At 41.4% G+C, this 69,320-nt stretch overlaps 2 protein-coding genes across 5 annotated transcripts; one reads left to right on the forward strand and one right to left on the reverse strand.

Annotated features, from left to right (window-relative positions):
- Positions 1–207: 207 nt before the first annotated feature.
- LOC105018206 (mucin-2) lies at positions 208–31,642 on the reverse strand. 3 transcript variants are annotated; one of them, XM_034288127.1, is made up of 46 exons: positions 31,549–31,642; positions 31,022–31,295; positions 30,574–30,688; positions 30,183–30,273; positions 29,835–29,968; positions 29,299–29,515; positions 28,813–28,938; positions 28,377–28,491; positions 28,049–28,199; positions 27,720–27,833; positions 27,024–27,090; positions 26,735–26,872; positions 25,615–25,779; positions 25,352–25,446; positions 21,114–21,240; positions 20,383–20,638; positions 19,688–19,743; positions 19,192–19,283; positions 18,548–18,699; positions 18,062–18,200; positions 17,816–17,926; positions 17,151–17,330; positions 16,506–16,745; positions 16,156–16,312; positions 15,883–16,011; positions 14,918–15,482; positions 11,532–11,680; positions 10,502–11,330; positions 9,292–10,258; positions 8,962–9,136; positions 8,497–8,744; positions 8,006–8,189; positions 6,816–7,026; positions 6,474–6,649; positions 5,043–5,112; positions 4,576–4,676; positions 4,431–4,462; positions 4,137–4,311; positions 3,624–3,728; positions 3,442–3,482; positions 3,080–3,202; positions 2,871–2,975; positions 1,918–2,046; positions 1,345–1,384; positions 1,089–1,212; positions 208–548 (listed from the first exon to the last, which is right to left on the reverse strand). In XM_034288127.1, the coding sequence occupies exons 1-46, from the start codon at positions 31,622–31,624 to the stop codon at positions 338–340; spliced, it is 8,277 nt and encodes a 2,758-aa protein (XP_034144018.1). In that variant the 5' UTR covers positions 31,625–31,642; the 3' UTR covers positions 208–337. The 3 variants fall into 3 exon arrangements, with proteins under 3 accessions (XP_034144018.1, XP_034144017.1, XP_034144016.1); XM_034288126.1 differs by having other exon boundaries at positions 10,502–11,419; positions 11,480–11,680; XM_034288125.1 differs by having other exon boundaries at positions 10,502–11,680.
- An 11,637-nt stretch (positions 31,643–43,279) lies between these two features.
- On the forward strand, positions 43,280–53,098 carry saal1 (serum amyloid A-like 1). Of its 2 annotated transcripts, none has more exons than XM_010883445.3 (13): positions 43,280–43,426; positions 43,707–43,906; positions 44,047–44,148; positions 44,425–44,508; positions 44,748–44,827; positions 44,922–44,981; positions 45,207–45,322; positions 46,568–46,733; positions 48,874–48,956; positions 50,766–50,957; positions 51,375–51,607; positions 51,814–51,906; positions 52,240–53,098. In XM_010883445.3, the coding sequence occupies exons 1-13, from the start codon at positions 43,423–43,425 to the stop codon at positions 52,330–52,332; spliced, it is 1,506 nt and encodes a 501-aa protein (XP_010881747.2). In that variant the 5' UTR covers positions 43,280–43,422; the 3' UTR covers positions 52,333–53,098. The 2 variants fall into 2 exon arrangements, with proteins under 2 accessions (XP_010881747.2, XP_010881748.2); XM_010883446.3 differs by having other exon boundaries at positions 43,710–43,906.
- The last annotated feature ends 16,222 nt before the right edge of the window (positions 53,099–69,320 follow it).

Consider the following 69,320-nt stretch of genomic DNA (forward strand, 5'->3'; position numbering starts at 1 on the left):
TGGTAATGTGTTATATATTTGCCTTTCTGTGCTACAAGGATTCTACTAGGAATTTGTTGGTAAGCCCTATCACTGTAGACTGTAATACCGTATGTACAAATGTACAGTATACTAGGCCTACTGTATGAAATATAACACATGGTTCATCATAATAGCTGGCATCTTACTAAAACAAAGAATTTCAATAAAACAGACAATGGACATAGGTTATTTTTAGAAAGATTCATTTTAATGAGATTAGCAAGCATTAGCATATATTTCATTTTAGCAACATTTTAAATATCAGTTATTTCATTTGCAGGATAGCTGGGTCTTTTCAATGGAAAGCAGACTCCTCTTAGGCCAGTGTGTGGCTGCGTCTCTTGCGTTCGGGCAACCTGACGGCTTTGGGACAGTCACTGTGTCTGCAGCTACACTCCTCCACATGTATGTAGGTGTACGGCACCACATCTCCGTTCAGGCACTGGAGGTTTACCGTGCGGTTACTGGACCGGGACTCCTGGCAACAGGAGCAAGAGTGATCCAGGGATGCAGCCATCTCAGAGTATCTGCAGGAAAGGGGGATTCATGATTACTTGCTAGCGAGACACTTAAACAAACATGCAAGCAGAATATACAGCAATCAGCAAGGAACTGATGGAGGAAATGTTTTCAAGATGGCATTATATAATCAGTACATATGCCTACTTACACCTGACCAGAAAGAAATAATACAAAAATACTTTTCATGTAGATTTTATGTGAGTGTTTTTATTCATTGTAAGCCAATATGCACCATCAAACAGACTGCACTGATTCATAGTGGTTTTCACGCTAATCCTCCCTGAGGTAAACCGTGACAGTGATGACAACAACTTTTATGTGCTGTGAGTACTTTTATTAGCACATTACCTCATTGTAAGTGTAGTTTTGGGGACGTTTTAGGACTGAAACCAGAAACTGACACTAGAACTACAAATTGCTTCGCACTTTTGGCATGAAACCGAACATCTACATTCCACAGTGACATTACTAGTGCTAATATGTAATATTAGTATTTAATATTGTGTATGTTATTATTATTTTTTCAGAAATGTTTCTACTCTCACTTTGTGAAGGTGTTGCAGGATCCCTCGCAGTACGGCATTTCCACCTCCTCAACAGACTGGCAGCTCTTGTGAGTGACTTTGGTCTTCATGGATCCAATCTTGCAGGCCTTGTCTTTCTCCACACCTGGGATAGGGATAGGGGGACACCATTATACATGATCTGACCCGAAAGATCATGAAACGGGTTGCACTCATTCTCGATAAGTGCACCTGCCCAATGAAATACCACATATTTTAATTAAAGTCAGCAGCTTACAGATAGTGCAGCAGCCATTTGCAGCAGTCTGAATTGAACCCTGTGGGAAAAAAACAGGTCCAATGATAGATTTAAAAACACATTTCTTTGTAGGGTAACTGATTTACCTGTCAGTTGAAAACTGCTTAGGTGCCGTCCACCTCAAGAACATTCTTCTGGAATAAAACGTGTTCAGTAATGGCGGTAAATGTGTTTCTTGTAATGCTGTGTACTGTACTCACAGGCTGCCAGTTGTGTTTCTTGTAATGCTGTGTACTGTACTCACAGGCTGCCAGTTGTGTTTCTTGTAATGCTGTGTACTGTACTCACAGGCTGCCAGTTGTGTTTCTTGTAATGCTGTGTACTGTACTCACAGGCTGCCAGTTGTGTTTCTTGTAATGCTGTGTACTGTACTCACAGGCTGCCAGTTGTGTTTCTTGTAATGCTGTGTACTATACTCACAGGCTGCCAGTTGTGTTTCTTGTAATGCTGTGTACTATACTCACAGGCTGCCAGTTGTGTTTCTTGTAATGCTGTGTACTGTACTCACAGGCTGCCAGTTGTGTTTCTTGTAATGCTGTGTACTGTACTCACAGGCTGGCAGTTGCTCTTCTGGAATGGCGGGCAGTGAATATAGGCTCTCTGGGACAGATAAATCCCGTCTTGCTTCATACAGCTGTACTGTTGGCATTTCTCACCAGCAGCCGACCACAGTTCTCCATGCTGGGCAAACAAAGGAAGACAGAAACACACACATGCACACACAAAGACACACACATACAAACACACACGGACACAAATACAAAATAGTGACACATTAAGCATGGTGCTACTTACTATGTGATGACAGTAAAATCTACATTTTTTAACAAGGCCCAATCGTTAGTCCCATGAGACGTGGATCCTGTGTAATGGATTTGCTTTAAATATGAACAAAAAACTGCTGTGATTTTTTTTTATAATTTTGTATGAACTTACACTCAAAATAATGTGAAACAAAGCCTCTATTGTAACCAAACCACAAATGTAAGCTCCAGGAGTTTGCTAAATATCATCAGTATTGTTTGAGGCTAAACTGTTGCTTTGGATTCTGAGTTTAGCATAAAAAAAGCCATGGCGAAACAAAAGAAACGATTCTCCACTGTGAAGTATGATGGTGGATCTGTGATGTTGTGCAGCTGTTTGATTTCCAAATGCCCTGCGAACCTCGTTAGAACACATGGCAACATGGATTCCATCAAGTACCAAAAGATTTTAGGCCAAAACCAGCCTACTGCTGACAGCAGGCTATAACTTAGTTGATTTTTTCTTCATTTCACTCAGTTAAGGGCTACATTAATATATGTTATCTGTAAGCTGATGAAAAACACTGACATTTTTTCTCAGCCTTTTCAGGTCATATTTGCCTAGGGTGCCAACCATTCTGGAGGGCACTGTATATGTCTGACAAAAAAAATGCCACCTTAGTCCAATTAGTAAATCTGTGATGGTTAAATACATGGTTAATGTTAGTGTTGATAATAATTAACTACAGAAACAGATCCTACCTTCAACAGCTGCTTGGTTCCATTGACCTGGAGGATACAGTGGGTCTGAACACATTTACCACAACAGTCGTTTGAGAAATAGTCTGGCTCTTGGTACTCATATCCCTATAAGAGAAGAGGAACACAGTGTTGCAATATCTAATAATAATAATGATATTTTTTATTTGTATAACAGCTCAGGGCAGCAGGTATCCCAGTATATGTCCTACCTCTTCACATTCTTTTTCACATTCCACAAATTCACATTGAATTTGGAAAAGAAGTGTATTGGGATCCACTAAATTGGTACAGGTGCAATCCTGGCACTCAGATGCTGGCACTTTAGATTTAGGCTTTAAGAAAAGACAAGGAACTCATTACACATTACTCAGGAGAAAAATAAAATTTTGCCAGACAAAGAGGCACTTGACGAAGCTGTACGCACTCTGACACTCTTTAACAGGAGACCAACTTAGATGTACTATACATTAAAACAAATATACAGTATTTACAGTCTTACTTTGTTTAATACAAGCTGTACCGGGGGTTTAATTAACAATTCAGATGAGAGGGTTGCATATTACGTCCTTACCTGGTATTCAACACCATTGTGGACACAAACTCTTTTAGGTTCTAAAATGAGACAGAGAAAGAGGTAGATGGGATTAGGAGACAGGGAGAGACACGCAACCAATCAACTGGAATGTCTAAAATAACTGGAATAGCCTCATCAATACAAAAAACTACAGGTCCAGATGCAGGCAGGGACTTTACCACATGTATGCTCTGGGCAGCATTTTCCCTCAGGAACAGACACCACTGGCAGAAATCCAACAGGACAGTTCATGTTGGTAGTTGGGCAAGTGCGGCTTTCACAGCCTAGGAAGAGAAACATAATTTGGTATTCTTTACTTAACCCCCACGGGCTGATTCATTCCCATGTTGTAACATATTAATACATTTCATATCTTTTCCACATTACTGTAGCGAGCTGAGCTGTATAGCATTGGCGTGGTTACACATTCACCATAGTTATTTTCAGCATTTAATTTGTATTTATTTTGGGGAACACATTGAGACCAGGGTTTTATTTATACAATCATTTTTGTTTTAAATCTCCAGTAGTTTTTATTTCACAAACACAACTACTATTTACAGTATCAGAACCACAATTCTAACATGGGAGTTGGTTAGAAAGGACCAGGTGAGAAGAATATATCCAAGCCAGCACAGTACATTTCAGGTCAGCAGACTAGTGTGAGAAATGTAAGGCATGTAGATCCTTACGGCAGGCGAGAGTGGTGCAGCATGGATTGGACGGGTCGGTTTGGTTGACATATACAAATCCTGGTTCAGTGCAAGTCACTGGCGGATTGGGGCAGATCTTGGGTTTACACGTCACGGTCTTGGTGGACTCCTCACAAACGCAATCCTGGCATTTGTACTCAAACCTCTCATTGAACTGTGGTATGAAACAATGAGGAATTGTTATTCTGTCAAAAGGTTTGGTTAAATATTGCATGCTTTCTAAACAATGGGATTCAAACCAATGACTAACTAAAATCTAAAGGCTTGGCTTACCTCTCGGGGCACATTGTCAGGATCAAGGCATCCTACAGAAACACAGACACCACAATATAGTGCAACAAACATCATCAACATGAAATTGACCAATTACTGGAACTCATTGTTATGCCTGTCTGCACTGGGTAATGGAAACACTCACCACACTTATTAACACAGATGCCGGAGTCCTTGCTGTAGAGTTTCATCCCATCAGGACAGAAGCAGCCTTCTGTGGTGAAGTTAACCTTGGACCCTTCTGGACTGTAAAACAAAACATTACAGTGAGGATTCATATCTCCTATTTACATCAACTACTGCTTTGCCCTTAGCCCATAGGTGTTCAACCCTCTCCTGAAGACCCCCCAGCCATCTCACACTATAGTTTTTGCCCTGAACTAGCTCCCCTTTTCAACAGGTAAGGGCTTGTTAATTAGTTAATAAGTTGATTCAGTTGTTACATTTAATAGATGGTACATTTAATAGATGATATGGCTTGGGGGTCCCCAGGAGAGGATTGAAGACATATGCCTTAGCCTAATTGGATAGCCAATAATGTTCTACCTCAGTAGAACTATTTGTGTGAACGAAAGAGTGAAGGTACAAGCAACTCTGTAAATAGGCACTCACTTGTCATCACAGGCTGGCTGTTCTGCAGGACCACAGGGCTTGTAGACATGGCCGGCTGGGCATTCACTGGCTGTTGCAGAAAGATGCAATGTAATCAATAAGATGGTATTCAGAGTTGAATAGGCTAATGAGACTAGACTATGAATAATCTAATGTTAGGACTAATTATTTCTGATTTATGAAGTTTGGCAGTAAGCATCAAGCTTAAAGGGGAACTGTGTAGAATCCATCCAGACTCTCACGTTTACAAGCCTGAATTTAAACAATAACACAACTGAAAGATGAATACAAACTGATAGAGGGACCGGCAACAACACTTTAATCCATAATATCTCAGGGACTCCAAACAATTTTCTAGAAAACAATAATTAAAAATGTTAACTGAAAACCTTAATTGCAGATGTCTTCTAGTCATTTATGTTTATATTTATGTTAGTTGTCAAGTAAAAACCTTAAATATATCCCTTTAAAAAATGCCCCTTTATATTACACGGGAAACAGGACTAGGATGCTCACTATTTCCTTCACAAGGTTTTGTGCATTGTTAAATAGTACTTTTTTATTATTATTAATGAAGAAATACTTCCGCTATTCTGAGTTCATTCATCATAGACTTACCATGTTTTATTTCTATACAGTTCTTGGTGTCTGTCACATACATGGCACTTCCTATCTCTCCAAATGTCGCTCGTTTACCAATTCATATTTCTTTATATCTATCATGTGAATCCCATTTAACGGGATAATTCATAAGTTTAGCAACGAGGCATTATATATTGTAATGTCTCCACCTGTCCCTAAACTGGCGTCACCCCTACAGCGCTTGATGTTCTAACCACCTGACGTCTGCCAGCGTCGTTCAACGCAACCCTTCATCTCGCACCTGTTTTGTGTTTGCTAATTGTCTCACTATATTACGCACCCATTTTCTGTTATTGGTCTGTTTTACCACCGCACACCTTTACATATATACTGAACTATACTTCCCAAGTGTAAAGTGAATCTGTGTATACAATTTTAATGTAACAGCATCAAGTGTGAAGGAAGTTCCTAATGCTAGCTAGCAGAGGCGTCGCAAAACATCACAAAACATCCGGTGTACAAACATCCAGTGTAGCAAATTGCAGTAACACTTCAATAATGTACAGGATCTGACCACTAGTCAAATGCATGACTGACCGAATCCCAGAGTTGGCAGGGTGTAAAAAATGTATATTTTGTTCTGACGATGACAATGGCAGGTAACTCAAACAGCTTCATAGGTTGATGTAAGTGAAAAGGTTTTTTCATATAATGGTAAAATATTGCTATGTATTTCAAAAATACTCTTACTCTGGGGGAGTAGAAAAGGAGCCTCCTTAACATAATCCCCAGGTATTTATAACCTGGTGAGTCCCAGCCAAATAACTGTAACAAGGGCAGTGAGCCTACCACAAGAAGCGGAGTGATTTCTCCAATAGATGCAGATTCCAAATTGGGCACAGGCTGCAGCATAGGACTGCAGGCTGGTGCACTGCACAGCAGGGTTGGACACGTGGCAGCTGTCAAAGACACAGCCTTTATAGAAGTTTTCATGAGAGACAAAAGGATGGCAGGCCGCGAAGACGCTGTGGATTGAAAAACAGGGATGAGTGCTGTATATTGTAAAAAATAAATTTCAGGCCATACAATGTAGCGTTCCAAGTTCAGAGGATAAGGTCGGCTATATAAAAAAATGTATACGTTTTATTTACTGGAGAACTTAACTGCTTTTAATTTAAGTGGAATGTTTACCTGCTCTTCAGGATTTCACAAACAGAGTCAGGCTTGCATGGCTTCTGTGTCGGTTCAGGAAGAGGAGTCTTTGTGGGTATCACAGGTGGCACATAGCAGTCAGGCTGGGAGATATCCCGGGCTGGCCAGTAATCTGCCATCGTAGCACAGTTTTCCACCAGTTGTCCACCAGGCAACATGCAATCATCAGCCTTGTTGTTGCTGCATGTTCCTGAAAGAGATACATACAGCTCAAGTTCAGGTCCTTCATTTTCCACTTGCAGGTCCTGAAATAATACCATGTTGGACATTTTTTATTGGCACTCTCCCACATTTAGAAAATACAATATACAACACATTTACAGTGGCTGCAATTGGTATTTATACCCCTTCCCTTTCTGTAAATGTTGTTGTTATACACTTCATGCATAATTGATTAAATTTGTATTTGTTGTCATCAGTTTCATTAATTGTGTGAATTTTACTGCTATGTTGAGTGTGTTTTATTGGTATAGGTTGTTCACAGGGCTCCTTGGTCTCAATGGTAACACCCTGTTTGAATAAAAGTTAACAAAAAAAAACATAATCAATGTAAATTGAAATGGAAAGTTGCTTGTCTCTGATCCAATCGTTCTACCAGCTCTTGATCAAGGCACCAAGTACAAAAACCGTCAAGTGAACAATCTAGAAAGCTACAGACATGTTATACCAGTGTTTCTCAACCCTGCTCCTGGAAAGATCTAAAACATGCAGGGCGGAGTGCCTCCAGGAGCAGGGTTGAAAAACACAGTTTTCCTACACTGAATCACACATGTTTTTTGCACTTTTGGCTCATCTGATAATATGTCCATCAATTCAAAGACTATTACTTCAGGCTTTTTAACACCATGCTCAGATGGTGTTAAAAATTTCAAATTTTAAAAAATTTAAATTTCAAATGACCTGGCTGATGTTAAGGGATACATATAATTATTGCTGATCAGATGCATAAGGAATACCTTAAGTTGAAGGCCACTGCACCTACTACCCAGTTTAAACAGTTGTTGAATGGGCGTTTTACAGTGAATTGGGTTTGCTATTCTAAATGTGTTTTCAAGTCTGTTTTAAATCATTTAAATCTGTTTTGAATCAGTCTCAGTCTGTTTTCCCTGTACATAATATAAAAGAAAAAAGTATGCATAAAAACAAAGTAATTATAAATATGTACTTACCACAATGTCCCTGGGTATTGTTGCCAAAGTGTCTCCAGGGAAGGTACACGCTGAAGCCAGTGATCCCAAAGGTAACTATCACATTGATGCGTGGTATCTCCAAGACCATGTTGATACCAGAGGTAATCACCTTCACCCCATGGTGCTTGTATGGTAGTTTCAGGGCTACTCCATTAATAAGAGCCTTAATGAGTAGTGACAAGGAGAGATGGTTGAATTTGGGACAGAGAAGGATGGGATAGAGGCATAGCCTTTGTAAGTCTGGGTGCTGAGGCAGAATCAGTCAGTCAATCTTTAAAAATAAGGCAAAGAGATTGCAAAACATACTATCTTGATATTACAGGTTGATTTTTTGTCTCAAGAATTATGCTGAGAACTGAAGCACAAATTTAAGAAAGAAATAATTCATGTTTTTAGTCCCTCTGGCCATTAATCACATAACCTTGAATGCTCGTGTCGAATTCTGAGCTGGTTTGTACCCCTGAAGTTACCTCCAATTTAGCAGCACCAATAAGGTTGTGATTCTTCAGTGTTATGGCTGTTGATCCGAAGGACACGATGATGGCTCGTGGGCACGAAACATCCTCTGTGGGATCACAGTAGACATTGTCTATGTAGATCTTGAAGTGGTGTCGTGGCTTGATCTCCTCCATCAGCACATAGGTGCAGTTGCCTTGGAAGCTGTAGAAGAGCCCGTCGAAGGTGATGTAGTGAGGGTCGCCCCAACCCTCACAGACGCCTGGACAGAACATTTTATAAAGACGCGATGATTAGGATTCTCCATCAAAACAACATACTAATTAAATATCAGTGATTTGGAAAAGAACCATCAAAGTTTTGGCCCACACGACAAAGTTGCCCTGAAATGCGCCTGGGCAAATTTGCGTAAGAAGAGTAAGATGGACTATAAGAAGAAGAGGAACCATCTATGTTTGTGTCCAAGTTTCAGCACTCACAGTCACAGACGTAGCGTTGACAGCAAAGGGACTCATCCCACTGCAGCACTGGTTTCTTCCCATTGGTGCATGTGATTGGCTCAGGTGTTGGGCATACATAAGGAACAATCTCAATTGTGTTGTTTTCAATGCATCTGGCCATTGTACAGTTGCAGATCCAGAAAGTCTCATTTTGCTGATGTGGGGAAAGAAGGCACATTTCACGTTAGAGGATTACATTTTGAGGCCTATGAAAGTATGTTTGGACATCACTGACATAACAGGTAACTGTGTAATTCTTAAACTTTTAAGAGCGTGGTTGATAATGTGATTTCATAGTGGGAAACGTACCACTTTGTCCCATTCAGGACAAGTGATTGGTGGTGGGGTTGATGGTCCAGGACTAATGGGACTGACTATTCCTTCTGTTGATGGTTGGGATGGTGTTGGACCAGTCACAATTGAAAATGCTGTGGATGCCGTTGGGGTAGTGGCTTCTGTGGTAGAAGACTTATGTGTTGTTGTAGGAGCTGTAGTGGTTTCAGTATATATGACAGAATGTGTTGTTGTTGGTTTTTCAGTTGTACTGTGAGTTGTTGGTATAGTAGTTGGCCCTGATGTTGTTGTAGTTTGGGGTACAGGTGTTGTAGTTGGTCCTGATGTTGCTGTTGGTCCTGGTGTTGTAGTTGGTCCTGATCTTGTTGTCGTTGGTACTGGTGTTGTAGTCGGTACTGGTGTTGTTGTTGTTGGTACTGGTGTGGTAGTTGGCCCTGATGTTGTTGTAGTTGGTACTGGGGTTGTTGTAGATGGCACTGGGGTTGTTGTAGTTGGTTCTGGTGTTGTCGTAGTGGGTACTGGTGTTGTCGTAGTTGGCCCTGATGTTGTTGTAGTTGGTACTGGAGTTGTTGTAGTTGGTTCTGGTGTTGTCGTAGTGGGTACTGGTGTTGTCGTAGTGGGTACTGGTGTTGTTGTAGTTGGTTCTGGTGTTGTTGTAGTTGGTACTGGAGTTGTTGTAGTTGGCCCTGATGTTGTAGTTGGTACTGGAGTTGTAGATGTTGATGGCGTTGTTGTAGTTGTTGTTGTAGTTGGTATTGGTGTTGATGTAGTTGGTACTGGAGCTGTTGTAGTTGGTTCTGGTGTTGTCGTAGTGGGTACTGGTGTTGTCATAGTTGGTACTGGTGTTGTTGTAGGTGGTACTGGTGTGGTTGTAGTTGGTACTGGAGTTGTCATAGTTGGTTCTGGAGTTGTCGTAGTTGGTGCTGGTGTTATTGTAGTTGGACCTGGAGTTGGTCCTGATGTTGTTGTAGTTGGTACTGGAGTTGTTGTAGTTGGTACTGGTGTTGTAGTTGGCCCTAATGTTGTAGTTGGTACTGGAGTTGTAGATGTTGATGGTGTTGTTGTTGTTGGTTCTGCTGTTGTTGTAGTTGGTATTGGTGTTGATGTAGTTGGTACTGGAGTTGTTGGAGTGGGTACTGGTGTTGTCGTAGTTGGTACTGGAGTTGTTGTAGTTGGTACTGGAGTTGTTGTAGTTGGTACTGGAGTTGTTGCAGTTGGCCCTGATGTTGTTGTAGTTGGTACTGGAGTTGTTGTAGTTGGTACTGGAGTTGTTGTAGTTGGTACTGGAGTTGTTGTAGTTGGCCCTGATGTTGTAGTTGGTACTGGAGTTGTAGATGTTGATGGTGTTGTTGTAGTTGGTATTGGTGTTGATGTAGTTGGTATTGGAGTTGTTGGAGTTGGTTCTGGTGTTGTCGTAGTGGGTACTGGTGTTGTCGTAGTGGGTACTGGTGTTGTTGTAGTTGGTACTGGAGTTGTTGTAGTTGGTACTGGAGTTGTTGTAGTTGGTACTGGAGTTGTTGTAGTTGGCACTGGAGTTGTTGTAGTTGGCCCTGATGTTGTTGTAGTTGGTACTGGTGTTGTAGATGGCCCTGATGTTGTTGTAGTTGGTACTGGAGTTGTAGATGTTGATGGCGTTGTTGTAGTTGGTTCTGCTGTTGTTGTAGGTGGTACTGGTGTTGTTGTAGGTGGTACTGGTGTGGTTGTAGTTGGTTCTGGAGTTGTCGTAGTTGGTGCTGGTGTTGTTGTAGTTGGACCTGGAGTTGGTCCTGATGTTGTTGTAGTTGGTACTGGAGTTGTTGTAGTTGGTCCTGATGTTGTTGTAGTTGGTACTGGAGTTGTTGTAGTTGGTACTGGAGTTGTTGTAGTTGGTCCTGGTGTTGTAGTTGGCCCTGATGTTGTAGTTGGTACTGGAGTTGTAGATGTTGATGGTGTTGTTGTAGTTGGTTCTGCTGTTGTTGTAGTTGGTATTGGTGTTGATGTAGTTGGTACTGGAGTTGTTGGAGTTGGTTCTGGTGTTGTCGTAGTGGGTACAGGTGTTGTCGTAGTGGGTACTGGTGTTGTCGTAGTGGGTACTGGTGTTGTCGTAGTGGGTACTGGTGTTGTTGTAGTTGGTACTGGAGTTGTTGTAGTTGGTACTGGAGTTGTCATAGTTGGCCCTGATGTAGTTGTAGTTGGTACTGGAGTTGTTGTAGTTGGCCCTGATGTTGTAGTTGGTACTGGAGTTGTAGATGGCCCTGTTGTTGTAGTGGGTACTGGTGTTGTCGTAGTGGGTACTGGTGTTGTTGTAGTTGGTACTGGTGTTGTCGTAGTGGGTACAGGTGTTGTCGTAGTGGGTACTGGTGTTGTCGTAGTGGGTACTGGTGTTGTTGTAGTTGGTACTGGAGTTGTTGTAGTTGGTACTGGAGTTGTCATAGTTGGCCCTGATGTAGTTGTAGTTGGTACTGGAGTTGTTGTAGTTGGCCCTGATGTTGTAGTTGGTACTGGAGTTGTAGATGGCCCTGTTGTTGTAGTGGGTACTGGTGTTGTCGTAGTGGGTACTGGTGTTGTTGTAGTTGGTACTGGTGTTGTTGTTGTAGTTGGTACTGGTGTTGTTGTTGTAGTTGGTACTGGTGTTGATGTAGTGGGTTCTGGTGTTGTCGTAGTGGGTACTGGTGTTGTCGTAGTGGGTACTGGTGTTGTCGTAGTGGGTACTGGTGATGTTGGAGTTGGTACTGGAGTTGTTGGAGTTGGTACTGGAGTTGTTGGAGTTGGTACTGGAGTTGTTGGAGTTGGTACTGGAGTTGTTGGAGTTGGTACTGGAGTTGTTGGAGTTGGTACTGGAGTTGTTGTAGTTGGCCCTGATGTTGTTGTAGTTGGTACTGGAGTTGTTGTAGTTGGTACTGGTGTTGTAGTTGGCCCTGATGTTGTAGTTGGTACTGGAGTTGTAGATGTTGATGGTGTTGTTGTAGTTGGTTCTGCTGTTGTTGTAGTTGGTATTGGTGTTGATGTAGTTGGTACTGGAGTTGTTGGAGTTGGTACTGGTGTTGTCGTAGTGGGTACTGGTGTTGTTGTAGTTGGTACTGGAGTTGTTGTAGTTGGTACTGGAGTTGTTGGAGTTGGTTCTGGTGTTGTAGTTGGTACTGGAGTTGTTGTAGTTGGTACTGGAGTTGTTGTAGTTGGCCCTGATGTTGTTGTAGTTGGTACTGGAGTTGTTGTAGTTGGTACTGGTGTTGTAGTTGGCCCTGATGTTGTAGTTGGTACTGGAGTTGTAGATGTTGATGGTGTTGTTGTAGTTGGTTCTGCTGTTGTTGTAGTTGGTATTGGTGTTGATGTAGTTGGTACTGGAGTTGTTGGAGTTGGTTCTGGTGTTGTCGTAGTGGGTACTGGTGTTGTCGTAGTGGGTACTGGTGTTGTTGTAGTGGGTACTGGAGTTGTTGTAGTTGGTACTGGAGTTGTTGTAGTTGGCCCTGATGTTGTTGTAGTTGGTACTGGTGTTGTAGATGGCCCTGATGTTGTTGTAGTTGGTACTGGAGTTGTAGATGTTGATGGCGTTGTTGTAGTTGGTTCTGCTGTTGTTGTAGGTGGTACTGGTGTTGTTGTAGGTGGTACTGGTGTGGTTGTAGTTGGTTCTGGAGTTGTCGTAGTTGGTGCTGGTGTTGTTGTAGTTGGACCTGGAGTTGGTCCTGATGTTGTTGTAGTTGGTACTGGAGTTGTTGTAGTTGGTCCTGATGTTGTTGTAGTTGGTACTGGAGTTGTTGTAGTTGGTACTGGAGTTGTTGTAGTTGGTCCTGGTGTTGTAGTTGGCCCTGATGTTGTAGTTGGTACTGGAGTTGTAGATGTTGATGGTGTTGTTGTAGTTGGTTCTGCTGTTGTTGTAGTTGGTATTGGTGTTGATGTAGTTGGTACTGGAGTTGTTGTAGTGGGTACTGGTGTTGTCGTAGTGGGTACTGGTGTTGTCGTAGTGGGTACTGGTGTTGTCGTAGTGGGTACTGGTGTTGTTGCAGTTGGTACTGGAGTTGTTGCAGTTGGTACTGGAGTTGTTGCAGTTGGTACTGGAGTTGTCATAGTTGGCCCTGATGTAGTTGTAGTTGGTACTGGAGTTGTTGTAGTTGGCCCTGATGTTGTAGTTGGTACTGGAGTTGTAGATGGCCCTGTTGTTGTAGTTGGTACTGGAGTTGTTGGAGTTGGTTCTGCTGTTGTTGTAGTTGGTATTGGTGTTGATGTAGTTGGTACTGGAGTTGTTGGAGTTGGTTCAGGTGTTGTCGTAGTGGGTACTGGTGTTGTTGTAGTGGGTACTGGTGTTGTTGTAGTTGGTACTGGAGTTGTTGTAGTTGGTACTGGAGTTGTTGTAGTTGGTACTGGTGTTGTAGTTGTTGATGGTGTTGTTGTAGTTGGTTCTGCTGTTGTTGTAGTTGGTATTGGTGTTGATGTAGTTGGTACTGGAGTTGTTGGAGTTGGTTCTGGTGTTGTAGTTGGTACTGGAGTTGTTGGAGTTGGCCCTGATGTTGTTGTAGTTGGTACTGGAGTTGTTGTAGTTGGTCCTGGTGTTGTTGTAGTTGGTCCTGATGTTGTAGTTGGCCCTGATGTTGTAGATGTTGATGGTGTTGTTGTAGTTGGTTCTGCTGTTGTTGTAGTTGGTATTGGTGTTGATGTAGTTGGTACTGGAGTTGTTGGAGTTGGTTCTGGTGTTGTCGTAGTGGGTACTGGTGTTGTCGTAGTGGGTACTGGTGTTGTTGTAGTTGGTACTGGAGTTGTTGTAGTTGGTACTGGAGTTGTTGTAGTTGGTACTGGAGTTGTTGTAGTTGGTAATGGAGTTGTCGTAGTTGGTGCTGGTGTTGTTTTTGTTGAAACTGGAGTTGTTGTAGTTGGTATTGGTGTTGTTGTAGTTGGTACTGGTGTTGTAGATGGCCCTGATGTTGTTGTAGTTGGTACTGGAGTTGTAGATGTTGATGGCGTTGTTGTAGTTGGTTCTGCTGTTGTCGTAGTTGGTGCTGGTGTTGTTTTTGTTGAAACTGGAGTTGTTGTAGTTGGTACTGGTGTTGTTGTAGTTGGTACTGGTGTTGTAGATGGCCCTGATGTTGTTGTAGTTGGTACTGGAGTTGTAGATGTTGATGTTGTTGTTGTAGATATATTTGGATGTGTGGAACATTCACAACAATATAGTCTAATTTTATAGTTAAAGCATTTAAATGGTCTAACGGTCTGTTTGTTTTGTTCACATATTAAACCAAAGTCAAGATTGCACTCTACAATCTGCCCTGTTAAATCCACAAAGTCATTAAAACTCATATCAGGTTCTGATGTAGATTTACATTCAATATTTGTTCGATTATCACATACTTTTTTACCACTCTGTGTTATATGCCAATACGTTTCCCAGTCACTCATATCTTTACTGTCATCTTCATCATACCATTCTGACCATTCACAAATAGGAGGAGTGGGACAAGAAGTTGTTGATGGCACTGGTGTCTGGAAGGTAGTTGTTGTTGTTGGTACTGGTGTTGTTGTAGTTGGTATTGGTGTTGTTGTTGTTGGTACTGGTGTTGTTGTAGTTGTTTCTGGTGTTGTTGTTGTTGTTTTTGGTACTGGTGTTGTTGTAGTTGGTTCTACTATTGGTGTTGTTGAAGTTGGTACTTTTATTGTTGTAGTTGGCCCTGATGTTGTTGTAGTTGGTACTGGAGTTGTTGTAGTTGGTTCTGCTGTAGTTGTAGTTGGTACTGGTGTTGTAGTTGGCCCTGATGTTGTTGTAGTTGGTACTGGAGTTGTAGATGTTGATACTGGTGTTGTTGAAATTGGCACTGGTGTTGTAGTTGGTTCTGGGGTTGTCGTAGTTGGCACTGGTGTTGTAGTTGGTACTGGTGTTGTTGTAGTTGGTACTGGTGTTGTAGTTGGAACTGGTGTTGTTGTAGGTGGAACTGGTGTTGTTGTAGGTGGAACTGGTGTTGTTGTAGGTGGAACTGGTGTTGTAGTTGGTACTGGTGTTGTAGTTGGTACTTGTGTTGTTGTAGTTGCTTCTGGAGTTGTAGTTGGTACTGGTGTTGTAGTTGGTACTGGTGTTGTTGTAGTTGTCATGGTGGTAGTTGTTGGCGTCCAGGGCGTGGTTGTTGTTGGGGTCCAGGGTGTTGTTGTTGGTGGTGTAGATGGTATAATTATACAATCCTCCACACACTCCTGAGTCTTTTCATTGAATATAGGTGTTTCTGGAGGGCATGTTGGGTAACAACCTAGACAGAAGACACAATGTAATTGAGTTGTTTCAATTTATTTGTGACATTTTTTTTAATAATTGTGTTTAAAACTAGTGTGCGTTTGAGATAAATCATTATTATTTTTTAAATGGTTGACCAGCATGCTCCTGTTTGGCTTACAACTCCTGTGGCGAACTACAATAATCTTTTCTGTTGATGTGTGTGTATGTGTAATAGCAGTACCCTTTCTCTCCTATTCTCTATATATTATCTTCACCTCTCTCTGACAATACTACTGTATCATCCGGGTCAGGAATCATGTAAAGAAGGGAAAAACAAAAGACTAAAGCCTGGTAAGCTAGCGGTTAGGACATCTGACTACAAGAACCTGAAACACTAGTGAGTAAAATGCAAATGTATTGGTGTGGTTCCTTGCCTTCTAGATGGGGGAGAGAGTTGTTACAGATTCCAGTTGGATTCAGGCAGGTCTTGTAGCATGGTGTATGGCACGGGCTGTAGTGCCATGCACAGTCACCAGGCTTGTTGTAGTAGTCACAGAAGACAGCTGCGAAAGAGAATAAACGCACACGTCCATTCACAGGACACACAGCACATCCCCTCAGCGGCACACTAGTGCTCAAAAAGCACACCAGAATAGGGACACAAATTGGGACCAAAAGGCATCAACAGATATTTCTGTTGTACTCACGGCAAATGTCTGGAGTTCTCCATGCAACACAAACCCCAGCCTCAGTACAGGCCTGGGCGTAGGCTGCTACAGCTGTACAGAAACACTCACAGTCTCCCCCAGTGTCACAGGCACATGAGTCCCTGACACAGTTGTCAAAGAATAGAGCAGGGTCCACCTGCAAAAACACACACAGGGAGAAACACAATATACACACAAGATTTCGTTAATTTCAAATGCAAAAATATCTTGAATAAAATAACTGAGGATCAGTTCTGGCCCTAATGAAATAATGTTTTCAGTCCACAGTATGTTGGCAGTCTTTCAATTTAGTTTTCTACTGTATGTTGCAACAGTCCAGAGCGTTCTACCTTATGGTGGCAATCTTTAAAGGTGTCTCCTTTGATGATGCTACACTGCATCTTAGCCCAGTTTTGACGGGTGGGTCTGGCACCGCATGGATCGACGTTAACATCTGCGTCAGGGCAAGAGCTGTAAACTTTCCAGCTGTTAGCGAACTCCACAGGGCTGGTGACTATCAAGTTATTTTGAGTGGTGAAGTCATCAAGACCGTCTCCATTGAAGTTCCCACACAGGCCACATACCGCTCCCTGCAGGGACATAGAAAAGACCAGGAACGGCCCTCATCACAGGTATACACAATGCAGCTGAAATATTTAATACACACTGATCACCGATGTCCAGAGTTGAGCAGGTACCTTTTTTATATGTAATTTGCTGCATTAGTTGCATTAGTCTTTTCTTTTACCCAAACTGAGTAACATATACTGTTTATATTAGGCAGATTCTTTATTACTAGATTTTTTTTATTAAGAGGCATTAAAAGAACACCAAATGTAGCCTTTTTAAAATTCTAGATACTGTAAACTGTAAACTGATACTGTAAACTGCATTTTGGTCAGAGTTGATCACCTCAGCCAACAATGTGAACTAAGGATTTCATGTTCTCTTGTATAGAGGTCTATACCATCAGCCTTCTTGCTGTATTCTCTTACATGATGTTGTGGCTCCAGGAGGACGCGAACGGCGGTTTTGCGGTCCCACAGCACTGTGATCCCAATGTCTGACTCAACAACCAGGTACAGGCCAACGGTCCTCACTCGGTATTCAATCTGAGGGCCCTCTCCTAAATCGAATGCTTCATGGATCCCCTTATGCAGTTTCAGCTCTGTTCTCTATAAGGGGAGAGGGTTATCACATACTGTAAGGTTGCAAAATGTTGGCAATTGTATGTTGTTTCCTTAAGTTTAATCTTTCTGGCAATTGTTTTTGTAGAAAGTGTTTTTTTAAGAATGTTTAATTAACTGTTGGGCAGCGTTTGACAATGGCTGTATTGAATATTACATGTGCCGTGTTTGTTCCAGCCATTACTATGTGTTTGTTCCAGCCATTACATAGAATGTTTCAGCCATTACTATGTGTTTGTTCCAGCCATTACATAGTATGTTTCAGCCATTACTGTGTTTGTTCCAGCCATTACATAGTATGTTTCAGCCATTACTATGTGTTTGTTCCAGCCATTACATAGTATGTTTCAGCCATTACTATGTGTTTGTTCCAGCCGTTACTATGAATTCATATATCCATATATTAGGTGCCACCAGCCACCTGAGAGAGTATGTGTTATCCCCAGTAGACCGCTTAGAGAAGACATTCTTACCCCCAGTTGAATCCTGACAGTCTTGGAGCATGTGGTGCCTGTGGTTCCACAAGGAATATTCTCTGTGATCACCATGAAGTTGTTCTCTACTGGCCGGAGCCCACATTTGTTCTTCAAGAGAGACAGAGAGAGACTAGTTTGAAAACACTTCCCGTAAATGAACAGTTAGTTGCTAGAAATAAAAGAAATCTGATATAATGAGGTCCAATAGCAAATAAACAAATCATCATTGGATTTATTGATTACCTGGACAGCCACGTAGCCACATTTTCCTTGGAATCCGTAAGTGCGGTCATCAAAGGTATTGTAATGGCCGCTGCCATAGATGATACAGCTTCCTGAACATTTGTTCTTGGTGCACTCCCATTTCCCACTCTTACAGGTGCTAGATGGGTACAGCGTGAGAAACACTGAGCCCACTTCTGGTGTTATGAAATATTGTTCAATATAATCACAATCCCAATTGTTATTCTTAACTATAGTTACATATTCATATAATATATTTAATTGCATCGCCGCGCAATGTATAATTTCAAATCACACCACATCACCTCATTTACTCACCATGTGTTACATCACCTCATTAGCTCACCATGTGTTACATCACCTCATTAGCTCACCATGTGTTACATCACCTCATTACTTCACCATGTGTTACATCACCTCATTAACTCACCACGTGTTACATCACCTCATTAACTCACCATGTGTTACATCACCTCATTAACTCACCATGTGTTACATTTTTGTGGGATCTCTGCTCCTGGAGCGTAGAGGTTTCCATCATGGCTGCACGTGCATTCATGTTTTTTGACACACATACCTTTCCCATCATCATATAGGTGACTGGGACACCTGCACCCAGACACACACTCTGACGCAAACTGTGGTCAATAAGAGAGAGGGAATGAATAACACAATATAAACATGTAGATCAAATATAGGCGCATTTGTCAACTGTTAATATGAATTTCAGTGAGGATACATTATTGTTGGTGAATTGTTTTTTAACCTAGTCGCAGATAATTGTTGTTTTGAGTAAATAAATGGTACAAAATTTAAGGTACAAAATTAATGTCTTTCATCAGTGTAATTTGATTACAGATGTTCACAGAAAAAAGACATTCACAAACGACCCATCATTATTGGATTTACTCGCTACAGCTGAATTCCAACAGGAATCACACATCAATTTCCTTGGGCGCCATTTTATTGAGCTTAACTCCTATTACTAGTTGCCCTATGCCAGCTGAGATTGATAAAACATTGGTCTACAAAACTGAGCAAACTCACAGTCCAATCGAAGCTGGTGGCCTTACAATTCTACGTTGGACTTTCAAGTGTTTAGTCTAGCACCAGTCGACAGGTTAACTCACACAGTCCAGAAAGTCTGGGTTCCTACAGGTCCTTGTACACTGCACTCCAATGTCACCAGAGCAGTCGGAGAACACCATTGGTGCCAGGCAGGCTACAACAGGAGCAGTTCCACGATTGGTAAACAACACACGATTTGAGTTCATGAACAAATCTAACCTGACTTCATGAACTATAATATTTCTAGGGACCAAGGTTTCCAAATGGGAACTTTAGCCACTTCACATAGGAGAACTAATTATTGTTCCTGGATTAACCATTTTTGGTTCCGAGTAGAACCCTTTTGGATTCCATGTAGAATATATTGAAAAAAAGTGTTCTAACTGGAACCAAAAAGGGTTCATCAAAATATTAGATTATGGGGAACACTGAAGGTTATAAATAACACCTTTTTTCTAACTGTGGACTCATGCAGTGAAAAGGGTCTCTGAAACTGTTTTTAAACCCAGGTCTAGTAAACTACTGTATACTTTAAAGGGAGATAGGAAGGTTACTTACTACTGCGGGTTTGCATTTTCCAAGAACGACAGTGAAGCAGACCATTGTTGCAGACACTAGAAGGACACGTAATGTTATGTAATAATTATTTTAAATGACTAGAAGAAATCGGCAAATAACATTTTAAGTTAATGTCCGTCTATCAGTTTGCATTGACTTTGTAGTCTCCTCACGCCTGCTTTAGACACTCGCAGTGCTATCCCCCCACCCTAAACCACCCTGCACTAGCTAGTACTATTCTGGTCTTGTTCATTATGGGAAGAGTAGTAGTGGACAAGTCATGCCATTGTTAAAAATTCCGCCTTGTAAACGTTAGAGGCAGGATTCTACACAGTGTCCCTTTAAATGATGAAATAACATTGCAGCACTTCATTTTAATATATCAATGTGACATGTTTGCTGCCTTGGTAGGTAGCACCGTAAGTACAGAGCAACTCAGGGGAAGAGTTTCATTAAGAAGAGCACATTTGGTTAGATTTCCAGATGATGAGTTTTAGTTTTTTAATACATCTGCAAAAATGTCTGTAAACCTGGTTTGCTTTATCATTATAGGGTATTGTGTGTACATTGATGAGGTAAAACATTTATTGAATCCATTATAAAATAATGTGGAAAAATTGAAGGGGTCGGGAATACTTTCTAAATGCACTGTAGGTATGTCGCTAGATAACATTTTTGATAGAGACATCTCTTACCAGTGTTCCTCCTTGATGTTGATGGACTTCCCAGGCTTGATTTTGACCCCATTGTGGAAGCAGGGGCATTTGGCCATGGGTACACAAATGTCACTGTCATCCATATAGAGGCCTTCTGGGCAGGAACAACCATCCACTGGGAGGAAGTTGTTGGTGCAGCCCTGGCGTTCACTGGCTAGGGAGCTACAGGTCAGCTGACATCTCTGAAGCTGATCAGAGTAGATCTGAGACGCTGGGCACTTACTAGTGTATTTGTCTGGTCGAAGAGAAATACAGAAAGCATTAAAGGCCTAAAAGTAAAAAAACTGTTTTTAAATTCAAGAAAAGTTAAAAAGTTAAGTTGAAAGGCATTTGAACATTTTCCTCCAGCAATGTAATGATTAAGTTAGTATGAAAGTGTTTTTAAAGATGACAATAGATGACATAAGATTGATGACATAAGATAACAGGGGAAACATACAATTATTCTGTCATACAAACAGGCACCTAGAAAAAAACAATAGAAACCAGTTAGACTGATCACTGCAATTTCCCCTGATTAGGGGAATCTGCCAAGGTTGTCCCCTGTCTCACATACCATTTTGCAATGGTAGTACAACTATTATCAGGATACATTATGTTCTATAAGATGATAAGACAATCTATCATTGGCAGCCTGGAGAGGCCTATACTGCAATCTCCATGCCGTAATATACCTCAACACATGAATATGAGAAATGGAAATTACTTACCACACACATTCTGTCTCCAGCCTGTCAGGACCACTCCCTTGACTGCGCATTCTCTCACATAGGATGAGAATACAGCACACAGGCAATCTTCACTCTTCTCACAGTTACAGCTAGCGTATGTGCATCGCTGTAGAAAATATCAAGTTCAAGTAAACTGGACATAAGTAATAAATATATTATTTATCTCAGCCACCAGGGCTCTCACATTACAAATAGTGAAAAGGTTAGATAGAATTATCTGTAAGTTTATAATATTGTGAGTATTCCAATCAAAGTATTACTTATAGTGGACTTGACAGCATTTTAAGTATTTTTCAGAAATTAGGCAAACATTGTAATATATCATTTATATAAAATTCATATCTTGTAAAAAAAAATATCAGGTTTTAAAAAAAAGTTAATTATAATCCATAACATGCTGTAAAGCACTGTTGGCAGAATAGATTGATACAGTTCAATAAATGTCATTTATAAATATAATTAATTTTACAGCTTCCTGGGATTAAGGACAACATTGAGTGGGCATTGATTATAAAACAGGTATAATGTGGCTAGCTGTTAAATGTTTGGAGCTAGCCACTTATCTAGCCAGGTAAAAAGACTGAGGCAAGATTGCAACCGGAGGCTCACTTTCAATGTCTACAGCTAGATATGTACTATGTTTACACTATATTTGTATATGTAAAATTGCTTGTGGTATTTACATACCACAAGTACATTTTCCTGTAAAACATTCAAGGGACTTTTGTTGCTTTAAAGGGTACATAACATCTGAAGTTGCGTTTTTTTCGGTAAACACACATTTCAGTTCAAATTGAATGAGGTGGCCTTTGTGGCAAGAGACTTATTTGAAATTGATAGCTCATCTCACTCTGGTTGGTTAGACTTCCTGTTTGGATGATGTTCTTAACTAAGGGGGAGAAAGCCAAAGTGTTCATGGTTGTTTGTTGAGGAAATGTAAGAGGACTCTCATTGTATTGACACATTTCTCATGAAACAATCAGGGGAATTTTGTGGCTTTCAAGAATGATTCAACAAATTTAAGTTTTACTTCTGTTATTGCCTGTAAACAACCAGTTCTTGTGTGGATGATGTGGTCAATTAACAGGGAGAGAGTCTACATGTTAATGGTTGCTGGATGAGGAAATGTAAGAGGACTCTCACTGTACTGATATATTTCTCATGAAACATTCAAGGGAACTTTGTGGCTTTCAACAATCATTCAACAAATGAAAGTTTTACTTTTTCTTTGCCTGTAAAAACCGAGTTCAGTTTAATGTGAATGAGATGACCTATGTAGTAAATGGCTGATTATATTATTTTCTGTATACTGTATAAGCCTACTGTAGCTGTTGTTGACCATGGCTTAACATATATTTTTTTAATCTGTTATAATGTGCCTAACTAATTTATTTGTGGACATAGCTATTAATTTATCATGCACAAAACCCAGATGATGTAGTATATATGGTCTAATATAGCTAGATTTGCTGTGTCCTCAATGCTCTTAGATCTCCTTGGGCATAGAGGCTATATTTGAAGGTACCATTTAGTTAACTAGCTATCTCAAAATATGAGGCACTTGACTACCTGGCCGAAGTTAATTAAGATTATCAACAATTAGCATACACAATAGTTGTCACATGTGGTTTTGGACTTGATTGTGATTGAAACTTGCATTGGCAGCAGTGTTGAGGAACGTTACTTTTAAAAGTACATTTTAAAAGAACATGTATGTAGATGTTCATTTGTGATCAACTTTGGTTGTCCAACAGAAGATCATTTAGGATTGAGCAACAGGCAACAGGCAAGAGATTCCAGCAAAACAGAAAAGCAACCCTAGTATTGGTTATAGGTGAGGGTAATACTTACAAAATAGTAAACTGCTTCCTAAGCCTGATTAGCGCAGCTCCACCTTCTGCTGCACATGTCACTTGTCGACACTACATATCAATTTGAAATTAATTGGAGCTGGGCGCGTGGCTTTGGTAAATATATCATGAACATTATCAGGAAGTGCTGGTGTTGCCATCTTTACATCTTTTTGTTGCCACTTGCAAGTGGAGAAAATAAACGCTAAGTAAAGTTGGTTGCACTGAGCCTACCTGTTTATGCTTGTTGGATGAGGAAATATAAGAGGACTCCTGGGATATTTACATATGTACTTAACAGTCAGTTTATTTTTGAAGATTAATTGAAAATGTCAATTTCCGTGTCTGCCTGTTCTGTTTTTTTTCTTTTCGTGTTTTCAAAGTTCTTGTATTTTGGTTTCTGTTTGTTATTTTCTATTATCTTGAACATAGCTTGTGTCCTTTGTTGTTAGCCCATCTGTGTCACACACCTGTTCCCAATTAGCATTCCCTACTTGTTCAGTTCTGTTCCCTCATATACCATGAGTTGTTGGTCACTTGTTGCTCAGCATGTTAAATTGTCCTGTTTTCACCCTAACTAACCCTTTTTAACTATTCTGACTGCTGTTTTTGACTACCTGCCTGCCTTCTCGACTACCTGCCTGCCTAGTGTTTCGGTACTGTTGTCCGCCTGTATTGGTTTATTGTGTTTCAACCATTCGCCTGCCAGACCACGATAACTTGCCCGAACCCTTTAATAAATCTGCCTGTCGCTCTGCTGGGACCACACCACTTATGCATTTGTTGACAGAAAAAATGTATTCACTTTAGTATCTATTATAAGTGAATCTTATCAAATATCCAATAATCTTCATATTCACACTTTACATAACATGTTCACAAATGCCTTACTTTATGGTGCTCGTCAGTTATAATATAATTTCCAAGCGGAATATTCAAACAAATGAATGTTTGATTGCCACAGGCAAACCATTACTAAAGACTTCTCTCAAACTGTTATATATTTATTTAATGTGCTCGCCAGTAGCTTGTACCGTTCTAAAAAAGGTACGATAGACTTGATTCGGGACAAAACTAAAAATGATTGAAATATATTTTCCTACATGAAACAACAATTTCAAACCAATGTTAGTATGTACAGACTGGCCCAACTTCAATTGTTTTAATTCAGATTTTTTTATACTATGTCTACTTTTTCTAACCATAATCATTTAAAATGTGCATAACTTAACATTTGCTTAAATGAGAGCCACACACATTTAATGGTTTCTCTTATGGTAATTCCATTTGTGGCCAATCAAGCTATAAAAACAACTTTAAATCCAGACTAATTAATAATTCAAGATCAGTTTGCTGATGAATTGAATATGTTACCATCAGACTTACACAGCGAGGTTATCTTAGAAACAATGTTCTCGTGACAACAGCTACCTGTGAACAAAACTTCCTCCTAACAATCTTTGCAGGCCTCTAAAAACAAAAAGGCAATCCCTACCAAGCTAGCTAGCTATCTGAGGCTAATGAAGTTACTGACAAACTAGCTATTAGAGAAACTACTTAGCTCTACACTGTCAGACGTAAATTGCTTGCTTATCCTTTTTATTAAGCATTAACATTTTAGACAAGCTTTCTGTTACAGACTGAAACTGTGTCGTTGTGTTTAAGGGTACTGCACCCCGGAACCTTTATTAATTAACCCAGGTGCCCCCCCAGGGATGTTAAGAGGGTTACCCCGCCAGGTTGACTTGTGCTACTCCAGAGTGCTCCTACCTGTGTATGTGGGCTGATGCAGACGTTAAGTAAAGTCAGTTAACCGTTCAAAGTGTGCGTGCATTCTTAACCATCTAAGGTTATAACACTTTCCTTATAGTGTTATTGGGAATAAGAGTGCTATACTTTTGATAACCTGTTTACAGGAGCAACTGACACAAGAGCATTACGTTAATACCGCGACAACAGAGCTGACTTTGAAGAAAACATGTTAGCCAGCCGCTACTAACTAAAAAGAAGCAGCTTGCTAGCTTTGGTGGAATATAATTATCTTAATTTATCTTAATCTTTAATTTAATAAAAACATATATTTTGAATGTTTATTTACAATAGACTAAAGATTTTTATTAGCATAATTTGCATACGTTAATTAACCCTAAATCTGCATTTCTTGAAATGTTCAATCTAGAGACACCAAACTAACTTTGTTTAATGTGGTTAGGTGATACTAAATTCAAAGTACCAATCATTTTAAACGTTAACGAGACGGCTAGCACCCCACATTTATTTCTGGAAATGTCATTTCTAGTTTAATTAGATTTTATGCTATTAAAATGCTGTCACTTCCAGTTCTTACTATAAAAAAATCAATAGTACCTTGTAATAAAGTTCAGGATCCACCATGGCATGGCACTTGGTAAATGTGCTATTTGCACTTCTTAGCAACGAGCACCAGTGTTTAGCATAGTTCTCTGAGTAAACAAAATGTTATAAACATGACTGATTTGCTGCATCTCTTTAAATGCAAAAATATACAAAAATGTAAGTATGTAAATGTAAGTAAATAAACATAATCACATAATTTTTTTGCTATTTTGCTGTGCTATGTAAGGGTGGTTATGAAGTCAAGAGATTCGTACCACTCTCCACACTGAGGGTGCATGGGTCGTCCAGTCTGTCGTCTCTGTCTGTACAGGTGGGGTTAGCCTTCCAGGAATTACCAAAGGAAGCTGCGGTTCCCTCCACCATACCCTGGGGGGTCTTCATGTCATCGGACAGAACCTTGTTGAAGTTCCCACATAATCCTTAATGAAACAGAAATAGAAATCCAGACACTCTTTATTAGCAGTGGTTTTTGGCTAGTCACTAGCTCCTGTCCAACTCTGATTTAAGTTACTTAAATAAGTATGTGAGGTGAAAGACTGTGCAGGACAAATGCTTATTAGAAATGCATAGCTGTCCTCTTTCTTCTGACTACCAAACAAACACTGGCATTACTTTTCAGTAGAATTTTCTGCCAAGTCTCACCCTATTTCTAGAGTATATGGATCCTAATTTTCTGGGATAGAACTTCTCAGGAGAGGGCGACCAACTTCAGTGTTTCCCCTACTTTTTTTCCCAACAGGGGTTTTTGTTTCGACACGCCAGCATCAATGACACAAAAAGCTTGACGCATGAAATGTTCAAATGTTCTCCCTGTACACCAGTCTCTCTTCCTTGCCAACTTTATTTTGTTAACATTATTTGAAAATACAGACTTAACACCATTCTGTAATAATAACCTAAGTACTCACCCTCAATTAACCATTATCTAAAACTGTTTATAAATTGCCTCCCAGACTTGGGTATTTGGACCTTTTCACTAAGGGGTGTACTCACTTTTGTTGCCAGCAGTTTAGACATTAATGGCTGTGTGTTGTGTTATTTTGAGGGGACAGCAAATTTATACTGTTAAAAAAGTGGTACACTCACTAATTTACATTGTAGCAAAGTGTCATTTCTTTAGTGTTGTCACATGAAAAGATATGTGAGGGGTGTACTCACTTTTGTGAGATACTGTATATAGATCACATCCACCGTCATTATGTAAATAATAATAACTGCATAAAAATATTTATTTCCAGCACCCTTTATACCCTGCTCATTGCACTATTGTCTCATCAGTTAGTATTATCCAGAGTCAAATTCCTCGTATGTGTACACAAACATGGCGAATAAATCTGATTCTGATTATCACCTCAAAATTGTGAGTTAACTTACCTTGTGTCTTGGCCCTGTAGCCCTCATCCAGAGTGACATAGACCTGCATAATAGGGACCAGCTGGATCTGAATCTGCAGGCCAAAGCTGGTCTGGAGCATTATGTGGAAGGACGATGGCTGGAACACACTGATATCAGCTAACGGGAGAAAAAGAAATTCGCTAATGTCAGCTGAGAACGAGATGGAAACAGGTGGTGCTGAGACTGAGGATGTCAGAAATATGGAAGCCATACAGTAAAACCAACTGGGACTGAACATTTACTTGATCTTCATTAGTTTGTGGCTGACCTGTGTTGTAAGGCAGAGTGATCTGGGCATTGTGGCTGACTTTCCCATCGGCGGTAATCACCAAAGCCTGAAAAGGAACAGAATTTGTCTGTGACCAAATATTTTTTGTCTTATTCAACACAATGCTACATCTGCTGTATATCCCCAGAGATACTGTAGTTATACAGTTCAGAACTGATTCATGATTATGGGTACAATGTATGAATGTATAATCTGTTTCTCAAATGTAAAAAGCTAAGATGTATTGTAGTTGTAGTAACTGTTCATAACAATTAATGTGTATGAAAGCCAGATAACATTGCAGCTAACATAGCTAGTAAGATAACATGACATGATAAAATACATACATTAAAAAATATGTAGAATAAGTATAAATATATAACTAATTAGTAAATACTTCATCATTAATTAATGATTGCTTCTTTTAAAAATCATGAGTTAAATATGCATTCTGTGATTTTCGTGACTTGTGGTAAAAGTGACTCTGTCAAGACAAAACATTGAAGACTATGTCTTGTACAGTGTGTGTCAATATGTGCCTGATTTTATCAACAATACTTTCATGGCTAAATGAGGCATCTTTATTTATGTTTTGTGTGACCAGTGTATATTCTGTTGTTATGTTGCGACTGGCTTGTGATCTGCTTGCCGACAAGTTACAGAACTGTAGTTGCGCCACTTTAAGTTGACACTCACATTGTTTTTATCATTGTTCAACAGGACCACGACACTCTTGAGACAAGTATCAAACACCTGTCTTGTACAAGGAACCAGCTGAACAAAGATAGTGAACTTGGGACTGGCTTCATTCTGAAACAGAAAAGGGAAAGAAAAACATAAAATACAAAAATATATTTATTATGTAATAATCACAGGGAACTACTCAAAACATATGCAACATCCTGCCAAGTCCTGGCACCTGTTTTTGGATTAGTTGCCTATGGACTTGCTGTGGGCTTCCACTCAAAGCTGATTGGTCACATACCTTTGGCTCTTGAGAAACATGTACTGTGAAAGTCACTCACCTTGCTTTCCACCTTGGCCAGGGAATAGTAACAGTCCCCATGGAAGGTGTATGTTTTCCCATCAAAGGTCTTCACATGTGAACCCTCCTCAACTGCACAGGTGGCAGGACTGGGTAGGCTCTTACAGGACCACTGACCTCGGTGGCAGATACTAAACCACAGACAAAATGATCAAACTCACTACCAAACCAATTACCAATTACTCTATACTCTTTCCAATAACCCTCAAATGAACTGGAAGATATGGAGCCCCCGTTACGGCTTTTGTCTGAAGAACTATACAATGGTTTATATTATTGTGCATGTTTGGTCTAATCTCATGACTCACCATTCCTCATTGTCCTGTCTGAAAATCTCTCCAGAGTTGTATACTTTGTCATGTTTGCACTGACACTGATCTTGAGGTATGCATCCCCGCTTTGAGATATTGTCAAACACAGTTCCTACAGAGTGGTTAAAACATACAGCGATGGTATATTGTAAAAAGCTTTGAGATCTTCATGTAAAATTAAGAAAAATTCAGAAATACACTATACTATAAGTATCCTGTATAAAATGAATACATAAAGTGTAATGCAACTGTTGATTTCAAATGAATGTAAAAGCCAGATTTTGTGAACTTATACTGCCAAGGAAATAGGGCGTGTCTTCAAAATATCCTGGGGACCCGAATAGAACCTCCTGATGTTCCAGGGACCCTCGGACAACCAGGCCAAACTATGTTTTAGATTGTTGTGGATAATATGAGGTTTAGAGGGACTGACCGGGTGGGCAGAAGCAGCCATCCATCTGGTGCTCTTCACACAGTGAGCTGGTGTCTGAGTGGGTACAGGTGTCCATGCAGGGGGAGCCACTTTCCAGATGCACCATGTTGAACGGGCACCGCTTCTCTGACACAACAAACAAAAACAATGATGTATTCATTGTAATTTGGAATAGATACATCATATTATATAGCTAAAGTACAAATGTCTGGGATTCAAAGCTGAGTATGTATGACAAATAGTGTTAACCAAGAAAAATATTTTTGACCCATAATTTGCTTTATATGTACTACTACTAATATATTCCCCTTCATGTTTTATCTGAAGTCCCAGAAGGTTATTCAGGTGTTTCTGAGGTAAATCCCGTTACCACAGAAGAATAATTAGCTTTATATACTACATGTACTACTACTAATATATTCCCCAAAATGTTTTATCTGAATTCCCAGGAGGTTATTGATGTGTTTCTGAAGTAATTCCTGTTACCACAGAAGGTTGTCGTCCTCCAATGGGGTGGTTGTCCTCCAGCGTGGGAACACTGTCTGGAGTACTCTGCCAGGGTGCTGCAGAGACAGAAGCTATCGGAGGTGTTTTTGCAGCTACACCGGTCCTGGACACAGGCTTGAATGTACGGCTCCGGGTTCAGGACTGCACCACAGGAGCTCCACAATGCGGAGCGCAGGAGCTGATCACACTGGGCATGCTGAGGAGGAGCGGGAGAAGAGGAAGAGGAGGAATGTGAGGAGGAAGACAAGGTGGAGAGATTTATCAGAGGTGTGGAATAAGAGGAGTGGGAGAAGAGGGAGAGGAGAGAGGAGTAGAAGAGATGGGGAAAGATAGGATGAGGAGTAAAAGGATGAGGAATATTAAGGAGGTAATGTGTGGTATATACTGTACATACAGTAATTATATGCAATAATAGATTAGATAATTATTCAATTCTGTAGCGATCAAATAAAAAATACTTTTAATTTGAAAATAAAATATTATTTTTATTTGGCTGAGCTGGAGTGGGAACTTACAAACGCCATGCATGTGTCTTCTCTAAGCGGAACGGCGGCCGGTTGTTCTTCCTCTTCATACGGGTCCTCACAGTCCTCATTGGGCCTGTGGACCTTCTGCATGTTGCCAAACTCAATGGGGCTCACTTCCCGACCTGCGCGGAAATACAGTGGTGTTGTCTTTTACACATTATTTCTTTTTTTAAATGATAAATTCTAAGAATTCAATTATAAATAATGTTTATAAATGTTCGTTAATTTATTTACCAGCTGTGACAAATTGCTATTTTATTTGACATTAGTTTGGATGAAACCCAATGTGTGAATGGAATGCTATCGGAATGCTAATGATTCTTAAAAAGTACTCACCATTATGAATGAACTCATTGTGGACAGGAACTCCATTGAAGTCCCCACAGAGACCACAGGTACGGTTGGAATACTCTGCGTCTAGTTCCACCTAACAGGCAAGGATGGGTCAGCTAGTTTAATTAAATCACGCATAATAAAATATCTGGAAATAATATTTATCTAAGCAGACTTATCCAAAGGAAATAACTCAATCAGGTATGATAAATTAGACAAATAACTAAATAAAGTACAAAGAAACTAGACAAATAAATGCCGTATAAAGCATAGAAACCAGTCTTTGAATTCGAAGCTAACAGTCCATGTCAGCAAACTTAGTAAATTCCTAAAACAACTTCCTCACACTTCTATGAACACTGGGTATGAAGTGTGGTGATGCTTATGACAGTACCATGACGGCGTCTTCTCCGTTCCACATGACGACGAGGCCCACTTTGGAGTGGAGTTTGGTGTAAACGGCATTGCGCTCTAGTTGAACCCCTCCGTTGTAGTACGGCAGTGTGACACTTAGAATAAAGGTCATGAACACAGTTAATACCATACATTGATTGTAAATGTACCATTGTAACCGTCAAGAACAGAAAAGATACTCAATGTATTTGCTGTTCTCTGATTTCAAAATGAAATTCCTGAAAGTATGTCAGCATAATGTCTCATTTTGAACTGTGAATGTTAATCTTTTACTTTTAGAAGAGAGGAAATTATCAAATATACATGTACATCTCCAAATGTCAAATGACAGTTTCATCCAGTCAAACAGATAATTCTCCAACTCATGTATCAAGCAACAGTGTCTTCCCAGATGAATCTGAATATACACTGAAAAAAACAGCACTTACATTTCATCATTGACCTTGACCAGAGTCTTGGTCAAAATGAAGACCAGATCGTTGATAGTGACCACTAAGTGTTGGACCACAGGGTTCCCATCAGCCCCAGCTGCCTCGTTCCTCTTCAGGTGAACAGAGAACTCTGGGTAGGAATCCGAGTGGCAGTCGGAGGCCAGGTTGTATTCACACGTCCCTGGGAACTGGTACACATTTCCATCAAAGGTCTTGAAGTGCTCTCTGCCCCAGGTGCTGCAGATGCTGTTCACATGGTTGGGATGGAGAACTGAAATGCAGTAAAACACAATATTTACCGATTTGCCTGTTTATTTACCATAGCAAAAAGTACACAGATTTGCTCCAAACATATAATATGAACATGAAGTCATTTTTTGCCTGGTAGTGGTCTCCTTAAAAGATAGTTACGGTCTCTAATGACCAACTCCGTGCAATACAGAGTCCATATTTCTGTACTGAACTCGGTGCTGAAGTTTATGTAGTTAATAAAATATCACTGCTACTTCCTTGCGTCTTCTTACCCTTCGTAGTTTGCACTTGGATGGCACCTGTTAGTAGCAGAGCCACAACGGCCAGCCACAGTGTTGCCAACCACATATCGGGTGGTCAGTTACAGTCAGTCTTTAGGTAAAAAAGTACAGTGCTGCTTGGGAGTCTCCCTTATATTGGCATGGCTCAATCTGTGTCAATCCGCTCACACCCCCTGAAGGAGGATGTCGGACCTTTTTATTGAGACTAGGTAAACATTTCTATGAGCACTGCAGGAATGCCCGAATGGCCGCTGAGGACACAATGTGAACCGTGTCAAAGTGCTGGGATTAACCTCGGAACGGCAGCGTTTTCCCTCAGACTTGGCTCTAGTGGGTAAACATTTCACCCACTTTCAGGCGTCCCCCTCAAACCCTTGGCAATGCATTCATCTCAAATGTAAAGGTATGAAGTTATGTCGTGAGTGAAAGGAAGTTGTGGATTCAACGTACAACCTGCATGAACATAATCGATACTGGTTGCCATAGAATTGCAAACTGAATCAACCTCCATGCTAATTAATTAAGGAATACCGCAACCCCATTGCAGCTAGTTTCCTCAAATGTAATTAATGCTGGCTTGCATAGTGATGTGTAGTTTCAATTTGTATCCAGCCAGAGTGAGGATAAAGGATGGGAATAAACAAACATTTTAAATTGAATAAATCCTCTGTATGTGCTTGTTTTTTTCATAAATATGCTGATTTTCTCATCCGTCTGAACTCCACTCAACTCCCAGAGTAACGCTGATTAAGACATTTTTTAATTGGTTATTTTCACGTTAATCTGCAGCACCAGCTCACAGTGTGGATGTTTAACAAGGGCCACCCACAATACCTCACACTGACTTGGGCTGGGTGACATAATTTGAATCAGACTTAAGAGACATGACAACAGGAAATACGTGTGTGCTTAGTTTGGCCGAAACTGGCCACCAGCAGTCCACACCACATACACGACTTCAGTTTCAGAATCACTATTTACATTAATGATTAATATGAATAAGCTTAGCCTGGATGACGCTGGTAATAGAGATTACCTGCGCTCAAAATAGCACCCTTGGTCCCTATTTCATGCACTACTTTCGATCCAGGTCTATAGGGTTCTGGTCAAAAGTAGAGCTCTGTGTATTTTGACGGCCGACAGTGACTGTGTCTCAGCGACAGCAGCTCAGTGGAAGCGTTGTATGCAAGAGTAATCGATATATGGCTCATGATTGTTTCACCTGTCTACCATCTGTTCCTGCTGAGGGACCTTGTAGGTCATTAACAGTGCTACATCCTGGTCCAGCCCAATTATGGAGTTGGGTGCCAGAAACAGGGTAGTAACAATATGTGCAGGATGATGAATATCTCCGGATCACCGTCCTGGGAGCGAGGGTGTTGGATCTCATTGGCACGGCATTCCAGGACCTGATAGCACGGCATCCCCAAAGGCGCAGCTCCACCCGGAAGTCATATAAATGTGGCAAAAGTCATGCCAAAATCGGTACATTAGACTTAAAGCCGGAAAAACAAAGCAAATCCAGGGCGTAGAGTGGACCTGAACAGGCCTTGTGTATTTCTCCAGGCGCGCAATGTCTGCCTTCCCATTCCACACCCACAGGATTTTTTTCACTACAAACTTCAAATTTGCTTCTCCCTGAAGGCATTTTAGGTCTGGTTGCGCACAGTGAGAAACCATTTCGGTTAGAATGTTAGATGTCAGCAAGCACCTCGTGACCCGTTGTCAGCTTTTCTCCCAACACAGTTTTTCATGAGGTAGATAGCTAGCTAGTACCGAGCTAGGTCATTTAGCTAGCTATGTAGTGGACATTGGCTTTTAAACATCCTGTGGGAACCGTGGGAAAATGCTAATTCAATCAGAAGTTTGGTGGAAATCTGTTGAAGGCAAAGAAAACAAAGCCCACGAAAAACAGGTTTTTCAACATTGGTACATTTATGAGTGGCCACAAAAAAAATTATTAAGGGCCCCCCATCAATATTTTGCTTAGGGCCCCAACAGGCTAGAGCCGACTCTGTCTACTTTAGACAACATTTTACAGTATAGTGAGTGCATATTGTACATTTTAGCATATATTTTAGCCAACCTGGTCTCAGGAATCTACGTAGACTATTTTACAAAAATCCATGGCTGTACGATTTCGTATGATATGTGACGTTACGTTAGGTTATATTACAATGCTCCACCAAAACGTATGATATATTACGAAATAATTCAAATGTAACATATCTTACGAACGCTATTACAACGTATCAAATGTTACAAGCGCTATTAAAACGTAAAATAGAATACAAACGCCAGACAAACGTATGATATTTTATGAATGCTCTGAAAGACGATTCTTTGACAAAATGTTAGACCTATGTTTCATACCAGCAACATTTGGATTACATGGCAGTCGCCTTACCCACTGCCCCAGACTAGACATGGGGATTTAGGATGAGTAACAGCTATAGCAAGGTCGCTAGTATATGTTATAAAAGCATTTTATCATCAACGTTACGTTAACGTTAGGCATCAAAGCACTGGGGTTAGGGTTAAGGTTAGATCTCACAGCACCGGGGTTAAGGTTAGGATTAAGGTTTGGGCTACGGTTAGGAAACAAAAAAGGTTAGTTAAAGGTTGCGCCTCACAGCTCTGGGGTTCAGGTTAGGGTTTGGGTTAAGGTTAGCTATCACAGCATTGGGGTTAAAGTTAGGGTTATGGTTTGTGTTAGGATTACAAAGAAAATCACTTCAAACACTTCAAACTTATGTTGTGACAACACCACTCGCCAGGACTATTTATAGGTTCCCCAGTGGAGCAGTGGGTAGCGTGGCTGTGTAAGATGTGGAAAGTAACCATGGTTACTGCTTTTTTTTTCATTCGGACTCTAACGTTATTTTACTGCACGTAATATACCTTACGAAATCCCCTGCCTAAAATTTACGTAAAATAGTCTACATCATCATTCTGAGACCAGGTTGATTTTAGCATATTATTTCAAAACATAACTTGTCGTTTTCAGCCTCTCTCAATGTCTTCAGTCCCTGCCATGTTGCACAACGTCTTACAACACATCTTGTAATATTTCAAAAAATCATGCCAAGGAAAGCATGTCGTAATACCTCTGTTTAAGTCATACACATCCACAGATCTTTTAAGAGTATTATATAAATAAAGCTTTGTTTAACTGTTGTATCCAATCATAAACAAAAACATCAGCTTGTTTTACTTCGATTAAAGTACATGTAATCAAATAATCTACAGCTTCAAAACTATCAGTTCAAACTATATTTTTTATATTATGGATGGCCTTCCTGGCATCCATAGCGCTCTCTAATTTCAGTGTTGTTACATTTCTACAGTCCATTCCTAAGCTGTTCACAAAAACGGGGGCAGAAAGAATGACTGTTCCTGCTCTGAGGTTCTGTCTCTTGAAGTTGGTGGCAGCTCAGCTGTGACTCTGTGATTTTCGTTTTACAAAGCTCTTAGCTTTAACTGTCTCCAATAGACACTTTCTACTGTAGGTACAGGGAATACAACAGGAATAGATGAACAAATAAAGTAGACTGATTTTCCATCCAAGCTGAGATGTCTACTGCACCACGTCTTCATTTACAGCATGCGCTATCTTAGCCAAGTTAAACATCACTAAAGCGAACACATCTCTGGGTCACTCCTACTTTCAGTTCGCTGCACCTAACGACTGGAATGAACAACAGAAAACTATAAAACTATCTATTTCTGTCCCCATTGACATTTTTGAAAACACAATCACTAACACATTTACTGGTGGGCCTACCTGTAACTTCTACACTTGGCGGTTCATTGGGGGGGGGGGGGTCAGAAAACTGGAAGCTGGAATTGTCAGGTATCATCTTGATCTGCAACACAATCAGGAGGACTTGGACAGGGGCAGCAACGAGTCTTTCGAGCCTGGTACTCGAGAGGTGTGGGCCAAGACCTCAGATCCTCCTAAGTTTAAACGGAGCAGGAGACAAGGAACATTTTGAGGTCATATTCCTTAGATTTACAAGGAATTACAATGGAGAAGGAGAACTGACCCTACTCCCCCGGCACAAATATATAGCAGCGTAAAAACCTTGGGGCTGAGACGGGGGGGGGGGTGTCCAGTGACACTGTGGCCCTATCCGGACGAGGCCCTGGAGAGGGCCCAACAGGCAGGAAGTCAATGCACCCACATTGCCAATCATCAACCAAAGGGACACCCACCAACCCCAACCATCTTAAAATGAGGGCTGAGTATTGCCAGCAGAGTACAGCCCAATTGCACAACTGCACTTAATAATAGACTGTGTCCATAGCACATTTTAAAAAGTGTCTGCATGAATATTTTACAGTGAATTGTACTAGCTGTTTTTAATTGTTTTATATCAGTTTTTCTTTTCTTATTCATGTTTTTATTGTTTGTTGTTGTAATACAGGGCACCACTGTAAATGAGACTTCGGTCTCAGCTGGATTTCCCTGTATAAATAAACAATGGCTTGTTGTTGACTCTCTGTTGCGCACTTGTGCAATTGGGCTGTACGCCGCTAGCAATACTCGGCCCTCATTCAGGGGGGTTGCGGTTGGTGGGTGTCCCTTTGGTTGATGCCTGGCAATGTGGTTGGATTGATTTCCTGCCTGTTGGGCCCTGTCCGGGGCCTCCCCTGGGTAGGGCCACAGTGTCACCGGACCCCCCCATCTCAGTTCAAGGTGTTACGCTGCTATATTATTGTGCTGGGGGATATGAGGGATGTACTACTAACTTTTCTCAGTTTCCTCCAGTTTTAAATTTTAGAAGGAGATGAGGTCCTGGTCCACACCTGCGGATTACCTGGTTTGGGGGGCCCGTTGCTGTCCCTGTCCTTGTCCACCTGGTTATACTTCTGACCTAGTCTAAAATCAAATAGACTCTGGATTTAGCCCAGAGAAATGTATTTATTATTCCAACTGGACTCTTAATATCTCACCCGGCACAGCCAGAATAGGACTGGTCACCACTCTGAGCCTGGGAGTTTTTCCTAGTCACTGAAATTCAACACTACTGTTTTTTGCTCCTTGGGGTTTAAGGCCGGGTGTCTCTGTAAAGCACTTTGTGACAACTGCTGTTGTAAAAAGGGCTTTATAAATAAATTTGATTGATTGAAATAAAAAAAAATGGCTGGGTCATTTCAGCAAGGTCAGTAGGAGCAAGTCCATGTATTGCTTTATAGGATAACAATAAAACCTTAAAATCAGCCCTTACTCTAACAGGCAGCCAGTGTAAAGAGGCCCGTACTGGAGTATTGTGTGAATTTTTTTTTATCAAGTTAGGACTCTAGCAGCTGTGTTCAGCACTAATTTAAGTTTATTTATTGATTTATCAGGGTAAATGGAGAGAATAGCATTACAGTAATTTAATCTAGAAGTAACAAAAGTATGGATTTGTTTTTCTGCATCGGTTTTTGATAAATAGTTTCAGATTTTTGCAATCTTCCGAAGATGGAAAAAATCTGCTCTTGAGATACATTTTATATGTTCAGCAAAGGTGAGGTCAGGGTCGAGGGTAACGCTGAGGTTTCATCATCATCTCTCATCTTCATCCGCAAATCCGGCTGAGGTTTCTCAAAGTTTTTTGGGATACGACCATAGAGCTGTCGAGGTTCACTGTTAGATGTGCCAACAAAATTCTTAGTCCTAAAATGAGCATTTCTGTTTTTCTTGAGTTTAAAATCAAGTTCTCCACCATCCACTTCCTAATATCTGAAACACATGCTTCCAAAGTAGCAAATTTTGGGGCTTCTCCGTGTTTCATCAAAATATACAACTGTGTGTCATCATCATAACAGTGGAAAGTGACATTATGATTCCGTATGAAATCACCCAGAGGCAGCATATATAGTGAAAACAATAATGGGCCTAAAACCGAGCCTTGAGGAACACCAAAACATACCTTTGACATGCCATCCACACATAAGAACTGATATCTTTCAGAAAAATAGGCAGCACTAAGATCAAGAAGCAACAGAATGGATGTGGAACCTTTGTCTGAGGCCATTAGAAGGTCATTTGTTATCTTCACGAGTGCAGTCTCAGTACTATGATGGGGTCTGAAACCAGACTGGAGCATTTCATAAATGTTATTTGTTTTGAGGAAGTTATTGGGAAACACATTATTCTATGATTCATGAGAGGAACAGGACGTTCGATATTGGATCCAGATTATATATTTTCAGAAGAGGCTTTATTTCCACTATTTTGTGTGAGTTTGGTACACATCCAGAGGATATGAATCCTCTATCTACAGAGTAAAGTGAAATAACCTCCCAAAAATATCCTTACAAAAAAAAGATCTTGGGTTCTTTGCTGTTTTTAGTTGCCCAGTTAAGGATTACACCATGACTGGATTTAGATGAATGGTCTCTAATATATATGCATTGATGAGGTTGACAGACAGGGAAGGTACAGCCAATAGCAGAGCTGGAGGCTGTGTAGTTGTAAAATATTTCAGGAAAACAGTATGATTCCGATTCTATTAAAGAAAAATAATTGGAATACCATCAAGTGACAGGAGTGAATTACATCACGGATGGGTGTTACAACAAACAGGTCCTTGCTGTGTGTCTTTCACCAGGATACACTAATTTCCCTGTTAACTCTTTATCATGTCACTGATTCACACTTGTCAAACATTAGCAGCAGCGGTTTAGCCTACTGCAACAGCCCTACGCACACACAATGTAAGAACACTCCTTTACCAAGGAGGAAAACCCAGGGTTGGAAGAACCGATTTCCAGATAAAGTCTGATGGCATGCAGTGATGTTATCTTGGCAGTAAAACAGGAATGTAAAGCTATCTTCCATTATGCTACACCAAAAAGTGACAAACACAGGGAGCAGGCAGACATTTGACAGATATGTTCCTGGTTCAGAGAAACCCCTCCCAGGATAAATACAGATAACTTTATACTGTTGAGGCTTGGTGTTTGTAAATGAGGCAATCTGCGATTGGAACATTCATATTTAGTTGTTAACATTGATTATATATACTCATTCTTCATTATACCCTATTGATGCCTTATTAGTTTAGGTTACAAACTGTTCCCCATTAGAAAACAAAATATGAGGTTAATTGACTACTTTTAGAGTAAACATTGTAATTGTATAAACTATATAGCCTCAAAACATAGTTATAACTATAGTTCTAATAGCATGGATGGTTAGTGCAATCTACAATTTAAGACTTCCAGACCCATTCCTCCACTTCTTGCCAAAAGAGTTTCAGGTCAATAGCAGTGTTATTGCATAAATAATTATTATAAATTAATTATGCTGAAGAGAGTGGTTGCATTTCTGGAGCCCCATCCCTCAGCTTTTCACTAAAACTGGGGCGGAGTGTCAACTGTGGTACTGTTTAATATAACTGCAGACTGCCCCTTTAAGTCCAACCCCTCCCCTCAGATAGACAGCTGAAAACATAGTCAGAACCTTGGTACCTCCACCCATTCCCTCCTCCACCCAGCAGTAGCTTGGTCACATGCAATATCTCAATTAGCAGAAAGGGGTCAGTTCTACTTGATGCCTTGTTAAGTTCATTAACAAAGGGCAATTTTGAAGTAACATAGGGAACCTGGCATTTACAGGTGCCTGTCATAAAATTTGAATATCAGATGAGCAGATGACATGGCACCCCAAACCATCACTGACTGTGGAAACTTTACACTGGACTTCAAGCAACGTGGATTCTGTGCCTCTCCTCTCTTCCTCCAGACTCTAGGAGGAAAATGCTAAATTTACTTTCATCAGAGAACATAACTTTGGACCACTCAGCAGCAATCCAGTCCTTTTTGTCTTTAGCCCAGGCGAGACGCATCTAACACTGTCTCTTGTTCAAGAGTGGCTTGACACAAGGAATGCAACAGCTGAAACCCATACGTCTGTGCGTGGTAGTTTTGTTTCACAATCCTCTCCAGGGTGCGGTTATCCCTATTGCTTGTACACTTTTTTCTACCACATCTTTTCCTTCCCTATGCCTCTCTATTAATATGCTTGGACACAGAGTTCTGTGAACAGCCAGCCTCTTTAACAATGACCTTTTGTGTCTTGCCCTCCTTGTGTAAGGTGTCAATGGTCGTCTTTTGGACAGCTGTCAAGTCAGCAGTCTTCCCCATGATTGTGTTGCCTACAGAACAAGTCTGAGAGACCATTTAAAGGCCTTTGCAGGTGTTTTGGGTTAATTAGCTGATTAGAGTGTGGCACCCAGGTGTCTTCAATATGGAACCTTTTCACAATATTCTAATTTTCTGAGATACTGAATTTGGGGTTTTCATTAGTTGTAATCATCAAAATTTAAATAAATAAACTCTTGAAATATGTCAGTCTGTGTGGAATGAATGTATACATTATAGAAGTTTCACTTTTTGAATGGAATTACTGAAATAAATCAACTTTTTGATGATATTCTAATTTTATGACCAGCACCTATAAATATTGTACTATAAAATGTATGTCCAATTATTATCAAACCTTTATTTCAACAAGGAACACAGACTGAGACCAAGGTCTCCTCTATGGCTGGGCCCTGTGTATACATGTTTACACATACAATTTAGGTTCAATTATTAAAAACAAACTTTAAAAAAACACAATGTACAGAGAAAACAAGACACAGACAACAGACAAAACAAAACACTCACAACCAACGACAGGCATCCGGTTCTAATCCTATTGATGACAGCTTACTCAAAAGTATTACATGGTCTACAGTGTCAAAGGCTTTAGACAAATCTACAAACATGGTGGCACAGCACTTACAATTGTCTAGGGCAGGGGTTCCCAAACGTTTTTGGCCAATGACCCAATTTCAATATCTTAAAATTCTCGTGACCCCGACCATGTGAAGATAAATTATATAATCATATTTTTTTTTATTTGAGGCTATGAGAGTCAATTTTAAAACATTCTCCCCCGAATGCATTTTCATATCAGGTGACCCCCACATGGGGTCGCAACCCCTAGTTTGGGAACCTCTGGTTAGGGCATTAGCAATTTCAAAATTGCAACACTGTAAAAGAGTACTGTGGCCAAAGGGTACAAACAAAAGCTGTTTTCCAAGCTTCAGGACTCTTCGTGTTTGATTGAAGATGTGCATCACTGTAATAGCAATGACAGAAGTGACACACTTCAGTAAATATGGATCCAGATTGTCAGCGCCTACTGATTTCTTAGAATCTATCACAGAAAATGCAGATAAGACCTCACTTTCTGTGAATTGTTGGAAATAAAAAAATTGGTAATTGTTTATCTCTTCCACAGAGGGCTGAGAGGCTGAGGAAATATACCGGTCAGTATTATAGTAGGTATTTTTTCTTTCAAAAAGAAAACCAGCAGAGATAAAGGGCTTTTTAAAGGCATCACATATTTCAGTTCGGTCACTGACAATCCCTGAATCTGATATAATTTGCTTTGGTTGGGATGTCAAGGAGTTATGACATTTAAGTGAGTTAACAGTTGTCCAGATTTTAGGGGGATCACTGGCGATCTCCATCATAGCATTTAATAAGTATCTAGATTTTGCCTTTTTTATTCCTCCAGTCCATTTATTTCTCAGATACCTAAAAAGCACCCAATCAGCTTTTTCAATAGTTTTCCTCACCAATGCCCAGGCTTGATCCTTTTGTAGGAAGAGGTTTTTCAAATCATAGGAGAACCAAGGAATAGTTTGATTTTTTACCCAAAGTCTCTTTAGCGGGGCATGTTTGAAGAGAAAAAGGAGAACGCTAACATTGGGTCCATTATGCAATTTCTGGATAAAAGCTCTGAGAGACAAAGTTCATGGATTGTCTTGGTCTGAGAAGTGTTTATGGGGGGTCAGGTTTCCTGCCTAATGTCTCTGATACATACATTCGTAAAAACACAAGAAAGATGTAGATTTTCCTGGATCTTTTGGATGAAGACAGGTAGGTGCAGTTCTAAGTTGTGTAAGATTTAGTTTGTTACAAATGTCTTTTAGCATAAGGGATGCTGGCATCAGCCAGTCCAGATTGAGATCTCTGATAATCAATAATTCAGAGTTTGCATAATTAGACATTACCTCAAACAATTTGCATAGAGCAGATACTGGAGCTGAGTGTGGGTGACAAACCCCCACTGGCATTAATAATGCATCATGACCAAGGGACACATTCAGAATTAAGCATTCATGCTGTTCCAGACAGAGGCTGAGATGGACACAGGGACGTCTAGGTTGCATTTAACATATATGGCAAAACCTCCACCTCTACCCACTCTGTCTGCTCTGTAGATATTATACCCTTCTAATACCTCTACCCACTCTGTCTGCTCTGTAGATATTATACCCTTCTAATACCTCTACCCACTCTGTCTGCTCTGTAGATATTATACCCTTCTAATACCTCTACCCACTCTGTCTGCTCTGTAGATATTATACCCTTCTAATACCTCTACCCACTCTGTTGGCTCTGTAGATATTATACCCTTCTAATACCTCTACCCACTCTGTCTGCTCTGTAGATATTATACCCTTCTAATACCTCTACCCACTCTGTCTGCTCTGTAGATATTATTCCTTTCTAACACCTCCAGCTCTACTCACTCTGTCTGCTTTGTAGATATTGTACCCTTCTAACAGAATATCTGAGTCTGGGACAGAGAGCCAGGATTCAGATATAACTAATGTGTCAGCATGTGATTGTGAGACCAGTATTTCAATAAAATCTAACTTTTGGACCTGGCTTCTAGCATTCAAATGAATAATTCCAAGGCCACTGTTTCAAGAGCTCAAATCAGATGGAGCATTCAAGGTGATATTAGATTAGCAAAATTGTATTTTCATTCCATACTGAGAACCACCCTGGGTTGGATCGGACCCCCCGTAGGCTGGGCTGGACCAGGATCACACAGCCCTGTTCTAGAAGTTGGCATTGGTGATGTTGTCTACCCTACTATAGGAAGCCAGGCAGGAAGTCTAGGTCCCATCCCAAGGGCTGCCGGGTGACTATGATGTTAGACTATGAACAAACCACTTCATACACTACTTCTAGAAAAAACTATTACTGCAAAGTTTAATAGTCAACACATCCACATGCACCAACATCTGTATTGAAAGTTTGGTGAAAGAAAACTATGTCACGGACAACAGATCAACAGTCATTCTGTAAACACATTTTCCATCTGCCAGTAGGTTTTAGTCAAAATATTCAGGGTTGAAGTAGTAAAAGTGGTGTATGAGTTAGACAGGCAGACGAGAAGTTCAATTTCCTTTGAGGTTAAGAAATGGTATAGTCCATTTTACGATTGTCTGAAATCGTATTACAAGATTCTTCCAGGCATGAATTTGGTAAATATATTGTAATAGTTACAATTACGGAATGATATATAAATGTTTGGACCCCCTGACATTTAAAAAAATCTATTTTGGGGGGGCCCAAGTCTTAATTAGGGGGGTCAACCCACCCCCCCCCCCACCCCAGTCCCCCCATAATTCGAACCCTGGCTTCTATTTTAAGCTCCTAAAACCAAATTCGGCCCTACAAGCCAGTTACACTTTTTTTCTGGTATCACCGATTAGTGGATTGAAATGGACAAAAGGAGTGGAACTGAACTGTCTTCGAAGGCCATATTTGAATACCACTGACCTTGGGTATACGCTAGACGGCACTAGCGAGCTAGCAAGGAACTCGCACATAAGCACGTTTCCACATCACACGCATGCGTATTTCCCCCCCCCCCCCCCCCAGCGCTCTGGAGGCTCATTTGAAAACATTAGCCTCAACTAGTTAGTTTGAAAGAAAATGTGTTTCTCAAGTTAACATTTCATTTCTGGATGAGAGACAGACATATAAATAATAATTTCACTTGAGGAAGGACTCGCAACATTTATGGGTAATCTCGGCGTTTTACTTTTGTTATGTACGTAGCGGGAGAACTAGCCTGTCTATACAGTTCACATAGCTAGCTAGCTTGCTAGTTTGTAGACCAATTAACAAGCTATCAGTCATTCTAAGAGTTTTCGCTAGCCTTGATTACAAGTTAGCTAGTGAGCACTGCAAGTTGAACAATTCTTTACTACCTACTGTATTGCTCCGCTGCAGAGCTAGCGGTAGCAGCATCGGCGCATGTGTGTCTACCAGCCTAAGTACCCTGTGGTTTTGTTTTGGTTTAGAAGATCACTTTGGGGATGTCGCAGACGGGGAGAACTCAAGCATCGGGTCGTCTTCCCCAGGACACTCCCCTGTCGTTGACCGTAACCCATCACCACCCCTGAACATAGAGGGGGAACAGGACGGAGAAGAGGTGGATGCTATCGGAGAGACGGTTTACAGCAAGCACTGGCTCTTCAGCACGCTCACCCGCCTGATTCAGGTACTGTTATTAGTTTAGTCGACCCGGGTCACCGCTGCAATACTTGCTGTTGCTCAGATAACTCCCAGTGAGGTGAATGAGTGTTTCTCCATGGGACAACTTGGCTATTGAAAAAGGGTTGCTCTTGTTACATCCGTCAGATTGTGGCTGAGCACAACGATGGAGACCCTGATGCCCAGATTCACCTGCCAGAGGAAGATGAGGATGATCTGTGTAAAATCTGGGACATGGCTATGGACAAGGTGCTTCACTCTCTTTCTTGCACCCACAAACGCACACAAGCATTTTATAACGATGGAAAATACCTCTTCAAATATGTTTGTAGAACACATTTGGACAGTGTGTGTATTGTATTGATCTCTCTCTCTCTCTCTCTCTCTGACATGCCATCTTATGACTGTCTCTGTGGTACAACTGTGATGTGACTTTGTGTTAAGGCAATCGACAGGGTGTTTCATTGTCTGACGACTTCGCTTTATGAACATCTCTGTACAGTAAGACCTGTGTTTCTACTGTAGGATGTGGCGGGTTTCTTACAAGAGTTCAACGCTGCAGACATCCTTCTGGGAGTGATCGCTAAGTCTCGATGCCCCCGACTCACAGTAAGTGAATAGTTCTGTCTTTTAGTTTTACCTCGTGGATTTAATTTCCCAAACTAAACTGGCAACACGTCCACAGCCCCTTTTCAGCTGCTCCCAGAACGATTTGAAATTAATGTGTTCTGCTTTGAAATAACAGCTTATGCAGATTGTATCTGGTCAATTGGTGGTCTGTCTCGGGCTCTTGAGCATGTTTTTGCAGCAGCTTACTGTGGTCTTTCTGTGCTTTTCTCTTTCCACAGGAGATCAGTGTTGGCATCCTGGGCAACATAGCCTGCTTTCCTGACACCTGTCTGACCCTCAGCCAGAACAATGACCTGGGGTGTGTCATTTGACCCCCCCCCCTCTCTCTTTTGTTTTTGTAATTGTTGCATTGTCGTTTCCAGTACATATTAAATAACTAGGCCTGTCCACAGGGTGGTGCTGTTGCTCCTTCTCGGAGACAGTGATCCCCCCACTCTGCTAGAGACGTGCAGGTGAGAGGAGCCTAAACAGGTTATTTCACTCACTGTTGACATGGATCAAAACCACAAGATCTAGCATTGTAGCTTGTGGCGCGTTCCACTGTTGAGCTGGCATAAGGATGTCATACATGTTACGTAATGCCTAATACATGTTCTTACAGCGTTTTAGATTAGTAATGCCAGTGCCGTTGTCGTCCACTGGTGATATTTAATTGGGGGTTTGGTGTCTCCGTCCAGGCTGCTGCTGACGTGCGTGTCCCACCGGGATGTGTCGTCCTTGTGGCTGGAGAGGATACGCCAGCAGGCCTCCGTGTCCTCCAGCCTCTGTTTCATCATGCGTAGCTCCACCAACAGTACGGACCTTTTGATTCTATATGTTACAACAGTGTTTTTAGATCCTTTCGATACATTTTATTCATGGATTTGTTTTTACATTTGGGCCACAATTTAGAAAAAGGTGTGTGCTGTTAAGCCATGTAAATCACTCCATGTCTGGTGATAGAATCCTAAACTGTAAGTGAGATGCCTTCTGGAGCTATTTAAAACGAAAAACAGGTTTCCACAAAACCGAGGTACGTTTGAGATGCGCCTACATCTGTTTTGGTGGGTTTGTCTTGAAGCTATAAGAGACGTAAAGATCGTTGCCATGCTGACAGTATTCCCACCCCCTGTTTTGTTGCCTTGCTGACAGTATTCCCACCCCCTGTTTTGTTGCCTTGCTGACAGTATTCCCACCCCCTGTTTTGTTGCCATGCTGACAGTGTTCCCACCCCCTGTTTTGTTGCCATGCTGACAGTGTTCCCCAACCCCCCTGTTTTGTTGCCATAGTGACAGTGTTCCCCAACCCCCCTGTTTTGTTGCCATAGTGACAGTGTTCCCCAACCCCCCTGTTTTGTTGCCATGCTGACAGTGTTCCCTAACCCATCCCTGTTTTCAAACATGTCACAACAGCACAATTTCCTGAACTAAACATTCCAGAATGGAAAAACGAACTGACAGTAGCTCTGGTCACATCTGATAATCTAGCACAGATTAGCCCTATGCCAACATCACCAGATTAAATTAGTTAATGATTATTTCAAGTTCTAAAACCTTTTCTCCATTTGCCAATGGGATTTGCTCAAATACTGTAGGTCACCTGAGACCAGCAGAGTGTTTCACATAACTCTCCGAATGCAGGTGTAAATGTTCTATCCAAGTTGACGTATTTTCATAGGTCAAGTAATTTAATTGCCCAATGATATACATTGGAGAAGCCGGTTACGGAAGAAAAAGAGTTGCCAAAGATTTACACTAACTTAAAAAAAAAAGGTGCTTTTCTTTCAAATCAGACATTTCTAAGCGACCCCAAACATTTGAACGGTAGTGTAATCTTTGGTCATTTTGGCTCCAGGTTGGCATAAATGTGGAGAGGCCAACAGACCGTGGGGCCCACGCAGTCAGGGAGATGTTAGGAGTCACACAGAAGATGTGAATCATTGTAGTCAATGTCTTGAGGTCTTCTTTTCCCGGTCTCTTGCCCAGTGGACCTGCGGGTGAAGAGAGATGGCTGACTTTAGTGTGTGTTCATGTTTCCTGTGTGTGTGTGCCCTCTTTAGTGGACCTGTTAGTGAAGGTTGGGGAGTTGGTTGACAAGCTGTTTGACATGGACGAAGAGTTGATGAAGACCTGGGTCACAGGTGGTTGTCAGGGAGCTGGGGAGGAAGGTGGAGAGGGACGTCTGGACGTGGCCTCGTCACTCCTGGAGGCTGCCAAGCAGCTCCGGTAAGGAACGCATTGCTTTTGCAGATGTCTTTTGAAAAGGACAGCTCAGTAATGAATAAATGTGTTGCTAGGAACACCTCAGCAATATCTAGATGTGTTGATGAGAACAGCTGAGTAACAACTAAACATTTGTTGGTGAGAATAGCTCAGCAATAAATGAATGTGTTGAGGGGAACAGCTAAATATCTGTTGGTGAGAACAGCTAAGTAATACTTCAGTGTGTTCTGATGAGAACAGCTGGGAAATACAGTATCTCACAAAAGTACGTACACCCCTCACATTTCTGTAAATATTTGATTTTATCTTTTCATGTGACAACACTGAAGAAAGAAGACGACACTTTGCTACAATGTAAAGTAGTGAGTGTACAGCTTTTATAACCGTGTAAATTTGCTGTCCCCTCAAAATAACACAACACACAGCCATTAAACCACTGGCAACAAAAGTTAGTACACCCCTAACTGAAAATGTCCAGATTTGGCCCAAAGTGTCAATATTTTGTGTGGCCACCATCATTGTCCAGCACTGCCTTAACCCTCTTGGGCATGGAGTTCACCAGAGCTTCACAGGTTGCCACTGGAGTCCTCTTCCACTCCTCCATGACGACATCACAGAGCTGCTGGATGTTAGAGCCCTGGCGCTCCTCCACCTTCCGTTTGAGGATGCCCCACAGATGATCAATAGGGTTTAGGTCTGGAGACATGTCTGGCCAGTCCATCACCTTTACCCTCAGCTTCTTTAGCAAGGCAGTGGTCGTCTTGGAGGTGTGTTTGGGGTCGTTATCATGTTGGAATACTGCCCTGCGGCCCAGTCTCCGAAGGGAGGGGAGTATGCTCTCAGTATGTCACAGTACACGTTGGCATTCATGGCTCCCTCAATGAACTGTAGCTTCCCAGTACCGGCAGCACTCATGCAGCCCCAGACCATGACACTCCCACCACCATGCTTGACTGTAGGTGAGACACACTTGTCTTTGTACTCCTCACCTGGTTGCCGCCACACGCTTGAGACTATCTGAACCAAAAAAGTTTATCTTGGTCTCATCAGACCACAGGACATGGTTCCAGTAATCCATGTCCTTAGTCTGCTTGTCTTCAGCAAACTGTTAGCAGGCTTTCTTGTGCATCATCTTCAGAAGAGGCTTCCTTCTGGGACGAAAGCCATGCAGACCAATTTGATGCAGTGTGCGGCGTATGGTCTGAGCACTGACAGGCTGACCCCCCACCCCTTCAACCTCTGCAGAAATGCGGCACTCATACATCTATTACCCAAAGACAACCTCTGGATATGAAGCTGAGCATGTGCGCTTAACTTCTTTGGTCGACCATGGCGAGGCCTGTTCTGAGTGGAAGCTGTCCTGTTAAACCGCTGTATGGTCTTGGCCATCGTGCTGCTGCTCAGTTTCAGGGTCTTGGCAATTTTCTTATAGCCTAGGCCAAGGTTATTCAAATCCGGTCCTGGAGGGCCGAAACACTTCTGGTTTTTGGTTCTACCTGCTAGTTGATTGCCTTCACCTGGCATCTCAGGTCTGAATCAGTCCCATATTGTTAGCAGAGGATAAAGCCAGAAATGTTTCGGCCCTCGAGGATCGGAATTGAATGGCCCTGGCCTAGGCCTTTTTTCAGATCCTCAGAGAGTTCTTTGCCATGATGTGCCATGTTGAACTTCCAGTGACCAGTAGGAGGGAGTGTGAGATCGATGACACCAGATTTAACACACCTGCTCCCCATTCACACCTGAGACCTTGTAACACTAACGAGTCACATGACACCGGGGAGAGAAAATGGCTAATTGGGCCCAACTTGGACATTTTCACCTAGGGGTGTACTCACTTTTGTTGCCAGCAGTTTAGACCTTAATTGCTGTGTGTATTTAGGGGACAGCAAATGTACACTGTTATACAAGCTGTACACTCACTACTTTAAATTATAGCAAAGTGTCATTTCTTCAGTGTCCTCACATGAAAATATATACTCAAATATTTACAAAAATGTGAGGGGTGTACTCACTTTTGTGAGATACTGTACTTAAGTACATGTCATCTTTTCAGCAGACTTCCAGTCTCCTCGACCTGACCATTCAGTGGTGCTGTTTTAAAATGTTACTTTGGAATAATGAGAGATGTTTTTGGCGTCCGCAGGCCTGACAGTCCGGAGGGTTTAGAGGTGTACCTGCACACCCTGCAGCTGCTTACAACCATCGACGAGGGGATTCAGGCGCTGGGTGAGAAAATATTCACCACTGTCACACAACACGCTCCGTGAGGTGAAAAGCTCAGGACCAGTGTATTGTTCCAGCTTAATTGAGCTTTTGGGTGACGTGCTGGGTGATGTGTTCAAAGTTTCAGGGTGATGTGGTGGGTGATGTGTTCAAAGTTTCAGGGTGATGTGGCGGGTGATGGGTTCAAAGCTTCAGTGTGATGTGGCGGGTGATGGGTTCAAAGCTTCAGGGTGATGTGGCGGGTGATGGGTTCAAAGCTTCAGGGTGATGTGGCGGGTGATGGGTTCAAAGCTTCAGGGTGATGTGGCGGGTGATGGGTTCAAAGCTTCAGGGTGATGTGGCGGGTGATGGGTTCAAAGCTTCAGGGTGATGTGGCGGGTGATGGGTTCAAAGCTTCAATAAGCTTCAGCTTATGTCAGTGAGATGTGGTAATATATTTAAATGAAATTAACAAATTACTTTTTTTCTCAAATGTTGGCTGTTTAATGACTGGTTGGCTCTGCTGGGAAATGTTACTTTTAAAAGTGACTAATTACAGTTCCCATGGAGTAACTAGTAACGTTACTTGCTGTAGAAAGTAAGGCGTTAAGTTACTTAGTTACTTTAAGATAAGTCCTTTGATTCTATATTCATGTGTAGGTCACTTATGCCCAGAAGGCACACATTTAATGGGTTAACATATAACTACATAGAAGAATACGGGTATTGATTGCGTAGACAGTGTCAGTCACTAGCATATAACATTATCAGTCATTATACAGCAGGATTGACCAATCCTATTATCTCAAGTAATCATAAACCATAATGAGAAACAATATTTGATTTTAGTTAGTTAATTAATCAAGAATATCTTAAATCAATAAATTATTTTGTATTTTGAGTGCCTTCACATTTTCAGGCCTAGCTTATTCAACCTCCCATATTAACAGACTTCAATACTAGATAGATCCATTGCAGTGAACAATGAGGAACAAAAAAAACATCTATAGCCGTGTACACTCAAAAAAGAAAACATTAGGAATTTGAAATCTCTTTGCAATAATGTGCATAATCCATTCATGTTTCTTGACTTTATTCAGAGGTGAATAATTACTAAATCTGTAAAAATCCAGCCTTCCGCTGCACAAATCGCTTGTCGATGCTTCATATCGATTTGAAATGAATGGGAGCTGGGCAAGTAGGTATATCATGAGGGCTGGTGCGGCCATCTTAACATTTTTTTGTTGCCACTTGCTACTGGAAAAAAGAAATGCCACGTAAAGCAACGTTGGTTGCACTGAGGGAAATTGAGTAGCATGTTATTTATTTGAAAAATGAACTAGTAAGGGATAACTTAAATAACTAACATATTACGTTACTTGTTACCATTAAAATGTAGTCTGACTATTGTACTTGGTAACGCATTCCCCCAACACAGCGGGTTGCAAAACTCCATATATGATTATAAATTACAATTGTTGTTTTAACTACACATCAAAGCAAACTAGAAAGATTAAGTTGGGAATATCTCAGGCACTTTAAAAAAAAAATATATATATATATATATTTGAAACATTAACTGCAGATTTCTTCTGGTCATTTGTGCCGGTACTTGTGCCAATAGTACAGCAGAAATCTTCCATGTGGCCTCTAATTTAGTACACGTTTAAATGTACAGCTCACATCTTTTCCCCCTCCTGGTTTCAATACACCACAGGGTTTGACATTACGGGCTGGTTCTCCGGACACACATTTAGCCTGCACTTAATGGAGAATATCTTAAAACTCGACTTAATCTGTGTCTGGGGAAAACGCCTCTCTGGTTGTCTGCAGCGGTTCCTGATGGGGTGGGTGGAGCCTTGTGGACGTTCCTGTGTGAGGTGGTGTGTGAGGACCTGTGTCAGCCTGGAGATCCTCCTCTCGTCCTGGGGGAACAGAAGGCTCTCCTTGTACCTGCCCTGGCCGTTCTCTCAGCCCTGTACGCCTGTCGAGACCTGAACCAGGAGCACAGCAAAGGAAACACCCGTAAGACCCCAGATTAGGCCCTCTGGATTAGGACATCTGGATTACGACCATTGTATTAAGACAATTGTTTCACCATAATAGGACTGTGTTACATCTGATTAACAGACTCTTGTATCCAAAACCACTTTGTGTACTACTGTACAAAACATTTGGGTTAAATCCCCTGTGGGACTTGAACATGCAACCTTGGCTCTTGTCATCCAAACACAAACATGCCCAAATATGGCAGAGCATAGTCTGTTATCCAAGTTAAGCCCTGCGTAAGCATGTTGTCTGTCCTTGATCTTATTGTTATTTATCCAGTTAAACCATTGACTCTTTGATTTGTCACTTGAGCTTTTTCTTTTCAAAGTCTGCATACCCAGTTCGGCCTGTTTTAAATCATCCCGTCCCTAAACATGATTCTCTGTTCTCCAGTGGTTCCTCTGTTTGGAACTTTGGTGCGGATCCTGCAGTACCACAGAGAACACCAACAGAGCAAGAGAGAGAACCGGGAAGCATGCGCTTCAGGAGACAGACTGGGCCAGGAGGGAGATGGACAGAAAGAAGATGAGGAGGGGGAGGAGGAGGAGAAGGTGGATGAGCTGTTTCAGTCCCTCATCCAGACCACGGCTGAGTTCCTCTCCGACGTCATCACTGACCTCACCAAGGTGACGCCGTATCCTGGAACTGCCGTTCACCAAACATCAATACTGTTGTCACGCGTTGAATATTCATGTGTTGTCAAAAACAAAGAGTGTGATGACTGTGAAATGGCTCATGTCTGCCTTTGAATTAGCAGGTTAAGAAGCCTTCAATTTGGCAGGCTTGAAGTGAAGTGTTACCAAAAATGCCGTTGTTTGTCTTTGATCCGTAGGAGGGGGTGTCAGAGTTGGTGAAGAGCGGATGCCTGACGGTGAAGACGTGCCTACCAGCAGTACGCTCCATGCTCCCCCAGTTCAGTCCAGCCGTAAGCTTCCACGACATCCTGCCCGAGTCAACAGTACCGTTCAGTCACGCAGTGTCACAAACAACCTGCCGTTCGTATGGCATGCAAATACAATATTTATTTTATCTACGCGGGTCTATTTGTGCCAACACTATTTTGGCGCCGACGGGAGCTATTAATTACCCCGCCGTGTCACGCCAAAGCCGGCCCGCCGTTTGTTTTCCGGTCCGCGCATGACGAGCCCCCTTGTTCCTGTGTGGAAAGTCAACACTGTGTTTTCCACCCCACGCCGACACTTGTGTCCGGCCTCTGTGCAGGTGCCTGTCAGAATTAACCCTTCGACTCTCCCTGCAGGTGCAGTGCTTGGCGGCCATGTTGTCAGACGCTGATCCCTCGCTGGCGGACGCGGTGAGGAGGGAGTTTCCCGTTTCTGAGCTCCCTAGATGACCCCAACGTCCACTTCCTGTTCCTGTCCTGCCCCGCCCACAACCCCCTCCCCTGTTGTCTCGCGTTGACAGAAATTCCACGGATGTTGGTTTGAGAGACGAGCGCCGTGTTGGAGGGGAGCCACCGGATGTGAGACAGTGTGTCGGGACTTTTAATTTGGAGAATAAACTTCTCTAGGAGTTTAACACATGGACGGTACTGTTAAAAACATGTAAACGTGTGTTTTTGTCATGGTCTGCAAAAAAGGTATGTTACACTCGAAAAGATGCTGTGTTAGGTGTTAGCTTACGTGGTTTCAACTTAGGTTATTTTATTTGATGTGTTATATGGAAAAGGCTTCCGTAAAACATTTGACGATGTAATCAATGATAGTATATAGCCGCCCATTACTGAATATCATTTGTAAATGCCTCATGAGCATAATTTAACTGATTACTACTTTGTAAAAGCAATGCAACTGTAAACACTTAGTAGTCTCAAACTGGTTCAAACTCAATTTGACCTGAATGGTGAGTCCATACCTTTGTTTAGGAATTGTAATGTTTCTCAAACCCTTCCCTTTGGCTGTTTACCATAAGTTTCAATTTCAGACTGACCCTTTAAGGCTAAAATGTATATAAGATCCTCTGTGTTCCAGTGCGTTTCAACTGTACAGTATGAAGTCATTGGTAAAGAGAGACATCCCAAAGTCATGGAGTGCTGAGTAAATAATGTATTTACATTTCAACCTGTGAACTCATTTTAATAAATATATTTTTAAAACAAGGTACACTGTTTTGTGTATTTTGGTTTATGTACACTGAATAAAAATACAAACACAAACATGCAACAATTTGAAATATTATTGTGAGTTATTGTTCATCTAAGGAAAGGAGCAATGCAAGCTAACTGAGATGTAAACAAATCTGCATACAATTTGAGAGAAGTTAGCTTGTTGAGCGTATGGAAAACCATGCGGGGTCAATTTATTTCAGCTCATGAAATCACAGATACACAACGTGTTTAAATTTTCTCCAATATACATCGTTTTATTAATTAAAACTTCGTTTGATTTTCTGTTATGGAATAATATTTCAATTTGCACAAATCTGGCCATATATACTTTTTATGGAGCCAAATTGACTGTAAGAAAAACGTAGCTGAAATATTTCATAGTATGAAAAATCTAAATTCAATCGTATGAAAAAAATTGATTCAAGCGTGGAAAAAAGTGTATGCTAAAATCATTAAATGGATCTTCATCTTAAAATGTTTTCGTTCAAACACGTTTTATCCACGTTCGCTTCTTTCGATTAATATTTCTTCCCACCTTCGTTCGAGTCACATTTTCTTAAAACCAAGTTTTGAGCCTCTATTGGCGTGGAGGCGGGGCTTTATCTGGGCATTGAATTCTCGCACCCGAATTACAGCCTTACTTCTTTCCCAATGCAATATGTGGAGAGAAGCTTAAGAATTGTATAAACTAAATGTGTACAAAAACCGAATAATAAACTGTTTTATTATCACATGTTGCATCGACGTCACTGATGCCATGGTCACAGACACAGATAAAGACATTTCCTTCTCTCAGCGTTGTGGCAACGTTATCCGAAGGTAAATCCATGACCACATAATTGGTGCGTATTACACGACGTATTGACAAGGTAACTACGTACTTGTTTGGTCACGATCCTACGTAACTCCAACGTTATCGGAAGGACATTAATGACCACCTAATTGGTAATCTTCCTTACCTGCTCAGGTAGTAACATAAACGTAATTACAGGACGTACTGACAATTTAACAACTTTCGTACCAGTTTGGTAACGATCTTACGTAACTACAACCGGGAAATATGAACTCCTATTTTTGTTGCTACAAACGTATTTTGCTAACAATGTCATTACTGCCACCACATCGGAAACCACGTATTCCAAATATTTTTAAGTTAATCTGAAGGTCTTTAGAGTCACAACAATTCCCCAATCACCACAATTCAGACCAATTCTAATAGTTATATATAATCTCCCACAACACAGACGGAATGCGTACACAAATTGTAAACTGCACGCGAAGATGTGCAACAGCTCGAGCCTCCCGCCATTTCTTGTTCGTTATAGTTTGTACTCATAAACAGTTCACAGTATAGAGGTTCAGCAGACATAAGCGGCGGCTATAGCACGTTTATTTTACTCCAGTTTAAGATAATTCTGATTTATGTTCTGGTTTAGTCATGTCTGTGAGTTTTCACCAGTACTCTTCTGCTACTGTGGTTTGCCTACAATAGTAGTTATTGCTATTTAGGAATGTTATAATCATTGATGTTAATCATACTTTCGTTTTATAATCTAGCAATTTTCCAATTTAGTTATTTTCTAATGTAGTCGTGTAGTTTACATTATAGTACTGTAATATACCTAGCTAACTACTGCAGGTAGCGCAAGTTTTCTTTTAAGGTATACCTGGCTAACTAGCTACTGCAGCTAGCAAACGGTACTGACATTTCTAGAGCACCATAATCATTTCTGGACAAGGAATCTCAGGTAAGCGTATTTAACTTCTTTACAAAGCAGATAGATAACTATCTGTCATATAGCTAAAATCACTTTGGTAGTTCCCATCGAATTACACTACTGTCTAGCAAGCCAACTAACGTTAGATCAAACGTTAGCAAGCTACAGTACAGTAATACAACTAACTAGCTTGGTTGGTAACTTTTTTTCAAACAAAAGATGAACATCGAATCACAAGTACTCAAATGTAAAGATTTTTACTTTGAGTTCCACAAGTAATTATTAAACAAGATATTTTACAAAATTGTAAAAGTGATATAAATTAAATTATGAGTCAAATGGTTGATACTGTTTTTAAACTGGTTTTCATTGTCCATATCCAGGTGCCCCAACGGGTCCAATGGCAGAGGAAGGTGAAGATAGAACTGAAGACCACTCAGGCTCATTTCTGTCAACAAGAAAGAGTAAAGTCTCCGTCTGCTTGTGTGATTGTATTTGGTCAGTTTGATTATATTAATGGTTTGTTTCAATTGAGGTAAATATTTTCTCATCTTTATGATTTCAAAATTCTTCACCATTTGAAAGGAAAATAACCCAATGAAGTGTAAAGCATTCACATTGGATATTTCATAAGAACACAAGCCAGTTTGATAATTTTTTTTATTTGATCAGTTGATAGCTGGAACAAAAATGTCGAAGATTGGAGAAGGATAGAACTCTACTAGTGGTAGAAAATACTGTTTAACATGGCTATTGCCATTGAAGATCTACTGTTTCATTAGAGTTAACTAGATGAGATTTGCTACTTTATGCTTCCTGATGGTTATAAAGACCCACACAGTTGTGATTTTAATTTCTGTGCTGTTGACCAACTTGGGTGTGTGAAGTGGGTGGTATATAAAATATTTTTTTAAATACATAAATGTTCTGGTTTGTTTGTAAATGTATATACATTTTTGCCACATGGGACTCTTGTATATTACAGAATATATCATGTAGTTTGCTAGGAGAAAATGCCTGGACTGATGATCTAACAGCATTGCCATTATTATATCTGGGAAGGGGTTGAAAAAATAAATGTATCATATTTATACATAATACCTCAATGTAAAACTAAACGTAGGTGTAGAACCCTGCTGAAATGTTTTGTGCACATTTAAGATTTCATGGGACCGTTGGAGCAACTGTCAAGAAGTTGCCTGGACAGAAATGAACTTAACCGTATATATTCTAGCTGTACATAGCCAAGTGCTGCAGCGTGAGGATTGAGATACCGGGGTGGTTCAGTAAACAGTTATGGTAACTAATTCATTGAGGATGAATATAAAATGCATGTACAGATATGGCATAAATGTTCCCCTGGAGAGAGCCAAGTAAGCCATTGATGTAATGATTATCTCACATAGGGACTGACGTGTTCATCCTAGCATTGGAATGTGTGGATTGAGATACCGGGTTGTTGAAGCTGGAGACAGAGAATTGTAACAATATGACTATTTTAATTCCATTGCATTTTTTATTTTCACTGTAAAGCACATTGAATTGCCTCTATGTATGAACTGTACTATATAACTAAACTTGCTTGCTTTCTTTCTTGCTTGTGCACATTTAAGGGTTCACGGAACAGTTGGAGCAGGTAAACACAAGGATGGAGAATACTGTCAAGGTGTTGACTGGACCGAAATGAACTTAGCTGTACATGTGAATATAATAAATGTAAGAGTAAAAAGGGCAGTGAATGATCAACTGGATAGGATGCCTGGGGTTCGCGATTACCAACCGACAACCTTCGAGATGTCACGTTGCATACGACATGCTAGAGATCAACTGACAAAATCAATTAGTTGTAGCGACAACAAGAGAACTCTCACTTTTCCGGTTGTGACAACGTAACTGACAACGTTGCTGCTACCTAATTTCGGTTGCCAGATAACATCGTAACAACATTGTGACAACAGAAAATTGTTAGCTGGGCAGGCATAACTTTTGTTGGTTTCTTGTTTTGGTTAATTAAACCACTCAACAGAAACGAATGCCCTTTGCTATGTTGTAAGAAAAACCTGGTACATTAAATAGAAAAAAATTCTGTATCTCTTAATAATGAATTGTCCATAAGACTTTTAATACGGAGGACTAATTATTAACGATCATATTCTGTTATCAGATGGTCGTCAAGGCACTATCTTGAAGGGTAGGGTAACATGGGGCAAAATGCCCCCCCCCCCCATTGTATGGACTGCTGGGGTTTAAAATATTGGCTTATTTTAATGATAATTAGGTTTTTTTAACTGTATGAAATGGCATGTAAGGAAAATGTAAGTGTGGTAAAAAAAAAAAACAGGGCCAATTCATAAAAACCCTTAGGCATTATCTTCTATTGGGATAAGATTCCCTGTGGGGCAACTAACCCCATGGGGGGCATCTTAACCTAGTAGCTGGAAAAAATGGGGGGTTTACCCCAAACTACCCTACGTACACAGGAGCATGTAGCTATCTAACCCTAGAACCTTAGGTTGTAGTTTTACTAGTAGAGTAAAATGTCTTCTCTTGAGCAGGAAAATCAGCATAGCCTTCTTTTTTCAGTCATCAGTCCTTGCAACGCCTCCACACCTTGTTCTCATGTTCCTTTTAGAGCAGACCAGGTGAAGAACGGTTGAGCAGTGTTAAGACTTTGGCTGTGTGAGATGGCTCCTTCCAGATCTCTGATCATGTCCGGCCTCCCAGTGACATGTTCTGGTCTTTGGAACCACTTGAGGCCAGCGCAGCGGGACTAGGTCACTTGTTTCAGCCAGTGTTTCAGTGTAGAAATAAGTATTGAATATTTTCACACTAGTCCGTGGCCATGAGAGCACGTTATGACCAGGGCGTGCTGATAATGGTTGAGTGTGCAGCAGCATCTGGAATGGACGGGCGACGTGTGCCGTCACACATCGCCGCGGCAGTGACGCGTGTTACACCGAGGAATGGTCGAGCGACACGTGACCACCAGAAGTAGTGATGCGCAGTCCACTGAGGAACGGTCAAGCGACACGTGACCACCGGAAGTAGTGATGCGCAGTCCACTGAGGAACGGTCGAACGACAAGTGACCACCGGTAGTAGTGACGCGTGTTACACCGAGGAACGGTCGAACGACACGTGACCACCGGTAGTAGTGATGCGCGTTACACCTAGGAACGGTCAAGCGACATGTGACCACCGGTAGTAGTGACGCGTGTTACACCGAGGAACGGTCGAACGACACGTGACCACCGGTAGTAGTGATGCGCGTTACACCTAGGAACGGTCAAGCGACACGTGTCCACCGGTAGTAGTGATGCGCAGTCCACTGAGGAACGGTCAAACGAAACGTGACCACCGGTAGTAGTGATGCGCAGTCCACTGAGGAACGGTCAAACGAAACGTGACCACCGGTAGTACTGATGCGCAGTCCACTGAGGAACGGTCAAACGACACGTGACCACCGGTAGTAGTGACTCGCGGTACAATGAGAAATATTGACGTGTGTCTAGCCTACCTGCACGCAGTAGCAGTCAAATGGTAAAAATGAATTCCGCAATCTCGTCAGGGGGTCTTGAGGTTATGTTAGGATGGGCTCCAGCACCTCTACTGCCTGCAGCTATAAATACGTCTATCCCTCTTGCTGCTAATACAATCCATTGTCTTGAGATACAATGAGCCATTGATATGACTTAATTCGGCAATGAATAAGAAAGAAAAAAAGTAGTTTTAGTTTTTAGGTAACCTAATCCTAACCGAGGATGTGTGATCCAGAAAAAATCAAACTGAGGAAGTTCAGGTGTTATAATGTGAACAATGTAAAACATTATTGTAACCAAGCACAACCCATTCCAAGGCCCTTTCCAAGGCAGTACTGCAGTATCTCACGCTAGTAGGCCATCTTAGGAATGGCTTTGACAAAATCTCCAGCGCTTGAAATTTATCATCTAACAGCCGTTTTAGCAAGATGGGCTACATAGCATTTACTTCTCGGCATAGTATTATAGCTTGTTTGTTTGTAGACTCAATGGCCCTCATTTATCAAAAGTGCATACACCAAATTTCCAGTACACCTGGGGTACACCCAAAACCACTGTGACTTTGAGATTTATCAATATGGACGTTGGCGTACGGCACTCTCAAATCCTACGCCAGCTCAGGAGGTGGTGTACGCACGTTTTGAGTTAGTGCGAAAATGCGCAGAAAAAAAAATCCTAAAGCACTGACAAACTAAAAGATATGATATATTATGACCCACTGTAAAAAAACCAACAACATAATAATTACAAACTTCAGTGTTTCTTTTTGTGCAACATGGACTTCAATGTTTAATTTGTGTGACTTTACCAAAGCATTTGATTTATATGTATTCCTTCAGATGCGAGCCTGTGCGCTTTACATGACGTTTCAGGGTTAGGCCCGGCAGTTGCGCACGGACTGGGTTCAGTAATAAAAGGCTTTTAATGACCAAAATATAATTCAGACTGACAAAATAATAAAAAAGACATTCTTCTTCTTTTAAATAATAATAATAGAAATAATAATAATAACGACATTCTTCTTCTAAATAACAAACGTCATTAATAATAAATATAATAAAATAATACTATTACAAATATTACAAATTGTCATGCAATTATTAATGTGAATGAATGGTACTCCACATCACATCATCTTTTATTCCGCTTTTTAAACTGCCAAATACATTTTTTTATTTCTTTCTACCTCCCTGGTGATCGTCTCAATCTCCACGTCAGAGAAGTTTCTCTTTTTTGCCGTGTTCCGTGTGTCCATGGCGTAAAATGAGGGCGTGAGGGAAGCAGAGACTTGAATATATAGGGGCGTGTTATTCTAATGACGATCGTTTTCAGCCGCGGCATTTATCAAGGGCAGGTATTGCGTACACCTGGATTTTAAAGGTACGCACAACTTCATAAATCAGGCTGTGAGAGGAGTGTAAGCAAAGTCTTACGCCAACATATACGCCCGTTTCTACGCAAGAATGATAAATGAGGGCCACTGAAACTGGCCTGTTATTAGGATTGTGAATGGTGATTGTGATTTCTATGTTTTTCTTTTGAGTAGTTATATATGTTTTTGTTGACTGTTTGTAATTTTTAAATAATTACTTGCTGCTGCCTATCTTGACCAGGACGCTCAATGGCCCTCATTTATAAAAAGTGCGTACACCAAATTTCCAGCGTATACCTGGCGTACACCCAAAACCACGGTGACTTTGAGATTCATCAATATGGACGTTGGCGTACGGCACTCTCAAATCCTACGCCAGCTCAGGAGGTGGTGTACGCACGTTTTGAGTTAGTGCGGAAATGTGCATGTTGAGTTATATGTTCTCATCATTTATGTTATATTATGTTGTTTAATTATGATACTGACTGTTGTATACCCAAAATTGTGCCAGAGTTAATTGTGCGCATGTGTGAAGAGACGGGACTTTTATTTTGACCTGTCTCAAGTAAAAAATGTGTAGCCGTATACTCAGCCCCTGCTGCAGTTCCCTCGTGCACTGATGTTATGCCAGTGCAGAGATGTAAACTGAAAATAAAACAGTATTAATAGTTATATTTGGAGTGATCTTTGGTGGATGGATGACAACAAAATATTGCACATGGACATGGCGGAGAGAAATGAAACCTTAACAGCGCAGAAAAGAAAATCCTAACGCACTGACAAACTAAAAGATGTGATATATTATGACCTACTGTAAAAAAAACAACATCATAATTACAAACTTCAGTGTTTATTTTTGTGCAACATGGACTTCAAGGTTTCATTTGTGTGACTTTACCAAAGCATTTGACTTATATGTATTCCTTCAGATGCGAGTCTGTGCGCTTTACATGACGTTTCAGGGTTAGGCCCGGCAGTTGCGCATGGACTGGGTTCAGTAATAAAAGGCTTTGAATTACCAAAATATAATTCAGACTGACAAAATAATAAAAATGACATTCTTTCTTCTTTTAGACAATAATAGAAATAATAATAATAACGACATTCTTCTTCTAAATAACAATAAACGTCATTGATAAATATCATGAAATAATAAGACGAATATTACAAATTGTCATGCAGTTATTAATGTGAATGAATGGTACTCCACATCACATCATCATCTTTTATTCCGCTTTTTAAACTGCCAAATGAAACAATTTTATTTCTTTCTACCTCCCTGGTGATCGTCTCAATCTCCACGTCAGAGAAGTTTCTCTTTTTTGCCGTCTTCCGTGTGTCCGTGGCGTAAAATGAGGGCGTGGGGGAAGTGGAGACTTGAATATATAGGGGCGTGTTATTCTAATGACGATCGTTTTCATCCGCGGCATTTATCAAGGGAAGGTATTGCGTACACCTGGATTTTAAAGGTACGCACAGTTTCATAAATCAGGCGATGAGAGGAGTGTAAGCAAAATCTTACGCCAACATATACGCCCGTTTCTACGCAAGAATGATAAATGAGGGCCAATGAGACAAGACAAAGAAATGTCGTGTCTCATTGTTTCTTTCTTAGTTAAATATAGGTTAAATAAAAAATACATAAAATAAATAAATTAGACTTTGTCTGTCAATCTGAATGCTACCCCCCTGGGTCTCTGATGATTACTTCGTTTCATTCTCTCTCTTTTCCAACCCTCAGCCCCCACCTAAAAGGTAATGGACGGTCACAATCTTCATTTCTCTCTCCCCTGCTACTCTATGATCTTCTATCCTGTCATCCCTCTTGTCTTTCCCTGGCTGGCTTGGAGCTCCAGTCCTGCACCTTTGCTAATTGACCATCGTGGCCAGATGGGGACGTTTTTAAAACAATAGCATTTGGGATTTTTGTTTTGTGGACTCAGCAGGATTTAGGCTGTGATTGTACAGTATACTGTCAATCACATCTGGCAATAAGAGCTTGACATTAGCACCCGCCAAATATAAAAAATGCCTGTTAAGTTTATTTTCCATAAGATTCTCTTCACTTTATGCCTGTTTGTTCGCATGAAACGAAGATCACTCGTATAGGTGGTGCCAGGTATTTTAAGAGTACATTTTTGATAGGGCAAAGCATCTTTTTTCTTAAAACCCTGACCAACTGTTAAGGTATTCTGGGTTATAGATTTGCCTTATGGGATGGAAAAGGTTAATTAAAATAGGTCAGCTAGAGGGCTGGTAGGTATTCCTCTGAGAGGGCTGGTAGGTATTCCTCTGAGAAACAGATGTGTATAGGCTAGCTTGCTAGCTACTTTGTTATGAAGCTGTATCCCATTTCTACAATACAATAATGCATGTTTAGGTTAATTACCCTGCTGGGTTGTGTCTGCCAAGTAGTCTGTTTATTAGTCAGTCCTGTAGTCTGTTTATTAGTCTGTCCTGTAGTCTGTTTATTAGTCTATCCTGTAGTCTGTTTATTAGTCAGTTCTGTAGTCTGTTTATTAGTCTATCCTGTAGTCTGTTTATTAGTCAGTCCTGTGGTCCGTTTATTAGTCAGTCTAGTCTAGTAGTTTATCTGTTAGTCTGTTTAGTAGTCTGTCTTTTAGTCTGTTAGTAGTCTGTCTTTTAATCTGTTTAGTATTCTTTCTTTTAGTCAGTCTAGCAGTTTATCTGTTAGTCTGTTTAGTAGTCTGTCTTTTAGTCTGTTTAGTAGTCTGTCTTTTAATCTGTTTAGTAGTCTGTCTTTTAGTCCGTTAGTAGTCTGTCTTTTAATCTGTTTAGTAGTCTGTCTTTTAGTCTGTTTAGTATTCTGTTTAATATTCCTATATGTCTTCCGCCAAAATGGAAATAATTGTCAGTTAACATTTTACTTCTATGGAAATAACCACAAATTCACTGCCAATAAGTATGTTTTGCCCTATGACCACTCAACTCCCGAGTTCATAAAAGACAAACAAAAACAACCACAAATCCAAAAACAGTCCTCCTTTAAGTACTAATCCTGTCTCTAATCATATGAGTAAGGGAGGCCGGTAATGACAACATCAAGTGTTTACTCAGCAGAGGACACAGAGAACAACACTCGCAGTTACGCTATAAGGACCAACCGTGTGTCCCAAATGGCCCCCTATTCCCCATATACAGGAGCCGTGGTCAGAAGCAGCACACTGCACACGGAACAGGACTCCTTTTGGTGCGTGAGATGAAAGGCCTCGAGTCCTCTAATAACAATGAACACATTTGGTTCCCAAATGCAGCCCCTCGCCCACCCATGACAGGGAATGAGAGGCCCAAGTTGAGTTTGTCCAGCGTGCTGACGAAAGCAGGGCGGGAGGCAGGCTGAGTGAATATAGCAGCTTTTTAATTAAAGCTTTGAATGGATTGATATGCAGAACACCCTTTCTAATGTAAATTGGGAGTGGAGGAGTGGAGGAGTGGAGGAGAGGTTGTAGGAGGGATAGAGAGTGTGTGTGCGTTTTACCATATAGTAAGAAAACATTTTCCTGTGCTACTTCGTAAAGGATGAACTAAAGACCTTCAGCAAAAATGATGCCTTCTAAACACTTTCTCTCAGTAAGAAGCCACCTGTCCATCAGAGACTAGTGAGACTATGTTCATCACATCAAGCCTCCTGTCCATCAGAGACTAGTGAGACTATGTTCATCACATCAAGCATGTTCTTTACATAAAGCCTCCTTCAAACTTTGTCCTGGATACTTGTGCCATAATGCAGTCGACTTTGCTTGTCTCCCAGCAACTACATAAGCTATACTGACCGTTCAAATATGTACTTAAAGGAATGGTAAATCCATGATTGTTATTTTCCATTATCATATATGCTTACCACACATTGTATATAATTGTATATCTGTTTTTTGTAGATTTCGTATCCCTGTACAGTCAACCATGAGCAATATCTTTTAAGGGGCAATATGTAAGATTTTTACTCTACTACTAGCATAAAAATAATTACCTGAAGACATCTGCAGTTAATGTTTTAAGAGAATGTTTCAAAATATTTTTCTACAAAATGCGAGTGATTGACTTACTCCCCATTTAAACTTTCTTGACGGTTAATCAGTTTGCATTGACTTGATTAACCAGCATTAACCTTATATTTGCTTTAGTTACTCACAGTACTATCCTACTATAGTACCCTGGACTAGCTGGTACTATACCAGTCAGTACTATCCTACCCACCCTAAACCACCCTGGACTAGCTGGTACTATACCAGTCAGTACTATCCTACCTACCATAAACCACCCATGACTTGCTGGTACTACACTAGTCCATACTATCTTACCCACCTTAAACCACCCTGGACTAGCTGGTACTATACCAGTCAGTATTATCCTACCCACCCTAAACCATCCTGGACTAGCTGGTAAGGGAAGACGAGGAGAAGACATGTCATGTTATTGTTTAGAGGCAGGACTGTACATAATACACCTTTAAATCTAGTAAAACTCGGGTTGTATGTATATTTACTTGGTAAAGGTTGTTCTGATTGTAAACTAGACAAAGTCTCAAATTTCGGTGACTAGTGATGAGCAGCACTTCATCTATGTCCCTCAAAGCTTTTCATCTAGTGTATTAGCTGCTAGTGGCTATTATTAGAGATATATGATGGTGATTACCAGTGCTACAGTCTGCACTTTTTCTTTAATGGACAGTTGTGATATTGAGATATTAATAGTTGGCCTTTTCAACCAATGTTTGCTGCCAAAACATTGCACCACTAATGGGGCTCTTTCCTGGGGATTCACCAAGGGCCATTTGATGTCATACAGATCAGGCTGCTTCAGATGCTTCCTGTCTAACTGTCAACTCCATCCTCAGCCAGCCATGTCTAGTTGAGCTCAAAGAAGACAGCCACACGCACACACAGGCATGCCCGCTGGTCCAGTTGATCTGTAAAAAGACCTGACTCCAAACTCATGGTGCAGTGAAGCATGTCATTGTGTGTGTTCATGATGTGGATGATGATGTGTTTTCCCAGCATAACCAAACTCACCAGATATATTTGTTGCAGGTGGAGCCCAGGGGGAGGTGCTTGTTGTGGACATGGGCTGCCCATTTGCCCAACACATGGAGCTGGTCTTTCAGTAACACCCCGAGGAGTTGCTCCACCCGCGGGGTGTCGCCGACCCAGAGGACAACACCAGGGACGGTCCGGTCGCTGCCGAAGTCCTGGATGCCCTGCGCCGGGTCCCAGCACCGTTACTCGGGACTGTAATGCAGGTACTGGTGCCGGGCCCATAATAATAATAATGCATTTTATTTATACAGCGCTTTTCTTAGACTCAAAGTCATTTTACAATGCAGGTAGGTTATAAAAACAGAACAAAACAAAACAAGACAAGATTCAGACACAGATGAGAAGGGAGGGGGGCGTGGGGCTACGGATAGGCAGAGGTGAAGAGATGGGTCTTGAGGTGGGACTGGAAGATGGTGAGGGACTCAGAGGTGCGGATCTCTTAGGTGAGGTAGTTCCAGAGTCTGGGAGCTGCCCTGGAGAAGGCTCTGTCCCCAAAACTGCGGAGGTTGGATTTATGGATGGAGAGGAGACCAGCTGAGGTGGATCTGAGGGACCGTGAGGGTTGGTACGGGGAGAGGAGGTCTGTGAGGTATGAGGGGGCCAGATGGTGGAGGGCTTTGTAGGTGAGGACCAGGATTTTGTAGGTGATCCGGTGGGAGATAGGAAGCCAGTGGAGTTGTTTTAGGACTGGAGTGATGTGGTGCCAGGATTTGGAGCGGGTGTTGAGTCGGGGGGTGTGAGAGAGGGTCTGATTTTGGCAATGTTGCGGAGGTGAAAGGAGGTTTTAATGACTTGAAGGATTGTAGGGCTCAAGGGAGAGGGTAGAATCAAAGATAACGCCAAGGTTGCGGGCCTGGGGAGATGGGGAGACAATGGTGCCGTCGATGGTGAGAGTGGGGTTATTGGTTTTGCTGAGTGTGGATTTGGAGCCTATGAGGAGGAATTCTGTTTTGTCGCTGTTGAGTTTGAGGAAGTTGTGTTGCATCCAGGTTTTAATAGCTGACAGACAGGACACCGGCGGTCCAAGACGGGGCTAACTATGACAGGGACGGGGAAGGCAGGGTCACCGCAGAAATCCAACGGCAGAGTGGGGCCTCCTCAGTACTTTAAAGGGACCTACAAACCGAAGGGGGAGGTCTTTCGTGGGAGGTGCAGGCCAGATCCACAGGTTGGTGCACAGGAGCCTCACTGCCCGGGAGTCTGGATTTTCTGGCGATGGACTTCTGCATGCCAGAAACCTCCGTCCAACGCATGAGGAATCGATCTGGATCGGGTGTCATGGTGCCAAGGCTGGCTGGTAACCTAGGATATGCTAAAAGGAGGTGGTGTAGGGAACTCTGTGCATATTCCACCCACAGAAGGAACCTCCCCAGCTCCTGATTGTCCCTTCCATCTGCCCATTAGATTATGTACAGTGCCTGGAGGTGAGGTTCACCACTACTTCTAGTCTTTTGATGGAGGCTGTCCGGACCCTCAAGGTGAATTGGGGGCCACAATCAGGGACAATGGTTTACAGGGCAGTAAGGAAGCCAGGGAAGGGAAGGAGAAGACAAGACCTATCCACAAAATTGGTCCACAGTGTCCAGAATGGTGGAGTCCCTCGGATTGGTACCAGAGCCGTAACAAAATGGGACCAGGGTTGTTGTGGAACCGGAAGAGTAGCAGTAGGGGGTTTTGTGCTATAGGGTAGGTGTCTTGGTGTCTTATTCTGTATGCAATTACAGCAGGAGGAGACATACTCACGGACATCCTATGCCAAGGTTGGCCACCAGAATTTAGTAGAGAAAAACCAGGTTTTTTGCGGGTTGAGTCTCCTCGCTGATCTGATGTACTCCATGTTTCAGTGGTCCCTCCCAACGAGGAAGGGGAGTTTCACACCCTCCAGCCATTGTCTCCACTCCTTGGGGGTGTACTTCATGGCCAGGAGTTTGTGATCCACTACATTGTAGTTTCTCTTAGTGACAGCTTCCTGGACTAGAAGGCACAGGGGTGTAGAGGGTCTGTTGCTTTAATGGTTTTTGTTGCTTACCAAGCGGTCTTTCCACTGCTCAGTAGGTTTTGGCAGAGTGCTGGGACCTCTGGACTTGCGGGTGTCTTTGGGGGTGGTACTGTCACAGTCTGGCATAGCAAGCCCTTCATGCCAGTGAGATCGAACACCCTCTCATTTGAAGAGAGGGTGTTCACATGTTTGTTGTGGCTTAATAATTAGCTATTTATACAGCATTTGTTTTATAAAGACTGTTAGTCATTTATAAATTATTATTCGTACATTTATAAATAATTTACTAAGCATTGAACATTTTCATAAATTAAAGATAGTGCTATTTTTATTTTATGAAATTGTTGACTGACCAATGACAAATTTCTTAGAACTTCTGATTCCGTCTCTCCTAGTGACCACGTTCTACAAGGATCATTTTGGTCTTTCTACTATCTGGCTCCAAACGTTTCTTAGAACTTCTGATTCATCTCCCATAGTGACCAGATGTTATTTTTGAAGTAGAATGTTTTCTGTATACTGCCTGGCATTGTCTCACATCAGATTGTGTCGCTAACGTACACAGAAACGTATCCAGGAGCCATCGTTATTGACGAGGTGTTCCAGAATGAGAATTTTTCTGTACTGCCTGGTTCCTGGGCATGTGCAACGTGTCACGTACAGAAGGTTCCCTCTCCATTCATTTATTTTCTCAGGAACTGCGTCCCAAATGACACCCTGTTGGCCCACTATGCTATGGTCATAAGAAGTGCACTATAGAGGCCCTAGGGTGCCATTTGGGCCACATCCCTGGTCTATTGAGTGGACCCACCTGGCCCTACAGACAGCCTTAGCACCACCCAATAAATAAGCCATGGCTCTGTTGCAATGGACCATAATCAGAGCCCCTTCAAGTCATTTCCTGAGTTCCCTGGATCCCTATCTCCTGTCAACATGATCACAGTAAAAGTTTCCCCTCCTGACAGCCGCTGTGACAGGGGCACTGACGCTTCACAATAAAAGTTTCCCCTCCTGGCGGCCTTTGCGAAAGAGACACTGACGCTTACAGCGTCACACAAATACACTGTCACGTAAATGCATTGCAAAAATTGGCCAATTGCATGCTGCATTACTGGCTTGTGTCTGCAATGTGTATACCACTATATATATACAGTGGGAAGAACAAGTATTTGATACACTGCCGATTTTGCAGGTTTTCCCACTTACAAAGCATGTAAAGGTCTGTAATTTTTATTATCGGTACTCTTCAACTGTGAGTGAAGGAATCTAAAACAAAAATCCAGAAAATCACATTGTATAATCTTTAAGTAATTAATTAGAATTTTATTGCATGACATAAGTATTTGATACATCAGAAAAGCAGAACTTAATATTTGTTACAGAAACCTTTGTTTGCAATTACAGTGATCATAAATTTCCTATAGTTCTTGACCAGGTTTGCACACACTGCAGCAGGGATTTTGGCTCACTCCTCCATACAAACCTTCTCTAGATCCTTCAGGTTTCGGGGCTGTCTCTGGGCAATACAAACTTTCAGCTCCTTCCAAAGATTTTCTATTGGGTTCAGGTCTGGAGACTGGCTAGGCCACTCTAGGACCTTGAGATGCTTCTTACAGAGCCACTCCTTAGTTGCCCTGGCTGTGTTTTTTGGGTCATTGTCATGCTGGAAGACCCAGCCACAACCCATCTTCAATGCTCTTACTGAAGTAAAGGGGTTTTGTTGGGTTTAGGGTTAGGGTCTAGCAATACATGGCCCCATCCATCCTCCCCTCAATACAGTGCAGTCGTCCTGTCCCCTTTGCAGAAAAGCCTCCCCAAAGAATGATGTTTCCACCTCCTTGCTTCACAGTTGGGATGGTGTTCTTGGGGTTGTACTCATCCTTCTTCTTTCTCCAAACATGGCGAGTGGAGTTTAGACCAAAAAGCTCAATTTTTGTCTCATCAGACCACATGACCTTCTCCCACTCTTCCTCTGGATCACCCAGATGGTCATTGGCAAACTTCAGATGGGACTGGACATGCGCTGGCTTGTGGAGGGGGACCTTGCGTGCGCTGCAGGATTTTAATCCATGACGGCGTAGTGTGTTACTAATGGTTTTCTTTGAGACTGTGGCCCCAGCTCTCTTCAGGTCATTGACAAGGTCCTGCCATGTAGTTCTGGGCTGATCCCCTTCCTCATGATCATTGATGCCCCACGAAGTGAGATCTTGCATGGAGCCCCAAACCAAGGGAGAGTGACCGTCATCTTGAACTTGTTTTTTCTAATAATTGCGCCAACTGTTGTTGCCTTCTCACCAAGCTGCTTGCCTATTGTCCTGTAGCCCATCCCAGCCTTGTGCAGGTCTACAATTTTATCCCTGATGTCCTTACACAGCTCTCTGTTCTTGGCCATTGTGGAGAGGTTGGAGTCTGTTTGATTGAGTGTGTGGACAGGTGTCTTTTATACAGGTAACGAGTTCAAACAGGTGCAGTTAATACAGGTAATGAATTGAGAACAGGCTTCTTAAAGAAAAACTATCAGGTCTGTGAG

This window comes from Esox lucius, chromosome 19, assembly GCF_011004845.1.
Source record: "Esox lucius isolate fEsoLuc1 chromosome 19, fEsoLuc1.pri, whole genome shotgun sequence".
Classification (NCBI taxonomy): domain Eukaryota; kingdom Metazoa; phylum Chordata; class Actinopteri; order Esociformes; family Esocidae; genus Esox; species Esox lucius.

Coding starts and splice junctions, on each gene's coding strand:
- LOC105018206 (XM_034288125.1), bottom strand. CDS start 31,624: ATGTGGTTGGCAACACTGTGGCTGGCCGTTGTGGCTCTGCTACTAACA. Junction 16,313..16,505: donor TTAAAGATTGCCACCATAAG/GTAGAACGCTCT, acceptor GTGTTTTTGCAG/GTGGACCCTGCTCTATTCTT. Junction 3,203..3,441: donor ACAATGGTGTTGAATACCAG/GTAAGGACGTAA, acceptor CTTTTCTTAAAG/CCTAAATCTAAAGTGCCAGC.
- saal1 (XM_010883445.3), top strand. Junction 44,149..44,424: donor GGGACATGGCTATGGACAAG/GTGCTTCACTCT, acceptor TTTCTACTGTAG/GATGTGGCGGGTTTCTTACA. Junction 46,734..48,873: donor GAGGCTGCCAAGCAGCTCCG/GTAAGGAACGCA, acceptor TGGCGTCCGCAG/GCCTGACAGTCCGGAGGGTT.